Here is a 72,089-nt window from a genome sequence, read left to right as displayed (position 1 = left end):
GGCTTAGTCACTGGAAGCTCTGGTTGGTTGGCATTGTTGTTCATATGGGGTCTCAAGCCCCTTCAAGCTCTTTTAGTCTTTTCTCTGATTCCCTCAACTGGAGTCCCGTTCTCAGTTAGTGGTTTGCTGCTGGCATTTGCCTATGTATTTGCCGTGTTCTGGCTGTGTCTCTCAGGAGAGATCTACATCTGGTTCCTGTCAGCCTGCACTTCTTTGCTTCATCCATCTTATCTAGTTTGGTGGCTGTATATGTATGGGCCACATGTGCGGGAAGCTCCGAATGGGTGTTCCTTCTGCCTCTGTTCTAAACTTTGCCTCCCTATTCCCTCCCAAGGAGATTCTTGTTCCCCTTTTAAAAAAGGAGTGAAGCATTCACATTTTGGTCATCCTTCTTGAGTTTCATGTGTTCTGTGCATCTAGGGTAATTCAAGCATTTGGGCTAATATCCACTTATCAATGAGTGCATACCATGTGTGTTTTTCTGTGATTGGATTACCTCACTCAGGATGATATTTTACAGTTCCATCCATTTGCCTAAGATTTTCATAAAGTCATTGTTTTTGATAGCTGAGTAATATTCCATTGTGTAGATGTAGCACATTTTCTGTATCCATTCCTCTGTTGAAGGGCATCTGGGTTCTTCCCAGCTTCTGGCTATTATAAATAAGGCTGCTATGAACATAGTGGAGCACCTGTCTTTTTTATATGTTTGGACATCTTGTGGGTATATGCCCAAGAGAGGTATAGCTGGGTCCTCAGGCAATTCAATGTCCAATTTTCTGAGGAACCTCCAGACTGATTTCCAGAATGGTTGTACCAGTCTGCAACCCCACCAAAAATGGAGGAGTGGTTCCTCTTTCTCCACATCCTCACCAGCATCTGCTGTCACCGGAGTTTTTGATCTTATCCATACTGACTGGTATGAGGTGGAATCTCAGGGTTGTTTTGATTTGCATTTCCCTTATGACGAAAGACGTTGGACATTTCTTTAGGTGATTCTCAGCCATTCGGCATTCCTCAGCTGTGAATTCTTTGGTTAGCTCTGAACCCCATTTTTTAGTAGGGTTATTTGTCTCCCTGGGGTCTAACTTCTTGAGTTCTTTGTATATTTTGGATATAAGCCTCTATCTGTTGTAGGATTGGTAAAGATCTTTTCCCAATCTGTTGGTTGTTTTTTCGTCTTAACCACAGTTTCTTTTGCCTTACAGAAGCTTTGCAGTTTTATGAGATCCCATTTGTCGATTCTTGATCTTAGAGCATAAGCCATTGGTGTTTTCTTCAGGAAATTTTCTCCAGTGCCCATGTGTTCGAGATGCTTCCCTACTTTTTCTTCTATTAGTTTGAGTGTTTCTGGTTTGATCTGGAGGTCCTTGATCCACTTGGACTTAAGCTTTGTACAGGGTGATAAGCATGGATCGATCTGCATTCTTCTACATGTTGACCTCCAGTTGAACCAGCACCATTTGCTGAAAATGCTATTTTTTTTCCATTGGATGGTTTTGGCTCCTTTGTCAAAAATCAAGTGACCATAGGTGTGTGTGTTCATTTCTGGGTCTTCAATTCTATTCCATTGGTCTATCTGTCTGTCTCTGTACCAATACCATGCAGTTTTTATCACTATTGCTCTGTAATACTGCTTGAGTTCAGGGATAGTGATTCCCCCTGAAGTCCTTTTATTGTTGAGGATAGTTTTAGCTATCCTGGGTTTTTTGTTATTCCAGATGAATTTGCAAATTGTTCTGTCTAATTCTTTGAAGAATTGGATTGGTATTTTGATGGGGATTGCATTGAATCTCTAGATCGCTTTTGGTAAAATGGCCATTTTTACTATATTAATCCTGCCAATCCATGAGCATGGGAGATCTTTCCATCTTCTGAGGTCTTCTTCAATTTCTTTCTTCAGCGTCTTGAAGTTCTTATTGTACAAATCTTTTACTTGCTTGGTTAAAGTCACACCGAGGTACTTTATATTATTTGGGTCTATTATGAAGGGTGTCGTTTCCCTAATTTCTTTCTCAGCTTATTTCTCTTTTGTGTAGAGGAAGGCTACTGATTTATTTGAGTTAATTTTATACCCAGCCATTTTGCTGAAGTTGTTTCTCAGCTTTAGTAGTTCTGTGGTGGAACTTTTGGGATCGCTTAAATATACTATCTGCAAATAGTGATATTTTGACTTCTTCTTTTCCAATCTGTATCCCCTTGATCTCCTTTTGTTGTCTGATTGCTCTGGCTAGAACTTCAAGAACTATATTGAATAAGTAGGGAGAGAGTGGGCAGCCTTGTCTAGTCCCTGATTTTAGTGGGATTGCTTCAAGTTTCTCTCCATTTAGTTTAATGTTAGTGACTGGTTTGCTATATATGGCTTTTACTATGTTTAGGTATGGGCCTTGAATTCCTATTCTTTCCAAGACTTTCATCATGAAGGGGTGTTGAATTTTGTCAAATGCTTTCTCAGCATCTAATGAAATGATCATGTGGTTTTGTTCTTTCAGTTTGTTTATATAATGGATCACGTTGATGGTTTTCCGTATATTAAACCATCCCTGCATGCCTGGGATGAAGCCTACTTGATCATGGTGGATGATTGTTTTGATTTGCTCTTGGATTTGGTTTGCCAGAATTATTATTATTATTATTATTATTATTTTTTTTTTTGGTTCTTTTTTTCGGAGCTGGGGACCGAACCCAGGGCCTTGCGCTTCCTAGGTAAGCGCTCTACCGCTGAGCTAAATCCCCAGCCCCTATTATTATTTTTTTTATTAACTTGATTATTTCTTATTTACATTTCAAATGTTATTCCCTTTCCCGGTTTCTGGGCCAACATCCCCTAACCCCTCCCCATCCCCTTCTATATGGGTGTTCCCCTCCCCATCCTCCCCCCATTGCCGCCCTCCCCCTCACAATCATGTTCATTGGGGTTTCAGTCTTCACAGGACCAAAGGCTTCCCCTTCCACTGGTGCTTTTACTAGGCTATTCATTGCTACCTATGAGGTTAGAGTGCAGGGTCAGTCCATGTATAGTCTTTGGGTAGTGGCTTAGTCCCTGGAAGCTCTGGTTGGTTGGCATTGTTATTCAAATGGGGTCTTGAGATGCTTCAAGCTCTTCCAGTCCTTTCTCTGATTCCTTCAACGGGGGTCCCGTTCTCAGTTCAGTGGTTTGCTGCTGGCATTTGCCTATGTATTTGCTGTATTCTGGGTGTGTCTCTCAGGAGAGATCTACAACCGGTTCCTGTCGGTCTGCACTTCTTTGCTTCATCCATCTTGTCTAATTGGGTGGCTGTATATGTATGGGGCACATGTGGGGCAGGCACTGAATGGGTGTTCCTTCTGCCTCTGTTTTAATCTTTGCCTCCCTATTCCCTGCCAAGGGTATTCTTGTTCCCCTTTTAAAGAAGGAGTGAAGCATTTGCATTTTGGTCATCCTTCTTGAGTTTCATGTGTTCTGTGCATCTAGAGTAATTCAAGCATTTGGGCTAATAGCCACTTATCAATGAGTGGTTTGCCAGAATTTTATTGAGTATTTTGTGTCGATATTCATAAGGGAAATTGGTCTGAAGTTCTCTTTCTTTGTTGGATCTTTGTGTGGTTTAGGTATAAGAGTAATTGTGGCTTCATAGAAGGAATTCAGCAGTGCTCCATCTGTTTCAATTTTGTGGACTAGTTTGGATAGTATTGGTATGAGGTCTTCTATGAAGGTTTGATAGAATTCTGCACATTTGGACCTGGGCTCTTTTTGGTTGGGAGATCTTTAATGACTGCTTCTATTTCGTTAGGAGTTATGGGATTGTTTAAATGGTTTATCTTTTCCTGATTTAACTTCGGTACCTGGTATCTGTCTAGGAAATTGTCCATTTCCTGCAGATTTTCAAGTTTTGTTGAATATAGGCTTTTGTAGTAGGATCTGATGATTTTTTGAATTTCCTCTGATTCTGTAGTTATGTCTCCCTTTTCATTTCTGATTTTGTTAATTTGGACACACTCTCTGTGTCCTCTGGTTAGTCTGGCTAAGGGTTCATCTATCTTGTTGATTTTCTCAAAGAACCAACTTTTTGTTCTGTTGATTCTTTCTATGGTCCTTTTTGTTTCTACTTGGTTGATTTCAGCTCTGAGTTTGATTATTTCCTGCCTTCTACTCCTCCTGGGTGTATTTGCCTCTTTTTGTTCTAGAGCTTTTAGGTGTGCTGTCAATCTGCTGACATATGCTCTCTCCTGTTTCTTTCTGCAGACACTCAGAGCTATGAGTTTTCCTCTTTGCACAGCTTTCATTGTGTCCCATAAGTTTGGGTATGTTGTACCTTCATTTTCATTAAATTCTAAGATGTCTTTAATTTCATTCTTTATTTCTTCCTTGACCAGGTTATCCTTGAGTAGACCATTGTTCAACTTACATGTATATGTGGGCGTTCTTTCCTTATTGTTATTGAAGACGAGCTTTAACCTGTGGTGGTCTGATAGGACGCATGGGATTATTGCTATCTTTCTGTATCTGTTGAGGCCTGTTTTATGACCGATCATATGGTCAATTTTGGAGAAAGTACCATGAGGTGGTGAGAAGAACGTATATCCTTTTGCTTTAGGATAGAATGTTCTATAAATATCTGTTAAGTCCATTTGGTTCATGACTTCTCTTAGTCTGTCTATGTCTCTGTTTAATTTCTGTTTCCATGATCAATCCATTGATGAGAGTGGGTGTTGAAATCTCCTACTACTATTTTGTGAGGCGCAATGTGTGTTTTGAGCTTTAGTAAGGTTTCTTTTATGTATGTAGGTGCCCTTGTATTTGGGGCATAGATATTTAGGTTTGAGAGCTCATCTTGGTGGATTTTTCCTTTGATGAATATGAAGTGTCCTTCCTTATCTTTTTTGATGACTTTTAGTTGAAAATTGATTTTATTCGATATTAGAATGGCTCCTCCAGCTTGCTTCTTTAGATCATTTGCTCGGAGAGTTGTTTTCCAGCCTTTCACTCTGAGGTAGTGTCTGTCTTTGTCTCTGAGGTGTTTCTTGTAGGCAGCAGAATGTAGGGTCCTCATTGCGTATCCAGTTTGTTAATGTATGTCTTTTTATTGGGGAGTTGAGTCCGTTGATGTTGAGAGATATTAAGGAATAGTGATTATTGCTTCCTGTTATATTCATATTTGGATGTGAGGTTATGTTTATGTACTTTTCTTTTCTTTGTTTTGTTGCCAAGATGTTTAGTTTCTTGTTTTTTCTAGGGTGCAGCTTGCCTCCTTATGTTCGGCTTTACCATTTATTATCCTTTGTAGTGCTGGATTTGTAGAAAGATATTCTGTAAATTTGGTTTTATCATGGAATATCTTGATTTCTCCATCTATGTCAATTGAGAGTTTTGCAGGATACAGTAACCTGGGCTGGCATTTGTGTTCTCTTAGGGTCTGTATGACATCTGTCCAGGATCTTCCGGCTTTCATAGTCTCTGGAGAGAAGTCTGGTGTGATTCTGATAGGTCTGCCTTTATATGTTACTTGACCTTTTCCCCTTACTGCTTTTAATATTCTTTCTTTATTTTGTGCATTTTGTGTTTTCACTATATGTGACGGGAGGAGTTTCTTTTTTGGTCCAATCTATTTGGAGTTCTGTAGGCTTCTTGTATGTTTATGGGCATCTCTTTCTTTAGGTAAGGGAAGTTTTCTTCTATGATTTTGTTGAAGATATTTACTGGTCCTTTGAGCTGGCAATCTTCACTCTCTTCTCTACCTATTATCCTTAGGTTTGATCTTCTCATTGAGTCCTGGATTTCCTGTATGTTTTGGACCAGTAGCTTTTTCCGCTTTACATTATCTTTGACAGTTCTGTCGATGATTTCTATGGAATCTTCTGCTCCTGAGATTCACTCTTCCATCTCTTGTATTCTGTTGGTGATGCTTGTATCTACGGCTCCTTGTCTCTTCCTTTGGTTTTCTATATCCAGGCTTGTCTCTCTTTGTGCTTTCTTTATTGCTTCTATTTCCATTTTTAATTCCTTCACCTGTTTGATTTTGTTTTCCTGCATTTCTCTAAGGGAGTTCTTCATGTCTTTCTTGAAGTCCTCCAGCATCATGATCAAATGTGATTTTAAATCTAGACCTTGCTTTTCTGGTGTGTTTGGATATTCAGTGTTTGCTTTGGTGGGAGAATCGTGCTCCGATGATGCCATGTAGTCTTGGTTTCTGTTGCTTGAGTTCCTGTGTTTGCCTCTCACCATCAGGGTGTCTCTGGTGTTACCTTGTTCTGCTATTTCTGACAGTGGCCAGACTTTCCTATAGGCCTGTGTGTCTGGAGTGCTGTAGACCTGTTTTTCTGTTTTCTTTCAGCCAGTTATGGGAACAGAGTGTTCTGCTTTCAGGCGTGTAGTCTTTCCTGTCTACTGGTCTTCAGCTGTTCCTGTGGGCCTGTGTCGTGAGTCGACCATTCAGGTCGCTTGGAGCAGAAATGTTGGTCTTACCTGTGGTCATGCTGCTGAAGTGGCTCCTGGGGGGCTGCTTTTGAGCTCTCCGTGAAGTCAGCAACCAGGAGGGCCTGCGCCGCCTTTTTCTGGGGCCCCTGTGCACTGGGGTCCCAGATGACGTTAGGTGTTTTCCTCTGGAGTCAGAAATGTGGGCAGAGTGTAGTCTCTTCTGGCTTCCCAGGCGTGTCTGCCTCTCTGAAGGTTTAGCTCTCCCTCCCACGGGATTTGGGTGCAGGGAGCTTTTGATTGGGTCCCTTCACATCAGGTTGGTGTCTGGACCGCAGGGGACCTTCTGCTTGACTGCCCCTATCTTCCGGTTCCCAGAGCCCCTATACAGTTTCCTCTCGGACCAGGGATGTGGGCAGGGGTGGGCAGTATTTGTGGTCTCTCCCGCTCTGCAGTCTCAGGAGTTCTGTTATAGTTTTTAATTGCAAAATGGACCCTGACACCTCAAGTCATTGCAGGACTAGGTATCCTTTCCCAATGAGGTCAAGCAAGACAAACCAGTTAGGGAGCAGGATCCACAAGCATTCAGTGGCAGCCTCTTCTCCACTTATTGGGGAGCCACATTTAGACTGCCCTAGCTAGGATTTTAGTGCTGTGAACAGATACGTGTCCACGACAACTCTTATAAAGGACAATACAATATATAGTTAGGGCTGACTAACAAACTCAGAGGTTGAGTTCATAATCATCAAGGTGGGAATCGTGGCAGCATCCAGATAAGCATGGCTCTAGAGGAGCTGAAACTTTTATATCTTCAGTCAAAGGAAGCCAGGAGCAGACTGTTTTCCAGGTAGGAAGAAGGAGGGTTTCAAAGCCCATCACCCCAGAGTCACACTTCCTCCAACAAGGCCATACTTCCTAATAGTGCCACTCCCTGGGCCACACATACATAAACCATAATAAAAACCATGCTTCAAATGTGCTACATATGTATGTAGGACCTAGGTTCAGCCCTTGTATGCTCTTTGGTTGGTAATTCAGTCTCTGCGAGCCCACAAATGTCCAGGTTATTTCACTCTGTTGGTCTTTTTGTGGAGTCCCTATATCCTCCTGATTCCTCAATCCTTCCTCAAGCACTTCCACAAGACTTGAAGCTCTTAATTTCATTGTAGGTATATGTATCTAGTTTAGTCAGTGGCTGGGTAGAGACTTTTAGAATATTTCAGGGATTTCTTGCCCATGGGATAGAGCAAAAGTGGAGGCAGTCATTGTTTGGCTATTCCCTCAGTCTCTGTGACATTTTGGCCCTGCACTTCTTGTAGGCAGGACAAATTTTGGGTTGAAAGTTTTGTGGATGGGATGGTACCTTTGTCTCTCCAACAAGATTCCTGTGAGGCTACAGTATACAGTATGTAGCCAGCTCAGGCTCCATATTCCCCAATGCAAGAGGTCTCAGCTAGAGTCACTCTCATAGACTCCCTGGAGTCTCCCCCATCCCAAGTGTCTGATACATCTTAGAGACGCCTTGACCCCTGCCAATTTCTATTCACTCTCCTGGCACAATCTCTCTAGCTCTTCCTATATAAGATGAACCCAACTACCTCCACCCAGAAGCATTCTCTGCCCCACCCAGTTCCCTCTCCCTATCCATCTTCAATGGCAATTTTATATTACTTTTTGAATTAGATTCAAGCATCCTCCATTGGGCCCTGCCCCCTTGGTTTCTTCATGGTGTTGGTATCCTATACTTCATTGGTAATGTGCACTTAAGAGAGTACATACCATGCATGAACTTTTAGTCACTCAGTATGATACTTTCTAGTTTCATCCATTCACTTGTGAATTTTCTGATGTCCTTGTTTCGAATAGCTGATTAGTATTCCCTTGTGTAAGTAAACCACATTTTCTTTCTCCATTTTTCAGTTGTGGGCATTGGGGTTGTTTGAACTTTCTGGTTTTTGCAGGTAAAGCTACTCTATAGGGGAACAAGTGTTCTTTTTGTATGGTAAATCATGTTTTAGGTATATTCCCAGGAGTGATGTAGCTGTATTGTGAGGTAGAAATGTACCCAGTTTTCTGAGAAACAGTCAGAGTGATTTTCCAAAGTGGTTGAACAATTTGAACTCCAACTAGCAATGGAGGAATGTTGTTGTTCAATATCATTGCCAGCATGTGCTGTCACGAGTTTTTAATCTTAGTCATTCTGACAGGTGTAAGATCAAATCTCAGTTACATTTTCATTTTCTCTGATGACTAAGGATGTTTGAGCATTTCTTTAAGTGCTTCTCAGCCAATAAGAATTGCTGTGTTATAAATTCTCTATTTAGCTCAGTATCCTCACTCCCCCCCCCTTTTTTTTTCAAGTTGGGTTATTTAGTTTGTTGGTAGTGTTGTGCCCAGATCTCAATAACCCCACAGGGACCACTAGGAACCACAACTCTGATGAAAGCACATAAGAGCCTTTATTCAAGCTCGAACTTAGGCCACAAACCTTCCTGGTTCATCAGGTGAGAAGAGGAAAAAAAGGTTATAAAGGAGAAAACTGCAAGTGGTGGTTTCTAAGCCTTGGTGTTACATGAGATGGTAAAGGAACATTGGCCTTTAAGATAATTCGTTTACATCACCTGGTTAAACAACAAGGGAGCAAACATACATCAGAAATGAGCATCTTCACCTGGGAACAACTTCTTTTTTCTCTAGCCCATTCTGTTGTTATCAGCTAGCTGCTGCTGCTGCATCCATTTTGAAACTGCCAGTGACATTCTGTGACTTTTTTCTCAGACCTTGAGGTTGGGGGCCATGCCACTCTAAGGGCAAGTTAACTTAGAATGTTGTCTTAATGAAAAAATGGAGCTTATTCCGCTGCCTCAGACCCTTCATTGTCTACTTTCTTGAGTTCTTTACATACTTTGGATATTAATCTACTGTTGGATGTAGGGTTGGTGGAAACCTTTTCGATTTTCTAGGCTGCAGTTTTGTCCAATTGATGGTGTCCTGCAAAATATTTTCAGTTCTGCAACTTAGATTTGATTCCAATGATCAGTGTGTCTATTTTCATTCCAACGCCATGTGGGGTTTTTTTTCCTATGGCTCTGTATGCAGATTGAAATCAGGGATGGCAATAGTACATGAAATTGTTTAATTGAATAGGATGGCTTTACCTGTTCTGAGTTTTTAAATTTTCCATATGAAGTTGAGAATTGTGCTTTCAAGGCTGCAAAGAGTTGTGTTGAACTTTTAAAAATTTTACTACTTTCATATTTTTACAGTTGAGTCATTGCCTCCTCCTGGTCCTCTATTCTATAGTTCCTCATCCCTTTTCTTCAACCCCCAACTTCCATCTCTCAGAGGATGTACCCTTGCCAGGCCACATAACTTTGTGTAGCCGCAAGTCTTTCAAGGGTTTGGCACATTTTCTCTCACTGACAAAACCAGGCAGTTCTCTGCTGTATATGTGCTAAGGGCCTTGGACAAGTTTGTATATACTTGTCACTGAGCCAGGTTGGTGGCTCAGTGTCTGAAAGAGCTCAGGGGTTCAGGTTAGTTGAGACTGCAGGTCTAATATGGGGCCACCCTCCTCCTCATCTTCCAGTCGTTCCTTAATTCAACCACAGGTTTCTCTGACTTAAGTCCAATGGTTGAGTATAAGTATCCCCATCTGTCTCAGCTGCTTTTTGGACCTCTCAGAGGACAGGATGCTATGCTTCTGTCTGGAAGCACACCAGAACATCCCCCATCCTGGAGCCTCCCTTTGAGATGAATCCCAAGTTGGGCCAGTCACTGGGCTTCATTTACCTCAGCCTTTTCTCCATTTTTCCATGCAGTTCTTGTAGACAGGAACAATTCTGGGTGTGAGTTTTTGACTGTAGGATGGCAACCTCATTTTTCCACTTGATGTCCTGTATTGTACTGGAGGTAGACTCTATGACTTCTCTTTCCCCACTGTTGGACATTTTATGTGAGGTATATACCTTTGAGTCCTGAGAGTCTCTCACCTCCCAGACCCTCCCACCTCCATCCCTCAGAGGTTCCATATTTCCATTCATTCTGCTGTCCCTCAGGCCTTCACTACTGTCTCCATTCTCATACCTGATCATGTTCCCCTTTTCCCTTATCACTCCTCCTCTCCTCTACCACCCAGATACCTCCTTCTCTCTACCTCCCAGGATTGTTTTCTTTTCTCTCCCAAGTGGGATTGAAGCATCCTCACTTGAGCCCTTCTGCTTGTTAACTTTATTTAGTTCTGTGGATTGTATCCCAGATATTCCATAGGATTTGGCTAATATTCACTTATTACTGAGTACATACCGAGTATGTCCTTTTGGTTCTGGTTACCTCACTCAGGAAGACATTTTCTAGTTCCATCCATTTTCCTACAAAACTCATGATGTTCTCATTCTTAAGATCTGAATAGTATTCCATTGTGCAAATGAACCACAGAAAATTGGGAAGAGCTCTACTTGAAGATGCAGCTATAGCACGACTAAGCATGTACCCAAATGATGCTCCAACACGTAACAAGGACATGTACTCCACTATGTTCCTAGCAGCCCTTTTTATAATAGCCAGAAATTAGAAAAAACTTAGCTGTCCCTCAATGGAAAAATGGATACAGAAAATGTGATACATTTACACAATGGAATTAAAGCTATTAAAAAATTATGACTTCCTAAAATTTGTAGGCAAATGGATGGAACTGGAAAATATCATCCTAAGTGAGGTAATTGAAAACCAAAAGTATATACATGCTGGTTCTCTCTGATAAGTGGATACTAGCCCAAATCTCAGAATACCCAAGAGACAACTTAAAGGCCATATGAAGCTTAACAAGAAGGAAGGCCAGAGTGTGGATAATTCCAACCCAGTTAGAAGGGGGAACAAAATAATAATGGGAGGCAGAGGGAGAAAGGGATGTAGAAGGGAGAGGGGAGGGAAAGGAAAAAGAAGGGGAGGACATGGTTAGGTTTGGGAAGAGACAGGAAAAAGACAGCTAGGAGAATGACTAGAAATAAATAGCAGTGAGGGGTGGAGAACTTGGGAATCCACTAGAAAGTCCCTGACACCAAGGATTGGGGAGACTCCCAGGACACAATGGGGATGACATGAGCCAAAATACCCAACAGTAGGGAGATAGTTGGTCCCATGAAGAGACCACCTCCTATAGATAGATGTGGCCCCCAGTAGAGGGATGGGGCCACTGACCCATCTCAAAATTTTTAATCCAGAATTACCCTTTATATCCCTATGCAGGGACAAAAACAGAGCAGATGCTAAGTGAAAAGCCATCTGGCGATCACCCAACCCTGGCATCTATTCCATCTGCAGACATCAAACCACAACACCATTGCTGGTGCCAAGATGTGCTTACAGGCAGGATCCCAGCACCTAAGACAGATGCTGATAATCACAGCCAATCACTGACCTGAGCCAGGGAACCCCAACGAAGGAGTTAGGGAAAGGGCTGAAAGAACTGAAGGGGATTTCAACCTCATAGGAAGAAAAAGAGAATCAATTAGTTGGACCCCTAATAGCTGCCAGGGAATAAATTACCAAACAAAGAGTATGCATCCCTGACAGAGGGATGGCTCATCTGGCATCAGTGGGTGGGGGGATAGTTGGTTCTGTGAAGGCTTGATGCCCTAGAGAAGGGGAATGGTAGAGAGATCAGGACAGATTGGGTGGGGGTTTGGGGGAGCACCCTTTTAGAGGCAAAGGGGAGAGAGATGGAGTGAGTGGAGTGAGCGGTTCCAGGATGGCTGAGTAGGAATCGGGATAACATTTGAAATGCAAACAAATGAAATGACTAATGATATTTTTTAAAAAAGAAAGAAAAAGCTTTTGTTTATGTATTATTGCACATAAGGCAGTATGTAATCAAGAAAAGAGTAGGTGAACTCAGTGACAGAGAAATCCTGAGACAGATAGGTAGATAGATAGATAGATAGATAGATAAATAGAGAGCAAGCTGTCTCCAAGTGCAGTTTCATAACAGCAATGACTCACCTGTCCGCTTGCACCTGCATCCTTGCTTGAGACTCTGATTTTGTGCTGATTCCTGACAGTAGATGGGATGAGTGAAATGAGACTCCTCAGAACAGAAGATGGATTACCACACAGTCAACTTTTGCTCACATCTGTGATGTCGGTGTTCCCTGCTCTGCTCTGCCTTGTACGTGTTTACACTTTCCAGTGCTGAGTCTTCACCCTGCACCATACCCCTGCCATGCAATGTTGGCCTGAGCTGCCTTTGGAAACTTGCTTGCTACATTAACATACTCTTCAATTTTTTCTCTTTCCCACAAGGGAACACTAGGGAAAGGCTCCAACCATTGTATCTGCAGCTGCTTTAAGCTGTCCTCCATGTCTGGCTATTCTTTATTTTGGGGATCAACAAGGATCAGATCAACTACATTCTTCTAAGTTGTCTCACCAGAAGATGCTGATACGTCTTTGACCACAACCCTCCTGAATATGTATGTGTCTTCACTGCACTCCAATCTTCTGTTTGACCCTACTTGCTTCTAGATTACCTGAGTTGAACCCTTGTGCTGGAAGGTGGCTCAGATGTTCAGAGCACAGACTGCTCTTCCTAAGGATCCAACTAGAATTCCCAGCACCTATATCAGCTCACAACCACATACAATTCCGAGTCTAGAGGGAGCCAGCTCCTCTGGCCTCTCGGCACTTTCATCCATGTGAACAGTTATTGTCAAAGACACACGGGTAATTAAAATAGGAAAATAATTTATAGTGAAGAATGAGATATCACCCAAGAAATTTAATAAATAAAATAAATAAATAAATGTATGTATACAGATGTGAGCACTAAAGTTAAATTGACGATGATTTTTAAGCAGCACATTATTTATGCACAGCAGTCTGGGGGCAATCTTGTGATGAAATGTTCATAAATGCTTTTCCTTTAGAAAAATATTTTTATTATTTTGATTGTTTAGAGCTTTTGGCACTCATTCTCTCTTTTGACGGTTTATGTGTGTGCATCTGGCGGTCTTGGAAGTTGCTCTATAGAAAAGGCTGGACTTGAACTAAGACACCTCCCTGCCTCTAACCTCCCAAGTGAAGTGGAAACTTCTAATTTCCTAGGATGGCTATGTTAAGTGATGTTTTGCTGGGGCACATGTGTGAAGGGCTGTCCTGCTAAAGCAGACACAGAAAGATTTCCTGAAGCAGACGCAGGTGAAAGGACGTTTGGATACAGAATAAACGCAAAGAGATGCTTGACAAAGGAGTACATATAAAGCTGCTGGTTTGTGCCTGATGTCTGCCTGCTGAGAGGACTGGACCGAAGCTGCTGGTTCCCGTGTCTTGGGCTACTTTGGGCCATCTTTAGGCTCTGTGTGTTTAGGAGCTCAGGACATCATTCAGCATATCTACCACAATGACAACCTGAGTCAGAAGGGGCCTGGTAAACTACGCAGGTGCCGTATTTCATGCTATGTCTTAAGAACCGTAAGTCTCACCCATTCCAGGAACTCCTAGATGACCAGAGCTTCTGCTTTGCAATATTAGAGAACACAAGCTGCCCTGTTATGTTCTTTAGACATCATAAATCCAAACACTCACCACTCTCAGCATCTGGAGTCAATCATAAGGACCAACAGAGACACAATTAACCTTTGGCCCACCAGGTACCCAGCCCTGCTTCTTTGAATCCCATTCCCCTTTAGATAGATTATTCAGAAGAAGGCAATGTGACCAGCCTCTTGTCATGGCAAAAAGTCACTGATCACCTATTAATGACCTCAAAAGGACGGTCCCGATGTCATATGCCCAACAACAGTTTCTGCCTTCCACAGATTGAGTCTGCCAAGAACAGTCCGAGAAGAATCTATGAAATACATGACATTAGTCTTTACTTTCACAGTTAGTACAATGTACTGGGAGACACTGGACTTCATTATACTAATGTGGAGAAGGAGGTAGGTCTGTTAATTAGTGCCTACAGTCTGCACATCCAGACTGTGTTTAGACTTTAAAAGTGAACCAGGACAGGTAAGTTTCCCCTAAGCAACGCTCAAGCCATGTGACTACATAAGAGTTCATGGAAAGACTGGGAATCTGAGATCCATGTGCCAGAGAATTCTTCGGCTTACATGACTTTCCCTCCTCTTCTTTCTCCTCTCTTTTTGTCTGTAGCTGTGGACTTTGCACACTGAGACAGGATTACCAGTCTGGGCTATGTGGTGAAATCAAAGAAGAATGAATCAAAACCAAATGAATGTTTGTTTGGAAAGTGTACACAGGAGAGAAGAGAAGAATTACTGACTTGATCCTTTCAATCTCATTTTCCAAGAAGAGCTAGAGCATGGAAGAGGGAACATAGAAATCACTGGGTGGGGGTTGGGGATTCAGCTCAGTGGTAGAGCGCTTGCCTAGCAAGTGCAAGGGCCTGGGTTTGGTCCCCAGCTCTGAAAAAAAAAAAAAAAAAAAAAAGAAGTCACTGGGTGGGGACTGGATAAGCGTGAGTGCTTTTCAAGGATGCAAACGACCTTCCTACATACACCATGTTGGCCTGATATAGCCATTGCTGTGCTTTCGTGCCTTGAGCTGAACCTTGCCCATGCTGGTACCCAGAGGCCTCCAACTAGAATGCTGTGAGTTGTGTGGGCAGATCATAGAAGGTCATGTCCCGGGTGTTGATCTCAATATGTAGTGAGACTGAGTTGGAGAGAAGTGTCCTAGACTTAGTACACAAGAGTTGTCTTGTACTGAGAGATGCATCTACCTCTGCTCTGCAAGTGCTTTAATCAAAGGCATCAGGCACAACCACTTGGCTTCAATAAATCAGCTTTTGCCTCTATGGGTTTGGCCTAAGAATCTTCCCGTGTATGGATCTAATCCAATTTACCTGCACCATTCAAATCTGAAAAATGAGCAAGTCGGTGGAGACACAATTTTTTTTTTTGGTATTCACAGATAATATTTATTACACACACATGGTATGCCAGGCAGTTTATAAATATGTCCCAATATAATGTAAGGTTTAATTCTCATAATTGCCCTAAGTCAAAGACCATCTGCGTACTCACTTTACAGGTGAAAATTAGCTAAGTTCCTTATCCCAACAGAAGCCCATTTCCCATCAAGACTCTGAAGCTTTAATTCAGGAGCTCTCACCTAACAGTACCCTCAAGATACTAAGAGAAATCCTAGCCATTTCTTCATCAGGCCATGCATTCCGGTTATGTTTTCAACAATGGTGTTTTTATTCATTTTCTTAAGGAGAACTCCTAACATGAAGTAAGCTTCAGAACAAGGAAATCTCTGAAGGAGACGTGATTTTTTGAATGAGAGGCTGACTTTGGCTGGGAGGGTGTGGCTACAAAGGGAGGATTCAGCTGAAAGGTATATAAAGAGTCAAGGCAGGCAGAGAAACTCTCAGTCTTTTGGAGTTTGGAGTCACAGCCTTACCTGACCTGATAATGGTGTTCTGTCAACAGTGTCCAGATCAAGTAAGTCCCTCAGCTCCATCAGGATACTTCATCTCATGCAATCCAGTCTCTCCTTGTCCTCACTTCAAGTTTTCTTTCTATAACTTTTTGTAGTATAATTTTTTACTTGGTGGTTCTTCCATTTGAGATGAGCTTTTTTCTACATAAGATTGCCTGGCCTGTATCCTAGATATGATGTACTTTTCGGCTTATATCCACTTATCAGTTAGTGCATACCATACATGTCATTTTGGGTCTGGGTTAACTAAGTCAGCATGGTATTCACTAGTTCCATCCATTCACCTGCAAAATTAATGATGTGTTCATTTTTAATAGCTGAATAGTATTCCATTTTGTATATCAACTGTATTTTCTGTATCCATATTTTGATCGACTATTATCTGGGTTTTCTCTAGCTTCTGGCTACTACAAATTAGTCTGCTATGAACATAGTGGAGCACGTGTCCTAGTGGTATGGTGTGGCATCTTATGGATATATGCCCATATATACAAGGGCTGTCTCGTCAGGTAGAACTGTTTCCAATTTTCAGAGGAACAACCCAAGTGATTTCTTGAGTGGTTGCACCAGTTTGTAATCCCATCAGCAACGGAGGAGTGTTCCTTTTTTCCCACATCCTCACCAGCATGTGCAGTCATTTGAGTTTTTAATTTTAGCCATTCTGATTGTTGTAAGGTGGAATATCAAGGTTATTTTGATTTGCATTTCCCTGAAGACTATGGACTTTAAACATTTTTAAGTGTTTCTTAGCCATTTGAGACTCTTCTATGGTTTAATTAGCGGAAAAATTGAAGATGAAGAGGAGAGAACACCATAGGTAGAAAAACAGTCTCAAGTAGACTGGAAAGCCAAGCGCTCCCAGAGACTGAGCCATGAGACCAAGCAGCATACACAGACTGGTTCAAAGCCACCGGCACATATATAGCAGAGGGTCTGCTGGGTCTGGGTTCAGTGGGAGGAGATGCACCTAGTCCTGGAGACACCTGAGGCCCTAGAGATGTGTGATTTTGGGGGCTTGGCATGGGAGGGGAACACCGTCTTGGAGGGAAGGGGAAGGAGGAATAGGATGAGGATGTGTGGGAGGGGGGCGATGGCTGGAATGTAATTAAAAAAAGATTGCCTGGTCTGAGACTCAGAGATTCTCCTACCTTGGCCACTTGAGCACTGCCTAACCAGATTAACACAAGCGTGTTCTGAATTACATATAGCTTTTAATTGAGTCATTTTGTTCCCGTGGTATTTTTTCATTTTATTTAGGTTTGTCTCTGTCTTTTGAGACTGCCTCACTAAAAATGTCAGGGTGACCTTGAGTTTCAGGCACTCTGAGCTGGTATATCAGATATGAATTATTCAAGTGCCTACACTACTAAACTTTATGGTACTTTTAACAGTGTACTCTTATACACTAAATGAATAGATACATAACTAAATAAATAACACAAAGCAGGCAAACATAGTATGCCAATTATCTGCTTACTGATACATAGTCTTTTAATTTCAGGGAATCTAGGTTGTCCTCAAACTTGCAGGAAGAAACCTCCATGTGTATATTTCCATACATATATGTGTGTATGGATATGTACATATATGACTGTATCTGTGTGTGTATTTAATAGACTTTATATCCCAATCAGTTTGCTTTCTTCTCTCCTCCCAAACCCATCCATGACAGCAAAAGTAAGATAGAGCCTGGATGGTCTCTAAGGTTAATGGCTCTCTAATTTACATAGCAAGTTTCAATTCAGGCATGGTTAAAAAAATGTCTAAAAGAAGCAAAGCAAAAAACCATTAAATAAACAAAAACAAACAAGGTATTTCTATCTGTTGATTGAGGCATGGTCTATTCTTTTCAAGAAACCCAGAATGTATTCAAAATTTCAGGAAGAAGCTAGCCTGGTTTTTTTTTGTAAAGTGTTCAAATGAAAAATCTGACTATCACTTGAAATTAAAATTTATGCTTCTTTTTGTTACTTTATCTGGTCTTCCATTAATTTTTGTGGGTCATAATATGTTCTGGTGCTGTAGAAATAACCATGACACTGAGCTGGTGATCTTCCTGCCTTCCCCATGTGAATTATAATCTCCACCTCATAGTTTCTTCTTTCTGGATGCTTTATAAAGAGTTGTAGCCTTTACCAATGGACACTGAAGGTTTACTGACATTAGTGTTTCTTTCCCACTCTACTTATCTCTCTAGCTAGCAGAACTCAAGCCTGTAGCCTTCCCAACACATTCTCCAAAATGCTTGTATAGGTGATAATCAAAGATTGGTGTCAATACCTAATGATGGTAATTTCAAATGTGTTGTGACTTACTCCATGCAGTGTTGCTGGACATAGTGAGATTGTGGAAAGTTGGTAAACTGTATTTCTATGCTTTCTTTGAGGGCTTGAAGAGCTAAGCACAGTCTATTCATCATCAGACAACTGTCTGAGCCCTTCAGTGTTCCTGGTGATCACTTCCCAGGGGGATGTGTTTGCCCCAGTTGTGCCTGCAAAAGGATGTGTTCTTTGGGAACTAGGATACTTGGGGGACACTTCACACCACCAGAGACAACTATGGCTTTGAAACCAACGAAGGTTGGACCAAACAGGTTTGGATTAGACACGCTATGTTAGCACAGGCTGAGTAGTGGTAGAACACATATTTCATTTCAGCACTTGGGAGACACAGGCAGGCAAATCTCTTTGGGGTTCATGCCAGTGTAGTCTATAAAGCAAGTTTCAGGACAACCATGGTATAGATTGGTCTTTAAAATCTTTGTTACAAAGGAAAAAAAAAACAACACCTGAGAGTGCTCAAATTAATAGACCGAGTTCTCCATCCTCATCAGTAGTGATCTAGCCCTCACACTCCCCTGTGTGGGCAGAAGGGCTTCCTAAATTTGTTGTCATTAATGGTATATTTTTTCCTGCTACTGTAGGATGACTCTTCAGAAGAAGACACAATGGAAGTCTACTCCCCACCCACCCTTCAGAGCCTGGCAATTCAGAGGCTACTGAGGGAGGAGGCCTTGGCCATTTCTGCTCTCAAGGATCTGCCAAATAGGCTGCTCCCAGTGATATTTGAGGAAGCCTTCATAGCTGGACATACAAAGATCTTGACGGCCATGATACCTGTGTGGCCATTCCCATACCTTTCTGTAGGAATGATGATAAAGAACCTCAACCTGGACTCTTTGAAGGCTGTGCTGGAAGGCCTAGACTTACTGATTTCACGAAAGGTTTGCTCCAGGTAGGAAAGGTCAGCTGGGGTTGGAGGAAGGTTTTCTTAATACTGAGAATGAATAACTCAGGACAGAGATTATTTGGCCAACTGTGGATCAGAGGCTTCTTATCTTCAATTCTTCACCCTACAGTCATGACTGTTCCTTTCAGTGTGTAGAGGCTTAGCATAGTGTAGAGGCTTGGGTTCAGTCTCAGTGATTGGGGAAAATAATGTCTAATGTGGAAGACAGAAATGGGTAGACACGCCCAGTGAGGAATAGGACTTTTTCCGCATTCCACGATGATACAAGTGAATGAGGTTGGGATTAAGGGGTCTGGAATGTAGGGAAGTAAGACAGGGATAAAGATGCTCTTCTTACATAGAATGCTATCCATTTACTCAGCATGAGTTTGATTCTAGACCTAGGAAAAACTAAAGTTTTAGAAAAAAACAGCTGATGTGTAGCATGTGGAAGAGAATCCTACTGTAAGACATATCCTCTCTTACCTTCTGAGAATTATACTCATTTCTCCCACAGTAGGTGCAAACTCAGAGAGATCAATTGGATGGATATGTACCATGAAGTGTCTGGAATATGGGCTGGATACAATGAAAATGAAGGCTTAGCAGAGTTCACGACACAGAAGCAGCCAGTGGAGACCTGTCCTGACTGTGGGATGAAGAAAGATTTGAATGTGATTACTCGACTCCAACTCAGGGAGGGCAGATTTGATGAAACTAATACATACCTATTGAAGTGGGCCCAACAGAGAAAAGATTCCTTTCATCTATGCTGCAGAATGCTGGAGATTTGGGGCTTATCCGAGGCTGCAGACATAGAAGTCTTCAAAATTGTACATGCAAACTGTATACAAGTGCTGAGGTTAAAGTATGTCTTCCTAGAAGATTTGGCTATGCTTAATCCCTACCTGAGACAGATGAACAATCTCTTCACACTCATGCTAGATGGCATCAAACGTAGACGCAGAATGGGCAATTTTGGAAAGCTTAATCAGCAGAATGTGATCACATGGATTTCTCGACTTCCCACATTCTACTGTCTCCAGGAACTCTGTATAAATAATGTCTTCTTTATAAGCCTGAAAGAATTGCTCAGGTAAGGAAGGACTGAGAAGGGTGTGGAACACCAGAGAAAATACATATCTTTTCCTTGTGTTTCTCTTTCTTTCATTATGTTTCTGTTTTGTTTTGTTTTGTTTTTTTTTCTTTTTCAAGCTAGAAAGTCTAGTATGGTCTGGCCACCATAAACCTAGCACTATTAGAGACATAGCATATCTGAAGAGATGAGCTCTGTGCTAAGATATATGATGAGCATGCCTCTTATTGGTCATGTGTGAAATGTTTTGTGTCCCGAAACAGGTTTAGTCTATGAGAAATATGAAACACTGGGGTGAAGATAGAATTATAGATCTTAAAGCAACTAAACCTGTGTGAACTCCTAAAACAAGAAGACGTTACTGAATTCTTTTTGGGGTAGGCACTCCTTTCTACATGCACCACATTGTCCTGATCTATCCATTGGTGTGGTTTCCTGTAATGGAATCATGTTTATGGTGATATCCACAGGCCTCAGGGTAGAATGCTCTGAGTTGTGTGAGCAGACAACAAAAGGCAATGTCCTGGGGGGTTGACTTCAATATACAGTCAGAATGAATCTGGGAGAAGTGTCTTCTGCTTTGCTTCCAATCCTATCAACCCACTTCAACACAATTCTCAGAAATCAATCATTTTCTCTCTCCTCAGTTGCCTGAAGAAGCCCTTGGAGGTACTTAACATCGCTAACTGCCACCTCTCACAGTCAGACTTGGATTACCTGCCCTATTGCCCGAATATTTTTGAGCTCAAACGTTTGAAACTTATTAACATTAAATTATGCCATTCACTCCTTGAGCCTCTTGGGTTTCTCCTTGAGAGAGTCAGACATACCCTGGAATGCCTGGAATTGAGATGTTGTGATATGGGCGAATCTCAGTTCAATACCCTACTGCCTGCCCTAAGCCAATGTTCCCACCTCAAGGAAGTCAATTTCTGGGAGAATGAAATCTCCCTGCTTTTCCTGAAACAACTTCTACACCACACTGCCACACTGAGCCAACTGACCTTTGAGATCTACCCTGCACCTCTTGAGTGCTATGATGGGGGTGTAATACTAACAGACAGATTAAAAAACTTTTGCCCTGAGCTCCTGGATATACTCAAGGCCAAAAGACAGCCCAAGAAGGTCGTCATTGCTACAGCTCAATGCTCTAACTGTGAAGGCTTCTATGTTTATGATCTGGAGACAAAACGTTGCTATTTTGAATATGTACTATTTTAAGGTTGATTGTGGAACAGAGAAATGGAAGCTTGAGGAAATCTTAAGTGAATGTCCATTGTTGAAAGGAACATGGATATGTCAATCGCCTAAAGGTCTGAGGTACACTAGAAAAAGCAAAACCTTCTTCTGAGCAGGTGAATGGATGTTGTACCTGCAATAAGTATGTATGAAGCACCCAGTTCTTTAGGATTTTTGTAGTTTGAGTGTGTTACAATATAGGCACCCTTTCTTGAGGAGATTGCGTCCCTCTCTTGACTCAATAGAATAAATATGTTGAATTTCTGTACTGATGATATGTCTCCATCAGAGCACAGACCTATTCATTCCCAGCATTTCTGAACATGTGTCTGATTTCTCATTCATGATCACCAAAATTAGGTCAATCTCAGATAAATGGGTCTGAAACAACAGGTCACATAAATGGGACTGAAAGCACAGGGCTTCACAAAATGCTCAGTGTTTTGGAAATAAATTTGTATGTACTGCATTCATATAACAACTTAGGCAGATATGTAGAACAGTGTGATGGAGGTCAGGCTTCTTCAGCAGTTAGGAAAATGAGGACCAAGTGAACACAAAGGCAGGCACATTTCAGGAACTATGTTCTTATATATAACTTTTGCTGGAAGACATTATTTGCAACATATGAATACTCAGAGACCTGATACCAAAATTAGAAGGATATGTGACCTTAAACTATCTAGTTCTTCTTATTTCCAGAACAGTTTATATGTTGGCTAAGAAGAGATTCACTTAGGCAGAGAAATATGTCCTAACACCATCCCCTGGTTCCCTGGGATGGATCCTCTTGGGGGGACTCCTAACCTTCACGTGTAGTGAAGATTAAGATATTGAGGTGACTCTCAGGGACGAGAGACATTGACAGCAGATAGAAGACACAGGAGAAGGGATAGAGGGAGAGGGTAAAAGACTGTTTGTCCTTGGTGGCAGGGCAGAAGCAAAGGAATACCTCTGATAGAAAAGAATACCTAACCTATAGGACAAAGGCATGTTATAAGTGTGAAAAATAAATCCCATGTGAGAATGAAGTGTTTAATTTTAATTGGGGTAGATAATTACATGAGACAAAAGGGGCATTTTGATTGCTGGACTTGAAAGTTTGGCCTTGGTAGTGACCTTCAAGAAAAGGAAATGTCCAAGTAAAGGAATGGACCTTGGGGGTTACCCTTTGAAATGTAATCTAATGGTTTTCAGCAAGGCACGTGAATGCAGAATGTAGACCTGGGCTGCCAGGGCTGTTTCCTTTTCTTTCTTTCTTTTTTATTAGATATATTTCTTTACTTACATTTCAAATGTTATTCCCTTTCACAGTTTCCTGTCCATTAATCCCCATCCATTCCCCCTCCCCCATAAGTGTATTCCCCTCAACCATCACCTTTACTGCTCCCTGCCCCACATATTCCCCAGCACTGAGGTCCAATCTTGGAAGGATCAAGGCCTCCCCCTTCCACTGGTGCCCCAACAAGGCTATTCTCTGCTACATGTACAGTTGGAGCCCTGGGTCGGTCCATGTAGAATCTTTTGGTAGTGGTTTAGTTCCTGGAAGCGCTGGTTGGCTGGCATTGTTGTTCTTATGAGGTTGCAAGCTCCTTCAACTCTTTCAGTCCTTCTTCTAATTCACTGCAAGGGGATCCTTTTCTCAGTTCAGTGGGTTGCTGCTAGCATTGACCTCTATATTGGACATGCTCTGGATGTGTCTCTCAGGAGAGATCTATATCCGGTCCCTGTCAGAATGCACTTTTTAGATTCATCAATCTTATCTAGTTTTGTTGGCTGTATATACATGGGCCACATTTGGGGCACACTCTGAATGGCTGTTCCCTTCAGTCACTGCTCTAACTTTGCTTCCATGGGATCTCCTATGGGTTTTTTCCACCCTTTTAAGAAAGAGTGGAAGCATCCGCATTTTGGTCATCCTTCTTTTTGAGCTTGCTGTGGTCTGTGGATTGCATCTTGGGTAACTTGAGCCTTTGGGCTAATATCCACTTATTGATGAGTGCATACCAAGTGTGTTTTTCTGTGACTGGGTTACCTCACTGAGGATATTTTCTAGTTCATTCCATTTGCCTATGAAATTCATGAAGTCATTGTTTTTGATAACTTAGTAGTACTCCATTGTGTAGATGTACCACATTTTTTGAATCCATTCCTCTGTATTAACATAGTGGAGCATGTGTCTTTGTTATATGTTGGAGCATTTTTTAGTATATGCCCAGGAGAGGTATAGCTGGGTCCTCAGGTAGTGCAATGTCCAAACTTCTAAGGAACCTCCAGACTGATTTCCAGAATGGTTGTACCAGTCTGCAATCCCTCCAACAATGGAGGAGTGTTCCTCTTTCTCCACATCCTCACCAGCATCTGCTGTCACCTGAGTTTTTGATCTTAGCCATTCTGACTGGTGTGAGGTGGAATCTCAGGGTTGTTTTGATTTGCATTTTCCTTATGACTAAAGATGTTGAACATTTCTTTAGGTGCTTCTCAGCCATTAGGCATTCCTCAGCTGTGAATTCTTTGTTTAGCTCTGAACCCCATTTTTTTCATCTTTATTAACTTGGGTATTTCTTATTTACATTTCGATTGTTATTCCCCTTCCCGGTTTCCTGACCAACATCCCTCTAATCCCTCGCAATCCCCTTCTCTATGGGTGTTCCCCTCCCAACCCTCCCTCCATTACTGCCCTCCCCCCAAAATCACGTTCACCGGGGGTTCAGTCTTGGCAGGACCAAAGGCCTCCCCTTCCACTGGTGCTCTTACTAGGCTATTCATTGCTACCTATGAGGTTGGAGTCCAGGGTCAGTCCATGTATAGTCTTTGGGTAGTGGCTTAGTCCCTGGAAGCTCTGGTTGCTTGGTATTGTTGTTCATATGGGGTCTCAAGCCCCTTCGAGCTCTTTCAGTCCTTTCTCTGATTCCTTCAACGGGGGTCCCATTCTCAGTTCAGTGGTTTAATGATGGCATTCGCCTATGTATTTGCAGGTACAAGATAGAATGAGCCCTGCCAGGTATTATTAATGACAGGTATTATTAGAAGGTGATTAAGTTTGTTTTTTTTTAGAAGAGAGTTCAGAGATTACCTGAATCACATGAGGATTTTCATTCACGCTTTGGAACTTAGATAGGAAAAATTAGTCACTGATTCCAAGTAGAGAATAGTGATATTTATAAGTTATTAAGGTTAAATAAAAATCTGTGGCTCCGGGTTGAAAGCTTAACAGATCGATATATTTTGGGCTAAAGTTCTGGTTTCATAAATTGCTTATTGATATTGGAATTGATAGGAGGTGTTTAGTTTGTTTTATGAATTACCCCGCTAAAGGCCATATGACTCATTAATGCCGGCTAGTGAGGGTTTGTGGTTATTTTGTATATTTACAACAACAGAAAGCTCAGATTCTCTTAAAGTGGGCTTCATAGAAATTTTAAATCCCTGATATGACAGATTAGAAAAGCCTATCAGGCTCATTGTTTAACACTATTGTTTGGATTACTTCATTCTTTAAAATTGTACAATCTTCATAATACATCTGACTTTGAGGCTTATTGTTATATTATTCCTCTGGGAGAGAGTGCAAGATATAAGCTTTTCTAGTAACAGACAAAGGAGCAAAAGATTCTGGGAAACATATTTTTTTTTTTGTGTTTTTAAAAAAGTGTGATTAGGCTCTGGAAATCTCAGAGTTAGACTGATGAGATTTGAGAGAGGGAGACTGCCTGAAAAACTAGATTCAAGAGAATCAAACAAAAAGTTCTCTATTCTAAATTTTGTCTTGAGAATCATATTTTACAGAATGTATCTGCTTGATACCTGGTCTCAAGGGCTTTCAGCTGGGCCTGGTCAAGACACACATCTGGCTACAACATTTGCTCCATTTTCCCTATCCCCTACCTCCCAAGAATATCTAAACACCATGTACAGTTTGAAGAAGCTACTGACCAGTCATCGCTCCGATTCCCTGGTCTTTTGGTTGGCTAAAAGAGGTTATTCTAAGTTTATTTTTTGTGAGGATTTTAGAAATGGTTTTAATTTAAGGGGGAGGAATTTGCTAGATTGAGTTGTACAGCCATAATCTCATTTGGTAACTAAGCTAAAATTATTGCTATAGTATAGAATTTATTTGTTAAAAAGGGTTTAAAGGTACAAGGTTTAGAGCCAGTCCTTCTATTGATGCCATTATGAACTTCTGAGTTGATTACACATGTGAGTTAAGGGCCGAATAGCAAATTCATGGCTCTCAGTTTGTGAGAGTACTTTCAAGATAATATATGAAGATAGAAGGAAAACATTCCAGATTACCTTATAGAGATAGATGTTTTTCAAAAAGGTCAGAAATCCACAAAATATGAAATTTAAGGTTATTTATCTTTGATTGAGACATATCTGCTCCTTACAGTTCCCCTTTGGCAGATTTAATGAAGAAATTGAGCATCTCTACCTCCAGGTGAGGTAATACTTTGTGGCTAGGCAGCCACTGGGCAGAAACTGTTTCATCTGCAGACTGACACTGTCCAAAAAGGGACACTTTATGCAGAATAGTTTTTGACTGATAATCTCTACTGAGCCAGAATTATCAGCTCTTCAAGGTTTCTGCATTTCAAGAGTCTGTCAGTTGATTTTGGGCCAGAAGGCTGAAGACTTGTACTCACATGTTGCTGACAGAGGACTGTGCTAGTGGAAATTTGTCTCTACAACCTCTCAGTTCTGGAAGCTGTGTTAGACTCCCTATGTTTATAGATAGTTGGTCATTCTCAGATTTCTGATGGGGTTGAAGAATGATTATAAACTTATAGACTATCAGGCTGTTTAGCTCTGAAAATACATATTTAATAAGATAGTTAAGGTAGTATACAAGCTAGCTAGGAAATAATATAGATTTTAAACTTTTGTTCAGCTAGAATGGATAACTAAATGTTCTGTTTAACTGATAAAATATTGGACTGGGTGTTAGGTATATTTTATGCTTTTAATTACAAAATGATAATAGATGTGCTCAGCTTATTTGAGAGAAAAGTTTTTTTAATTAGACAAAAAGGGTGAAATGTAGGATGATGTCATACAGGTGAAGGCAGGTAAAAGATAGAATGAGCCCTGACTTTGGACGAAAAGGAAGGATGGATGGGAGAAAAATTTTAGAGAGAGGAGGAGATTGGAGCAAGATGGAGAAGCCACAGAGAGAACATGGAGGATGATGTTAAGATCCCACTCTGTACCTTTACAGGTTGTTATGAATGTTCTTAAGGGATGGATGTGTATAGGGCTTTGTGTGTCTAGGTGGGCAATTATATCTTATCAATTGGATCAGAGGTTGTTGTGTTGTGTGTTCTTTCTTGTGGTGATTTAAGTTTAAGAGAGTGTGTAGCAGCTGGGACACTAAGCTACCACGGAATTGGGATGTATGCTTCTGGCATGGTGGCAACCTGCCTTGGGAACTAGATGGGTAGAGAGATTGCTGCCAGGCTCAGAGAGAAGCCTTCTGCAGTGTGGTATGGAATAGAGAAAAGCAGGTGAGAGGCTTTGCTGGCTGAGATGAAGATATCTACCCGATATCCTGTGTCACTATGATGCCAGACCTAGAGTGGAATAAAAGATAGCATTTTTAAAATTAATTTACAGTCGCAATTGTTCTTGCATGCAAACATGGAGATGCAGTCTTAGATACCTTAAAAGCTACAGAGTGTTTCAGATGCGACTAGCTCAGCCCACAAACGGAGTTTCTTTCAAGATTTGATCCTTTCAAACTTAGGGTTTTAATTTACTGGGTGATGGTAACATTGTAGGATAAGCCAGTAAGTGCAATGGGGTGTGTTTTTGTGCAAGTATGCATGTCTACAAAGCCTGAGTCCCTGGAATCCATCTTGAGGCCTCACAAAGAAAATGTTAAAGTGTAATTCTTATGAAATGCACTTGCAAAGCAAAGGTCATATGTACAGGACACATATTTATTTACTTATTTATTATTTTATTAGATATATTTCTTTACTTACATTTTAATTGTTATTCCCTTCCCTGGTTTCCTGCCCATAAGCCCCCCATCTTTTCCCCTCCCCCGTATGTGTATTCCCCCATGCATCCTCCTTAATAAACCCCCATATTCCCCTGCACTGGGGGTGCAACCTTTGCAGGACCAAGGGCTTCCCTTCCACTGGTGCCCCAACAAAGCTATTCTCTGCTACATAAGCAGTTGGAACCCTGGGTCAGTCCATGAATAGTCTTCCGGTAGAGGTTCAGTCCATGGAAGCTCTGGTTGTTTGGCATTGTTGTTCTTATGGGGTTGCAAGCTCCTTCAACTTTTTCAATCCTTCCTCTAATTCCCCCAAGGGGGTCCTGTTCTTAGTTCAGTGGTTTTCTGCTAGCATTGACCTCTGTACTGGACATGCTCTGGATGTGTCTCTCAGGAGAGATCAATATCCGGTCCCTGTCAGAGTACATTTTTTAGTCAATCTTATCTAGTTTTGGTGGCTGTACATGTATGGGCCACATGTGGGGCAGGCTGAGAATGGCCATTCCTTCTTTCTCTGCTCTAAACTTTGCTTCCATATCCCCTCCTATGGATATATTCTCCCCTTTTAAGAAGGAGTGGGAGTATCCACATTTTGGTCATCCTTCTTCTTGAGCTTCCTGTAGTCTATGGATTGCATCTTGGGTAGTTCCAGCTTTTAGATTAATATCCACTTAACAATGAGTGCATACAAAGTGTCTTTTTATGTGATTTGGTTACCTCACTTAGGATGATATTTTCTTTCTTTTTTTTTTTTTTCTTTTTTCTTTTTTTTCGGAGCTGGGGACTGAACCCAGGGCCTTGTGCTTGCTAGGCAAGCGCTCTACCACTCAGCTAAATCCCCAACCCCAGGATGATATTTTCTAGTTCATTCCAATTGCCTATGAATTTCATGAAGTCATTATTTTTGATAGCTGAGTAGTATCCATTGTGTAGATGTACCACATTTTTTAAATGCATTCCTGTGTTCTTTCCAGCTTCTAGCTATAATAAATAAGGCTGCTATGAACAAAGTGGAGTATGTGTTTTGTTGTATGTTGGAGCATCTTTTGGGTATATGCCCAGGAGAGGTATAGCTGTGTCCTCAGTTAGTGGAATGTCCAATTTTCTTAGGAACCTCCAGACTGAATTTCCAGAGTAGTTGTACCAGTTTGCACCACCAACAATGGAGGAGTGTTCCTCTTTCTCCACTTTCTCGCCAGCATCTGCTGTCACCTGTTTTTTATCTTAACCATTCTGACTGGTGCAAGGTAGAATCTCAGGCTTGTTTTGATTTGCATTTCCCTGATGACTAAGGATGTTGACCATATCTTTAAGTGCTTTTTGGCCATTCGATAATCCTTAGCTGAGAATGTTTGTTTCGCTCTGTACTCCATTTTAAATAAGGCTATTTGGCTCTCTGGAGTCTAACTTCTTGAATTCTTTGTATATTTTGGATATGAGCCCTCTATCAGTTGTAGGATTGGTAAAGATCTTTTCCCAATCCGTTTTGTCCTAACCACAGTGTCCTTTGCCTTAGAGAAGATTTGTAGTTTTATGAGATCCCATTTGTTGATTCTTGATCTTAGAGCATAAGCCATTGGTGTTTTGCTCAGGAAATTTTCTCCAGTGCCCATGTGTTCGAGATTCTTCTCCACTTTTTCTTCTATTAGTTTGAGTGTATCTGGTTTGATGTGGAGGTCCTTGATCCACTTGGACTTAAGCTTTGTACAGGGTGATAAGAATGGATGAATTTGCATTCTTCTACATGCTGACCACCAGTTGAACTAGCACCAATTGTTGAAAATGCTATCTTTCTTTCATTGAATGGTTTTACCTCCTTTGGTGACCACGGGTGTGTGGGTTCATATCTGGGTCTTCAATTCTGTTCCATTGATCTATCTGCCCATCTCTGTACCGATACCATACAGTTTTAATGACTACTGCTCTGTAATACTGCTTAAAGTCAGGGATGGTGATTCCCCCAGAAGTTCTTTTATTGTTGAGTATAGATTTTGCTATTCTGGGTTTTTTGTTATTCCAAATGAATTTGCAAATTGCTCTTTCTATCTCTATAAAGAATTGAGTAGGAATTTTGATTGGGATTGCATTGAATCTATAGATTGCTTTTGGCAAAATGGCCATCTTTATTAATCCTGCCAATCCATGAGCATTGAAGATCTTTCCATCTTCTGAGATCTTCCTCAATTTCATTCTTCAGTGATTTGGAGTTCTTGTCATATAGATCTTTCACTTGCTTGGATAAAGTCACACCAAGATACTTTATATTATTTGGGACTATTGTGAAGGGTGTCATTTCTCTAATTTTGTTCTCATCCTGTTTATTCTTTGAGTAGAGGAAGGCTACTGATTTGTTTGAGTTAATTTTATACCCAACATTAAGCTGAAGTGGTTTATCAGGTTCAGTAGTTTTGTGGTGGAACTTTTGGTGTCACTTAAGTACACTATCATATCATCTGCAAATCATGATATTTTGATTTCTTCCCTACCAATTTGTATCCCTTTGACCTCCTTTCATTGTTTGATTGCTTTGCCTAGGACTTCGATTACTATATTGAATAAGCAGGGAGAGATTGGGCAGCCTTGTCTAGTCCCTGATTTTAGTGGGATTGCTTCAAATTCCTCTCCAATTAGTTTGATGTTAGCTACTGGTTTGCTGTATATGGCTTTTACTATGTTTTAGATATGGGCCTTGAATTCCTGATCTTTCCAGGACTTTTATCATGAAGGGCTGTTGAATTTTGTCAAATGCTTTCCCAGCATGTAATGAAATGATCATGTGCTTCCTATGTTTGAATTAGTTTATATAGTGGATTACTTTGATGAATTTCTATATATTAAACTATCCCTGCATCCCTGCAATGAAGCCTACTTGATCTTGATGGATGATCATTTTGATGTGTTCTTGGAATTGGTTTGCAGGAATTTCATTGAGTATCTTTGCGTCAATATTAATAAGGGAAATTGGTCTGAAGTTTTTTTTTGTTGGGTCTTTGTGGGGTTTAGGTATAAGCATAATTATGGCTTCATAGAAGGAATTTGGTAGAGTTCTGTCTGTTTCTATATTGTGGAAGAGTTAGGACAGTATTGGTATGAGGTCTTCTGTGAAGGTCTGATAGAATTCTCCACTAAGCCCATCTGGTCCTGGGCTCTTTTTGATTGGGAGACTTTTAATGACTGCTTCTATTTCTTTAGGAGTTATGGGGTTGTTTAGATAGCTTATTTGTTCCTGATTTAACTTTGGTACCTGGTACCTTTCTAGAAAATTGTCCATATTCTTTACATTTTCCAGTTTTGTTGAATATAGGCTTTTGTAGTAGGATCTGATGATTTTTTAAAAAATTTCTTCACATTCTGTTATTAGGTCTCCCTTTTCTTTTCTGATTTTGTTAATTTGAATACACTCTCTGTGAACTCTGGTTAATCTGGCTAAAGGTTTATCTATCTTGTTGATTTTTCTCAAAGAACGAACTCCTGGTTTTGTTGATTCTTTGTACAGTCCTTTTTGTTTCTACTTGGTTAATTTCAGCCATGATTATTGGTTATTTCCTGCCTTCTACTCCTCTTGGGTTTACTTATTTCTTTTTGTTCTAGAGCTTTAAGGTGTGCTGTGAAGCTGCTGACATATGCTCTCTCCAGTGTCTTTCTGCAGGCACTCAGAGCTATGGGTTTTCCTCTTAGCACTGCTTTCATTTTGTCCCATATGATTTGGTATCTTGTATCTCCATTTTCATTAAATTCTAAGAAGTCTTTAATTTCTTTATTTCATTGACCAAGTTGTCATTGAGTTGAGCATTGTTCAACTTCCATGTATATGTGAACTTTGTGTCATTATTGTTGTTATTGAAGACCAGTCTTAGTACGTGATGATCTGATAGGATGCATGGAATTATTTCTATGTTCCTGTATCTGTTGAGGCCTGTTTTGTGACTGATTATATGGTTAATTTTGGAGAATGTACCATGAGGTGGTGAGAAGAAGCTATATCCTTTTGTTTTAAGATGGAATGTTCTATAAATATCTGTTAAATCCATTTGGTTCATAATTTCTGTTAGTTTCTCTATGTCTCTGTTTAATTTCTGTTTCCATGATCTGTCCATTGATAAGAGTGGGGTGCTGAAATCTCCTATTATTTTTGTGTGAGGTGCAATGTGTGATTTGATCTTTAGTAAGGTTTCTTTTATGAATGTAGGTGCCCTTGTATTTGGAGCATAGATATTTAGGATTGAGAGTTCATCTTGGTGGATTTTTCCTTTGATGAATATGAAGTGCCCTTCCTTATATTTTTAATGACTTTTTATTGAAAGTCAATTTTATTTGATATTAGAATGTCAACTTTAGCTTGTTTCTTTGGGCCATTTGCTTGGAAAGTTTTTTTTCTAGCCATTTACTCTGAGGTAGTGTCTGTTTTTGTTTCTGAGTTGTGTTTCCTTCATGCAGCAAAATGCTGGGTCCTCTTTACATATCCAGTCTGTTAGTCTATGCATTTTTATTGGAGAATTGAGTCTGTTGATCTTGAGAGATATTAAGGAATAGTGATTGTCATTTCCTGTTGTTTTTGTTATTAGAGGTGGAATTATGTTTGTGTGTCTCTCTTTTGGTTTCATTGCAAGGAATTTATATTCTTGCTTTCTGTATGGTGTAGTTTCCTTGTGTTGTAGTTTTCCATCAATTATCCTTTTAGGGCTGGATTTGTAGAAATATAACGTGTAAATTTGGTTTTGTCATGGAATATCTTGGTTTATCCATCTATGATAATTGAGAGTTATGCTGGATACAATAACTTGGGCTGGCATTTGTGTTATCTTAGGGTGTGTATGACATCTGTCCAGGTTCTTTTGGCTTTTATAGTCTCTGGTGAGAAGTCTGGTATAAATCTTATAGGTCTGCCTTTACATGTGACTTGACCTGTTTCTCTTACTGCTTTTAATATTCTTTCTTTGTTTTTTGCATTTGGTGTTTTAACTATTATGTGATGGGAGGAATTTCTCTTCTGGTCCAATCTGTTTGGAGTTCTGTAGGCTTCTTGTATTTTTACAGACATTTCTTTCTTTAGGTTAGGGAAGTTTTCTTCTATAATTTTGTTGAATATATTTACTGGTCCTTTAAGGTGGAAGTATTCTCTTTCTTCTATAACTGTTATCCTTAGGTTTGATCTTCTCATTGTGTCCTGGATTTCCTGGGTGTTTTGGGCTAGGAGCTTTTTGAATTTTACATTATCTTTGACAGTTCTGTCAATGTTTTCTATGATATCTTGTGCCCCCGAGATTCTCTCTTCTATATCTTGTATTCTGTTGATGATGCTTGTATCTACAACTCCTTGTCTCTTCCTTAGGTTTTCTATATCCAGGGTTGTCTACCTTTGTTCTTTCTTTATTGTTTCTATTTCCATTTTTAAATCCTGAATGGTTTTGTTTAATTAGTTCACCTGTTTGGTTGTGTTTTCCTGTAATTCTTTCATGGATTTTTGTGTTTCCTTGTTAGGGGCTTCTACTTGTTTACTTGTGTTTTCCTGCATTTCTTTAATGGAGTTCTTTATGTCCTTCTTAAAGTCCTCCATCATTATCACAAAATGTGATTTTAAACCTAAATCTTGCTTTTCTGGTGTATTTGGATATCCAGTATTTTTCTTTTTTTTTTTTTGGTGGGAGAACTGGGCTCTGATGATGCCAAGTAGTCTTGGTTTCTGTTGCTTAGGTTCCTGCGCTTGTCTCTAGCCTTTGGGTTGTGTCTGGTGTTTACTTGTCTTGTTGTTTCTGAGAGTGACTTGACCCTCTTGTAGGCCTCTGTGTCAGCACTCCTATAGAACTGTTTTCCTGCTTTCTTTCAGCTGTTTCTGAGAACAGATGCTCTGACTTCAGGTGTATAGGTGTTCCTGGTGACTGTCTTCTAGCTCTAGGTGTGGGCAGGAATCAAAGGGTCCTGGCCCTCATTGTTCCTAGTTCCTTCCACCCAGGGGACACAGTTGGCACTAGGTGATTCCTTCTTGGGTCTCGACTATGGGCAGAGGGTAGTCTCCTCTGACTTCTCAGAAGTGTCCACACTTCTGAGGGTCCAGCTCTCTCCCCCATGGCATTTGGGTGCAGGGAGCTGTTTGGCCAGTTCAGATCGGTTCTGGGCACAGACCTGAACCGTGGGTACCAGTGGCTGACTGTTTCTATATTCCTGTGTCCATAGGAACTGTGCAGTTTCCCCTTGGACCAATGATGTGGGCAGATGTATGCAGAAGTGGCAGTCTGTCCTGCGGTCTCAGGATGTCTGCACTCTTGGGTGGTCAGCTCTCTTCCCCATGTGATTTGGGTTCTGAGCACATATATTTATGAATGTACTATTTATACAGTTGGAGGAACAGACAAGTGAAATCCCTCATGCTTTCCCACTCCCATACCAAGACCATGGTGTCCAGATTATGCTATTTCTAACTGTTGTCCCATATCTTTCTTTTACAAGTTATGATAATAATCAAGAAGAATCAAGATTTGGTTGAGAGTCAAAAATCTTCCAGCTAGGAAAGATTGGTTTAACATTGGACAATGGAATGTTAACCAGTCAAGCTTGGTAGCCTATACCTGTAAGTTCTCTCCTCTCGAACACAAGGTGGGAGGGGTTTAAAGAATTCAAAGAGAAACGTGGACCAGAGAACCGAATTGTACTCAAAACAAAGATGGAGATGGGATATAGCTCAGAGCTACAGTGCTTGCATGGCATATCTCAGAGTTTAGGTTCATCCCCCACAACAAAAACTGTGTGAGTACAAATTTAATGTGTGCTGGTGATGGCATGTGGTAATGATAATTCGAGCCTTTAGCAAACCAAACAGAAGAATTGCTATGGGAAATAGAGTAAGAATTCACCTTAAAATATACACAAGTGACTGGAGAGTTGACTCAGCCATTAAGAGCACTGACTCCTTTTCCAGAGGTCCTGAGTTCAATTTGCAGAAAACACAGTGCCTCACAACCATCAATAATGGAATCCCAAGTCTTCTTCTTCTGGTGTGTCAGAAGAGAGCAACAATGTACTTAAATACATACATACATACATACATACATACATACATACATACATACATATATACATACATATATATTCAACTGATACCATTACCCATATTAATAAAGGAGATGAAATCACATCAGAATGTGTGCTGAACACTTGATATTATTTCCTCACTACTCACTTTCTTCTTATTTTAAGTTTACTTCTCAGTTTGAAGTTCTTCTGAGTATTTTAATTGCTAATATTGCTGATGAAGGTCACTCCCGCTTTTTTTCTATTTTCTTTTCTTTTATTGGATATTTTCTTTATTTACTTTTTAAATGTTATCCATGTTCCTCTTTTCCCCTCCTGAAATCTCCCAACCTATTCTCCCACCCCCTGCCTCCATGATGGTGCTCCCCCACCCATCCACCCTCTCACTCCCACCTCTCTATCCTGGCATTTGCTACACTGGGGCATCAAGCCTTCAAAGAACCAAGGGCCTCTCCTCTCATTGATGCCTGAGAATGCCCATCCTCTGCTACATATGCAGCTGGAGACATAGGTCTCTCCCTGTGTACTCTTTGGTTGTTAGTTTAGACCCTGGGAGCTCTGGAGGGTCTGGTTGGTTGATATTGTTGTTCTTCCTATGAGGCTGCAAACCCCCTCAGTTATCTCAGTCCTTTCTCTAACTCCTCCACTGGGGACTCCATTCTCGGTCCAATGGTTAGCTGTAAGCAATCACCTCTGTATTTGTCATGCTCTGGCAGAGCCTCTCAGAAGATGGCTATATCAGGCTCCTGTCAGCATGCACCTCTTGGCTTCCCCTAGAGTGATTGGGATTGGTGACTGTATATGGGATGCATTCCCATGTGTGACAGTTTCTGGATGGCCTTTCCTTTAGTCTCTGCTCCACGTGTTGTCTCCATATTTCCTTCTGTGAATATTTTGTTCCCACTTCTAAGAAGTACTGAAGCATCCACACTTTTGTGTTTCTTCTTGAGCTTCATGTGGTCTGTCAATTATATCTTGGGTATTCTGAGCTTTTGGGCTAATATCCACTTCTCATTGTGTACACATCATGTGTGTTCTTTTGTGATTGGGTTACTTCACTCAGGATGGTATTTTTCTAGTTCCATTTATTTGCCTAAGAATTTCACATAGCCATTGTTATTAATTGCTAAGTAGAACTCCATTGTGCAAATGTACAATGTGCAAATGAATACATTTTCTGTATTCATTCCACTGTTGAAGGCCATCTGAGTTCTTTCCAGCCTCTGGCTGTAATAAATAAGGTTGCTATGAACATAGTGGAACATGTATTCTTGCTATATGTTAGAGAATATTTTGGATATATTCCCAAGAGTGGTATAGCTCAGTCCTCAGGTAGTACTATGTACACTTGTCTGAGATACCACCAGACTGATTTCCAGATTGTTTGTACCAGTTTGTAATCCCACCGACAATGGAGGAGTGTTCCTTTGTTTCCACATACCCAGCAGCATCTGCTGTCACAAGGTTTTGATCTTATCCATTCTGACTGGTATGAGGTCGAATCTCAGTGTTGTTTGATTTGCATTTCCCTGATGACTAAGGATGTTGAACATTTCTTTAGGTGCTTCATAGCCATTTGGTATTCCTCAGTTGAGAATTCTTTGTTTAGTCCAGTTTTTAATAGGGTTATTTTATTCTCTGTTGTCTAACTTGAGTTCTTTGCATATATTTGATATTAGCCCTCTATCAGATGTAGAATTGGTAAAGATCTTTTCCCAGTCTGTTGGTTCTCATTTTGTCCTATTGACACTGTCCTTTGCCTTACAGAATCTTTACAAGTTTATGAAATCCCATTTGTCGATTTTTGCTCTTAGAGCATAAACCATTGCTGTTCTGTTCAGGAAAATTTCCCCTGTGCTCATGTGTTCAAGGCTTTTCCCTGCTTTGTCTATTAGGTTCAGGATGTCTGGTTTTACATGGAGGTCTGATTCCACTTGGACCTGCGCTTTGTACAGGGAAATAAAAATGGGTCAATTTGCATTCTTCTATATAGTGACTCATAGTTGAACCAGTACCATTTGTTGAAAATGCTGTTCTTTTTCCAACTGGCTGGTTTTTGCTCCTATTTTGTGCATTTGGTGTTTTGATTCTTATGTGACACAAGGAGTTTCTTCCTGGTGAAGTCTATTTGGAGTTCTGTAGGCTTCTATACATACTTCATGGGCATCTATACATATATTTCATGGGCATCTCATTCTTTAGTTAGTGAAGTTTTCTTTTATATTTTTGTAGAAGACATTTACTGGTCCTTTAAGTTGGGAATCTTCATTCTCTTCTATACCTATTATTATCCTTAGGTTTGATCTTCTCATTGTGTCATGGTTTCCTGGATGTTTTGGGTTAGGAGTTTTTTGCATTTTGCATTTTCTTTTGACTGTTGTGTCAATATTTTCTACGGTATTTTCTAGCCCTGAGTTTTCTCTTCTATCTCTTATATTCTGTTGGTGATGCTTGCATCTATGACTCTTGATCTCTTTCCTAGGTTTTCTATCTCTAAGATTTTCTCCCTTTGTGATTTCTTTATTGTTTCTCTTTCCATTTTTAGATCCTAGATGGTTTTGTTCAATTCCTTCACCTGTTTGGTTGTGTTTTCTTATAATTTTAAAGAGATTTTTGTGCTTTCTCTTTAAGGGCTTTTACCTGTTTACCTGTGTTGTCCTTTGTTTCTTTAAGAGAGCTATTTATGTTCTTTATGAGGTTCTCTATCATCATGAGATGTGATTTAAATCCAAAGTTTGCTGTTCTTGTGTGATGGGATATCCAGGTCTTGCTGTAGTGGGAGATCTGGGTTCTGATGATGCCAATAGCCTTGGTTGCTGTTGCTTATGTTCTCGTGCTTGCCTCTGGCCATCTGGTTATCTCTAGTGTTACCTGTCTTTTCTGTCTCTTGACAGCAGCCTTTCCCTTCTCTCATACTGGTTGTATCAGAACTTCTCAGAGTCCAGCTGTCTCTGCGATCCTATGATTCTGGGATTCTGGAGTCTTGAGGTCCTGGTTGTATCTTATTTCCTTGGAATTGAGTTTCCTCTGAGATTCTGTGATGCTGAACATTTCAGAGCACCTACAATCCTGAGCTTGTTTAGAGAACCTGGGAGTTGTGGTACTTGGTGTGGAGCCAGTGTGTAAGGTCTGCTCAGGGCACAGGTTCAGATCAGAAGGGAACCAGCGCCATTGCCTAGGTGGTGCTTCCTGCATCCCTGGAACTTGGGGGACCCAGTTACTCCAGGTGTTGGGGCAGATATTGTGGCCTCCTTACCTCCAATCCTAAGTGTGTTAGAGTCCCTGGAAGTTGGGCTTCCTCTGGGTGTTGTGGGACTGGATGCTCAGCCAGCACCCAAAGTCTGCTCAAGGCACTGGTTCAGATTAGAAGGGTGGCTATCCACTTTGAGATTACCTTTGCCCACATGTAAAGTGGAGGGATGGGGCTGTCTGCCTTAGACATGTGTTCGATGAGAATAAATTTAAAACAAAATACAGTTTGTGATAATGGTGCTAGTATAACAGGCCAGAGTTCCAGGATGACGATTGTCCTAATGCACCATGTGTCTGGGATCCTTATTTTATTCATAGTTGACTGCAAAGGAGAAAACAGAATGAAGCCAGAGCTACACAGGGGGAATCATCAAACTACTGAATTGAGGATATTTTAGTGTCCTGGGATATTCAGGACTGTAGGGACTTGCAAGCGTGTTGTAGTCATAATGATGTCATCTCTCAAAAGCAGGAAATTGAAGTCTGTATCAAAAGCTACCTTAAGGTAGGGAGTGATGGGTCACATCTTTGAATGTAGTACCTGGAATACAGAGGCAGGTGGATTTCTATAAGTTCTAGGCTACCCTTGGTTACAACATGTGCCTGGCCAGCCTTTTCTATGTAGTAAGCTATAGCCCATCACTTTCTACCAAAGAAGAAGTAGGCATTCATGGGCTACTTAGAGAACCATGACTCTAACAACTCTTCCAGAATGTTTTATTGTATTTTGAGGTTTGTGTTGCTGTAAAATTATAAAAAATAGGCTGTCTTTTACTCCACACTAAATCTGGCACCATAATGCCCCAAGATATCTGGTAGACATCTTCATTTCAGTCAGCAAAACATCTCACCTGCTTTGCTGTATCCCATATCACACTGCCGATGGTTTTTCTCTGAGCTTGGCAATGATCTCTCTACCCATCTAGTTCCAAGGCAGGCTGCCACCATGCAATCAATATACATCCCAATTCTGTGGCAGTCTAGTGTCTTCACACATCACATCCTCTCTTGAACTTAAATCTCCACATGAAAGAACACACAGCACAATAACCTCTGATCTAATTGGTAAGATATAATTGCCCACCTAGACACACAAAGCCCTGAACACATCCATTCCTTAAGAATATTCATAACAACCTGTAAATGTGCAGAGAGGAATCTTAACACCAGCCTTCATGTTCCCTCGGCTCCTTCCCTTTTCTGTTCCAGTCTCCTCCTCTCTTTAAAACCTTTCTCCTGCATATCTTTCTTTCTCATCCCATGACCGGTCTCGTTCTATCTTGTACCTGCCATCACCTGCATAGTGACGTCATCCTACAGTTTTGTTTCTAATTTAGCTTGACTGAAACTCATGGCCTCACACAGGCTCCAACAGCTGACAACTGCCAAAGTGTTCAAAATTCAGGACATCAGTGAGTATCTAGCCTAGAATATCCTCTTTAGCCATGAAGGAGTTACTTCAACAAGAAGGTCTGAAAAATGGAAACGGCTAACCCAGCAGAAAGGCCAAGCAGCTGTGATGGAATAAACAGAACACAGGATAGAATATTCTATACGAACTACTTGAGAAGTGCTCGTGTCCCAGTTGTTTCCCACCATACCTGTCATGCTTGGTTCCTTGAGAAAGGGCATCCCAGCTAGTTCACCATATTCCAGACTCAACACCAGCTTGATAGAGAGCTCAAATATTAGAAAGTGAGGTAGAGTTCTTAATTATGGGACCATAAAGTTCTCCATTGTCTCCACTGCAGATTTTTGTTGTTGTTGTAGACTCTCATGTGTTCCAGTCTGGACTTGAACATTCTATGGAGCAAAACCAATCTTGGTCTTCTATTTCTCCAACCTCCTCTTCTCAAGTGCAGGGATTAGATAGATATGCTGTTGAATGCCATTATAATGAGGCTTGGAATAAACTTTGTGATCACAATTCACCTGTCAATGGTAGCCTAGAGGAATTAGGGTGCTTCTTGCACTCTCACTCCCTTAAATAGAGACATTAGCCAGGAGATCTATACAGTTTTACTGCTAAATGTGAGGAATCCACACTTAGCCACACTCAAGAGTTCATAGCTTGAGGATGAAATGTTCTAGCCTCAGGTGAGTCAATCTATAGCAGACTTTGCTGTATAGATAACTTTTTAAAATTTTTTCTTGGATATTTTTTGTATTTACATTTCAAATGTCACCCCCTTTCTACCCTTTTCTATACCCCTTCCCCCATCTCCCTGCTTTTATGAGGATGCTCTCACTCCTAACCACTCACTCCCACCTCCAAACCCTGGCATTCCCCTACATGAGGGAAATGAGACCTCAAAAGACCAAGGGCTTTTTCTCCTATTAATGCTGGACAATGGCATCTTCTGCTATGTATGTGGCTGGAACCATGGGATCCTCCATGAGTACTCATTGGTTGATGTTTTATTCCCTGGGAGCTCTGGTGAGGTCTGGTTGGTTGATATTGTTCTTCCTATGATGTTGCAAACCCCTTCAACACCTTCAGTCTTTGCTCTAACTCCTCCATTTGGGTTCTCATGCTCTGTCCAGTGGCTAGCTGTAAGCATCCTCATCTGTATCAGTAGTGCTATGACAGAGCACCTCAGGAGACATCCATATAAGGCTCCTGTGAGCAAGCACTTCTTGTCATCAGCAATAGTGACTGGGTCCAGCAGCTTCTAAGTCCTTCTAAGGAGGACCGAAACATCCACATTTTCTCTTCCTTATTCTGAACCTTCATATACTCTGTGAATTGTTTCTTAGGTATTCTGAGCTTTGGGGCTAATATCTACTTATCAGTGCATGCATTCCATGCATGTTCATTTGTGACTGGGTTAACTCACTCAGGGTGTTATTTTATAGTTTCATCAATCTGCCTAAGAATTTCATGTAGCCATTGTTTTGAAGAGTTGAGTAATTTTTAAAAAAGAAGAGCATGTGGGTGGGACATCAGGACATATTACTATCAATTGCTGAGGCAAAACAACGGAATTCTAGATTCAGGGCCCCGTGCCCATGATAGCTAGATCTTGGTGGGTAAAGCAGAAGATGCAGCAGGAGGAGATACCTTCTATGGACAACTTCCTCTTCTCTGTGCTTACTCAGTGAGGCACACCACAATCAGAAAGTCAACTGGCAGTTATAGGAAGAAAGGAATCCCAGGTGAGTGTGTGGCATGATGAACCTGGTTAGTGTCCCCTCCTCTATGAGTAAATAGACAGTGCAGTGCAAAAGACACTAAAGGTTTGTCCATGAAATCAACTTCGATGGCTAAGGACCATTTGTTCTGTGTGACTTGACCTGCCATAGGTGACATAAAAGTACTTGGATGGTAGGGAGAAATTATCTGGTTAGTTATGCAGACCAATGCCCTTAACCTCATCAAAACAGAAGCAGAGGACAGCAAATTGATGTGACTTGTCATGCAACCTGATTGCAGAGAAGCCAGGACTACACAGTAAAATATTGTTTCAAAAGAAATATGGAGATAGAAGTGGTGCTAGGAGATGGCTTACAGCCAAAGAGCATGGGTACTCTTTCAAAGGACCCTATCTATATCTCTTATGCAACATCCTGGTTGGTTACAGTATTCTGTGACTCTAATACTAGGTAATGCAGTGCCCTTCACTGGGTTCCACTGGTCCTGTGGAGATAGGATAGAAAGGAGTATGTGAGTGCAAAACACCCAGACCCATGGCAGAAAAGGCAGTATGGCTTCATCTCCTTCTACCTTAGATATACAGGTGACATAGATGCCTGTGACTATGCCTGTGACATAGATGATATCTAGTGGAGGACAACCTCAAGGGGACTCTTACTTAAGTGGTTATATCCCATCTAACACTTCTGTCTATGGCATTTTTATTAAATAGTTTCTACAAAGGACTGTTTCATGAACAACAGGAAACAACCGTGACATTGAAGTAATGGAGTCACTAGTCTATATTATCATAAACATTCCAGTGAATATCAATGTGTATGAATTAAAATGCTTTTAGTGCTACTGGAGACCGCTACAAAAGAAGCACAGAGGTCAATTTAGCTAACTGTTACCAAAATAAAGACAGACATCACAAAGGAATAGTGAAAACTCAGGTGAATGCACAGTAAAGGCTGTAGAGAAGAAATGAGACATTGGCCATCCACTAGAGTCCTTTATGTATAAGATGATCTCAGAAGAATAAACATGTCCCATAAATACATGCTTTGTATGTTGGGTATTGTAGTATAGCACTCAGTGAGAGGAAGCAGGCAAATGAGCTCAAGGCCTATATGGCATAGAGGAGAGACGTTTTGAAAATAAATTAAAATGGAAAAGAAGCATGAACAATTTCTCCTTTGCTGTATTGAATCTTTCATTGTTTCTGTAGAGTCTACCATCTTGTTGGCCCTAGAGAAAATTGGGGTTATCCTAGATTGCAACCCCCATACTTCCCCAAAATTTCATTCATGGCAAAATTGGCATCAAATCCATTAGTTTCACAATTCTGTGGATACAAACCATTGAAAGGCCACACAAATAGTATGCTACTAATGAATAGGCAAGGGAAACATATAGGAAAAATGTCAAAATAGCTTTATTTATATTGATGCCAAATGGTCATGGACCTCAGCAAGACTCAGACAACACAGTGATTCTCCTGTTCTCTGAGGGAGAAACTGACTCAGAGTGCCCCAAAGCCCTTAGGATTACCATGAGATTAGAACAAAGTTGTACAAGTCTCTACTACGATATAACTAATGTGAACTTAGCACTCCAGAGAGAAAGGGTACAGATCCATGAGACACTGGTTCACACTGGAACGTCCTCACTAACAGTCTCACTCTCTCTCTCTCTCTCTCTCTCTCTCTCTCTCTCTCTCACACACACACACACACACACGTGGTGTATACGCACGGTGTGTGTGTGTGTGTGTGTGTGTGTGTATTTATAATTGTCACAGAAATGGACGTGTGTGTTGGGAGCTTTGGTTGATAATTGCAGAATAATATGAGAGTTTCCATTCTACAAAATTCCCTTTCCAGGATGTATTAATGAATGTTTTACTGCTGTAAACAGACGCCATGACCGAGGCAACTCTTATAATGGCAAAATTTAGTTTTGGCTGCCTTTCAAGTTCAGAGGTTAAGTTCATTATCATCAGATTGGGAGCATGGCAGCATCAGGGACGGCATGGTACAGGTAATGAATGTTCTACATCTTCCTCAGAAGGCCACTAGGAGATGACTACTTCCCATGTATTTAGGACATGTTTACATATTCCAATGTCTGGAATCCACACATGATCTTCCAGGATCCGCCAAAGGCCCTGCCTCACATCTCCAGCTCTGTCATCTGTAGCACTCTAGGCTCTTGTTGACTCCACTCCACTCTTGCAGTTCTTCTTAGTGATCATCCCACGATTCAGGCATCTCCAATACACTGGGGTCTTCCGCTATATCTAGGCTTAACCAATAGTTTCTCATAGGCTCTCTTCGAGGTGTCAAACTTTTACTTTAGACCTGGGACATCAACTGCAGCTGAGGCTATCTCATCACCAATGCCTTCTCTGGCCAGTCACAGTGCCAACCCTCTGCTGAGCTCCATTGACCACTTCGTGGCTTCAAAACTAGTATCGCTTGGGTGATCCTTACACATTATCAAGTTCAGTTGCAACATGAGATACAACGTTGGCTGTATTTGGAACAAGGCTTGTTTGTGATCTCAGAAAACACTTCCTAGAAAATCTCACCTCAGTGAAGCTTGCATCTTCTTAATCACTCCTAGTTTCATAGCTCCAGCTACCTAGCATCACTTGTCCCAGAAGTACTGCCTTTTCTGAATTCTAAAGTGAGAGCCTCATGGGTGAAGCTGCAGAGATCTACTGCTTGCTGGGACTGGAACCTGGCTAACCCCTTTATTCTATTACCATGCTTCTCCCTTACTGCCTAAGGTTGGTTGTTCTGGAATTTCCTCTATAGTTTGACCTTGGACAAAGAGATCTGTATGGCTTTCCCTCAAGAACGTTGGGATTAAAGGCAACTAACACCATGCCTGAATTTAAGCTTTGCTTCTCTTAGACCTTGCTCTATTCCAAGCTGGCCTTCGACTCAGAGGTCTGCTTATCTTTGTTTCCTGGAATTAAAGGTGTGTTGCATCGTGCTAGGGCCCAACATTTAGGGTAGTTTTTCAAGGCCACTGTTTCTCTAGATCTGGATCAAGAGCCTGTGATTTGCAGCCTCATGGATCATAATCATTTCTTGTATGTAGTTCATTCTAGAGTAAAAGTCCAAACTATCCTCTTTCAACCACAAAAACAAACAATAAGCTTAGCTGGGTTGGAGCTTGCCCTGCTAACACAACTCCCTTAATCTTCTTTATCTCCATGAACACAGGATCCAACTCCATTTTACTTCCTGGTGCCTCTTTATTATTACTTGAACCATACATTTTGTATTTTTTCTTTTAATGCTTGCTCTGCCCGATCAGAATGGTCTTTATGAGATTAACCAGAGAACATAGTTTCTGCTAGACTTTTGAGGCTTCCTTTCCCTGTCCAATTAATATGAATCTCTTTATTTTAGCCTTAGGCAAACTGTCAGCCAAAGGAAAAATAAGCAGCCACATTCTTCACCATAATACCGCAAAAGCAGTCTTTAGGACACATACCTATAATGTTCTCAACTGACACTTCGTGGGTCAGGTCTACACAGTTTAAATTATTCTCAGCAAACAAGTGTTCCATATTACTAGTAGCAAAGCCAATTTAGGCTCACTTAAAGTGTTCCACTGCTTTCCAAATCCAAAGTACCAAAATCCATATTCTTCTAAACAAAAGTATGGTAGTATGGTCATGCCAATCACAGCCATACTGCAATCCCTGCTACCAACTTCTGGCTCGGTAGTGCATCTGTAACACTCTCTGGGAGAAAACTGAGAGACATGGGTATCATACAATTTAAAACGATACCTGCAAAGTCCAGATGTTTGGACTGACAATCATTGTTTCACTGGGCAAAGGTCTCATAGTTTGAGTATGAGAAACAGCATGCAGTGATGAACAGTGACTCTTAGGGAACTGTCAGGAACCTAAGGAAAATCCATGAGTTATGATACATCATAGTGGTAATTTGGCCTAGAGCTAGAGGGGAGCAGAACCTAGTCTTGGGGTCAGAGTGACCATGGGATGGCACTGAGCTCCTAGTTTCTAGCCTATTAGCAACTGTTGATGTCCAACCAGTCTAGGCTGATGCAGATCACAACGAAGGTTGGACCCTATTATTACAGAGTAGTCAGCTTGTGTTAATCAGTGAGAATCAGATACCCAGAGCTTGCCATTATGCCAGGAGGGTACACAATGTATGATTGGGTATAATTAAAAGGTCTGTAACTTTGTTAAAAGATTTAGCTTGGGGTTGGGGATTTAGCTCAGGGGTAGGGGGCTTGCCTAGGAAGCGCAAGGCCCTGGGTTCGGTCCCCAGCTCCGGGAAAAAAAAAAAAAAAAAAAAAAAAAAAAAAGATTTAGCTTAAAACAGATACCTCAGGGTTGGAATCATTCTAAACAACAACATGTGACATGAGCCAACCCAGGGAAACAGGTCTCTAAAGATATCTCTAATTTGGGATAATATTTTATGTAATTCCTGTTCCAGAAACCAGACTTATAAAGCATAGGATTTAAAACAATGTCTCTTTAATGAGGTATTAAAAGCTGCACTGTCCTGCATTCATATTTAAGAACTGGCGGCCAAACTTTTTAACATGAAAGCAATACACTTGGTATTGATTTTAGTGAGAATGGATTGTTTATACTGTTGAAAATTGGGATTTCTTTCCAACATTATATTTATGCTCTGATAGTGGAAAAGAAACTTAAAAATTGTAGTTAAACTGCCATGTGCCATTAGCCTGAGTTTACAATTCGATGACATACCCAAGATTTTAAATCATCCATACTTGTAATTAAGAAAAAATCAGGCAAGTGGCGATTTACAAAAGGTTAATGAAATTAGGAACACATGGGAATATTACAACCTGGCTTACCTACTCCAGCTGCCACTCCAAAAATATGTATAAAATTATTACATACATAAAACATTGTCTTTATACTATGCCTTTGCATCTTCAGGATTGTAAAAGGTTTGCATTTAGTGTGTCTTCTTGTAATTTTTAAAGAACACATGAAGCAATATCATTGGAAAGTTTTGTCTCAAGGAATGGTCAATAGCCCTACATTATGTCAAAAATTTGTTTCTGCTTCAATACGAGAAGTTAGGATTTCGAATCCTTTAGTGTATATTATTCATTATATGAATGTTTTATTAGCTGATACCTCTGAAGGAGTTTTACTACAAGCCTTTGCACTTATACAACAAGCTTTACAATCTTTGGGATTAGTTGTTGCTTCACAAAAGATTCAAAGGCAATATCCTTTTCAATATTTGGGACCTCAGTTATATCTTAAACAAGTTGTGGAACAGAAAATTTGAGTAAAAAGAAGATAGTTTACTTACTTTAAATGATTTTCAAAAGCTGTTGGGAGGTGTTAATTTTCTAAGAGCTCACCTTAAATTCCCCACAGGAGGACACAAGCCTTTGTTTGGTATTCTCTAGGGGGAGGCAAATCCTAATTCCCTTGGACAATTAACTGATGAGGGACAAATAGCTTTGCAGAAAACAGAGAAAGCTATTAGCCAACAACAGATACATTATATAAATTATGTCCAGTTGTTGGCTGGTTCACAGTAGTTCTTTGACAAAAGGGACCATTAATGTGGATTCATCTTTCTTCATCTCCAAGTTAAGATTGAACACCCTATTGTGAAGCTATTGGTGTGTTAATACAGGGCTATAGGATAGAATCATGAAAATCCTTTAGGGAAGAACCTAATAAAATATTTATTTCTTATTCCAGACAGCAGTTAATTGGTTATTGAAGGATACTGATATTTGGCCTATTTCATGTCCAAATGTTTTAGGCAAATTTGATAATCATTATCCAAAAACCAAGTTGTTAGAATTTGCCTCTATGCATGCTTTTGTATTTCCTGTAAATTTATATTGTATTTACAGACAGCTTATCTCATGGGAAGGCAACATATGCATTCAGATCATATGTTTATTCCCTTGAGTTTCCCCCTGCTTCAGCACAAATAATTGAATTACGCGCTGTAGCCACTGCTTTGGAAAGGTTTAAAAATCAAGCTTTTAATTTATATACTGATAGAAAATATAGCTCATGGTTTAAAATTGCTTGAAATTGTTCCTTTTTTACATACTGCTAATTCTCAAATTTTACAATATTTATAGAAATACAACTCAATTCAAGAGAATATACCATTTCATACCTTATAGGACACTTAAGAGTTCATTCTGGATTGCCCAGACACCTTAATGAGGGCAAAGCCACAAAAGATTCACATATCAGGAAGATTTTATATATAGGCCTTACACAAAAACAATTAGTCAAACAATCTCATTCTTTACATCATCCAAACAACAATGGCTTGAGACAACAATTTGGTATTTCTAGAGAATGCACACATCGCATTGTAAAGATTTGTCCTTAATGTCCTCAGTTTCTTCCTGTACCACATAGTGGTGTTAATCCTCGAGGTCTCTTACCTAATCAATTATGGCAAATGGATGTTACTCCTATATCTGATTTTGGAAAATTAAAATACGTACATGTGACTATTGATACCTTCTCAGGCTTTGTAGTTACAACTAACGGGAGAGGCAACTAAAAATAAAGTTAGTCATCACCTTCGTTGGTTTTTCTATTCTGGGTGTTCCAAATCAGATTAAGACAAATAATGTAATTGGCTATTGCAGTCATGCATTTAAGATGTTTTGTTAACAATTTAATATTACCCATATTACTGGGATTCCTTATTATCCTCAAGGACAAAGTATTGTGGAACACTTCCATGGAAATTTAAAGCAATATCTTCATAAAATAAAAAAGGCAATTATATCCTTGTATACCACAAAATTATTTAAATCATGCTCTTATTTAAAAATTTTAAAATTTGGATGCCAAGGGACTCTTTGAGTGTCTATGGCACCCTACAACTAGGCATACTTACACCTAGGTGAAATGGAAGGATCCACTTACTGGCATATGGCATGATCCCACTCAGGTATTAATATGGGGAAAAGGGCATGTTTGTGTTTTTTCTGCAAGATGCTGAAGGAGTGGGCTAGCTGCCAGAGTGGTTGGTGGGACATGCTGATGCTGAGACAAAGAGTGATGCTGATTATGGGCTCGCAGAGTATCCTGACAATGATGATAGGGAAGCTGTATTGGGCCTATGTCCTTGATTCTGCCCCCTTTACATCCAACGGTATGGGAAGGCTTAGAAGTAGTGCCAACAGTAAACAACACTAAGTTGATGGACATGCCTGATGGAGGAGATTTCGCTATTAGTAGAGAAATTAATTACCAAGGATTGGAAACTGCTATCCCCATATATTTTTCAAAGCAGAATGCTAGTGGATATCTGAGAGTATCTTCTGCTACATTGTGAGAAGAAGATCTTGACTCTCACAAAGATGGTTCAAATGGCATTTGAGTAACTTTACCCACTGGCCTAGAGGCTGAGGGATACAAGGCACTAAAACATTTTCCACGTTGTGGAATGACAGAATGCACAAATATCACAGTTCCCTGGAAACGATGTGTGGAGAATAAGTCTGTGCTCAGGATTTTGGACTGGTCGGAATATAGAGGAGTTGCTAGTATGATGCTATTATTATGCTATTGTCTCTATGTCTTAGCCTATCCTCCCCTCATCAGCATTGTGTGCCAGACTCCAGTGGAGTCACACAGGTTATCAACAAGGATACTATGGAAGTTAGGTGCTGTCTTATATGATGTGTGTGCTCAGCCTGAAAGATCAAGTACAGCTTGTATGAAAATGCCTACTGCATGCATGTGTTTGCATGCCATATGTCCTATTGGTAGGAAATATTAGCATTATTCTGTATTCTGAAAATAATAATTTTGATATGTCTTGTGTTGACTGTAATTTGACTAATTGTGTTTTTTTTATCTTGAACTATAAAATTTTTAATTTTTCTTTTTATTTTTTCTTCCATTTTTATTAAATTGGGTATTTTTTTTTTTTTTTTTATTATCTTAAGTATTTCTTATTTACATTTCGAATGTTATTCCCTTTCCCAGTTTACTGGCCAACATCCCCCTATCCCCTCCCCCTCCGCTTCTTTATGGGTGTTTCCCTCCCCATCCTCCCCCCATTGACAGCCGCCCTCCCCCAACAATCACGTTTGCTGGGAGTTCAGTCTTAGACCCTGGACTTTGACTTCATAGGTAGCAATGAATATCCTAGTAAGATTGCCAGTGGAAGGGAAGCTCTTGGTCCTGTTAAGACTGAACCCCCAGTGAACGTGGTGTTTTGTTGGAGGGCGGCAATGGGGGGGAGGATGGGGAGGGGAACACCTATATATAAGGGGAGGGGAAGGGGTTAGGGGGATGTTGGCCCAGAAACTGGGAAAGGGAATAACATTTGAAATGTAAATAAGAAATACTTAATAAAAAAAAGTGATAAAAAATGTAAAAAAAAAAAAAGGAAAAAAAATAACAAGAGGAAGTTACTGAATGTTGTTTAAAGTAGGCAGTCCTTTTTACATGCAGCATACCATCCTGATATATTCATTGATGCGGTTTCTTGCCATGGCCAGATTCATACCTATGGTGATATCCACAGGCCTCAGACTAGAATGCTCTGAGTTGTCTGAGTAGATAACAGAAAGCCATGTCCTGGGGGTTGACTCAATAAATAGTCAAAGTGTGTTTGGGAGAAGTTTCATCTGCTCGGCATCCAATCCTATCAACCCACTTCAGCACCATTTGCCAGAAAGCAATCTTTGTTTTTCTCTCCCTAGGTGCCTGAAGAATCCCTTGGAGATACTTTACATGGCCAACTGTCCCCTCTCACAGTCAGACTTGGATTATCTGCCCTATTGCCTGAATATTTTTGAGCTCAGATGTCTGACCCTTATTAATGTTAATTTATGTTATTCACTCCTTGAGCCTCTTGGGTTTCTACTTGAGAGAGTTAGACATACACTAGAATGTCTAGAATTGAAATCATGTCACATGGGGGAATCTCAGTTCAATGCCTTGTTGCCTGCCCTCAGCCAATGTTCTTGCCTCACAGAAGTCAATTTCTATGATAATGAACTCTCCCTGCTTTTCCTGAAACAACTTTTGTACCACAGAGCCAAGCTGAGTCAGCTGACTGATGAGATGTACCCTGCCCCTTTGGCGTGCTATGATAATGGGGATGTAATACTAACACACAGATTAGAAAAATTTTGTCCTGAGCTCCTGGATATACTCAAGGCCAAAAGACAGCCCAAGGAAGTCATCTTTGCTACAATGCAATGTTCTAAGTGAGGTGGGTCCTATGTTTATGACTGGGAGACAAAATGTTGCCTTTTTGAAAAAGATCCACTTTAAGGGTGATTGTGGAACAGAGAAATGGAATCTTAGTATTGGAGATTGATAAAATCTTAAGGGAATGTCCTTTGCAGAAAGGAGCATGGATGTGTAATCACCTAAAGGTCTGAGATACACTAAAAATGCAAAATCTTCTCGGCAGGTGAATGGATGTTGTATCTGCCGAACGTATCAAGCACTCTTTCCTCCTGTAGGATTATTGTAGTTGGAGTGTGTAACAATATAGGCACACTTTCATGAGGAGATTGTCCTCCTCTGTTGACTCAATAGAATAAATGTGTTGAATATCTGGGTTGCTGATTAGTCTCCATCAGAGGACAGAGCGTAATCATTCCCTGCATTTCTGTACCTCTGTCTGTTTTCTTCATTCCCCATCACCATAATTAGGTCAATCTCAGATTTGCGGAGTTCCTTGCATCCTAGTAACAGGTCACATAAATGGGATCCAAAGCACAGGATTTCACAAAATGCTCAATGTTTTGGAAACAAATTTGAATGTATTACATCCAGATAACAACTGAGTTAGGTATCAATGGGATGATGGTGCAGGTTTCTTAAGTAGTCAAGAAAATGAGGACCAAGTGAACACATTTCAGGAACTATGTCCTTGTATTTAACTTTTGCTAGAAGACATTATTTGCAACATATGAACATAGTCAGAGACCTGATATCAAAATGAGAAGAACATGATGTGACCTTAAGGTATTTATTTATTCATATTGCATAACAGTTTATATATTTGCTAAGAAGAGCTTCTCTTAGGCAGGGAAATATGTCCTAACACCATCCCGATTCCTTGTGACAGGTCCTCACGGGGGTCTGCCAACTGTCATTTGTAGTGAAGATTCTGTAAGATATTGAGGGGACTCACGTTAGGCTCAGGAAAGAGGATGGTTTCTATGAATCTTATCACAGTCTCCTTAACTTCAGTTTATCTCTTTAACATCCAGTCTGGCCACTGTGTCTGGACCTAATGTCATGGAACTCTGTCTCACTGGCTTGTTATGTGTCTTATTTTCCTATCGAGTAACCTGAGTGTTGAGAATAAATATGTGCACCTCCATGCCAGGCTCTTTTGTTTTTTTGTTTTTGTTTTCGTTTTTCTTTTTTAAATTATGCCAGGATGTTCTTCATGAGATTTTATGAATAGCCCAAGACAATGTAAAATGATGAATTTTCTGCAGGTGTAGAACTAGAGTTTTAAAAAGGTTACTCATTGTCAGAGTCCGGATGTGCAGGGCCGGACGTGCCTGAGGGAGAGCCAGAGATAGGACTTGCCAAACCAGCTATCAGCCCCAAGGACATTGATCATCTGTAGCCACCCCCTCCCCTTCCTTCACCCCCCTGAGTGAGATGAGCCACCCTACCTGCCTGCCGAGCTGCTAGAGAGCACGTACTCCTTGCTGATGTAATTTCGCGCCGAAAGTAACTGTGCACCTTTTGAATTGACCAATCATGTGTAACCGCGCGAATGCCCCTAACCTCCCCTATATAAGCCCCCGAGTTTGGAAGCTCGGGGTCGATTCCTCTGTCTCCTGTGTGAGATACGTGTCGACCCGGGATCCCGCTAAGACCTGGGATCTCGTTAATAAAGCTACCTCGTGCTTTTACATCAAGAATGGCTACCCGTGGTTCTTGGGGGCACCCCATCCCACGATTGGAGCGAGAGACACGTCCCCCGTTTTGGGGTACGCTCTTTCACAGGGACGCCCATAGAGAGTGAAAGTAGTTTCCGGCTGGTATCAGGAATGAATTACTATGTATGTATCCTCAGAGTCAGCCCAAGGTCTCATCACAAAGGAGATCTATGTCCCTCAGAGGGACAAAGGCAAGGGGTAAGAAACAATGACAGAAGATACAAGACAACGGAGAAAGCAACAAGGATAAAGGGTAGAGGACTGTTTTTCCTTGGGGGCAAGTGAAGTGCAAAGGACTACCTCTGCACGGAAAATTATACCTACCTTATCGGACAAAGGCATGAAAAGTGAATCCCATATGAGAATGAGGTATTTAATTTTAATTGGGGTGAATAATTACATAAGACAAAAGTGGCTTTTAGATTGCTGGACTTGAGAGCTTGGCCTTGGTAGTGACCCTCAAGAAGAGGAAGTGTCCAAGTAAAGGAATGGACCTCAGGGGATACCTTTTGAAATGTTAGCTAATGGTTTTCAGCAAAGCACAAGTATGGGAAACAAGGACCAGGGTTTCCAGGGCCTTGTTTGCTTTTGTCAGGATGGCTATAGTCCAGTCATTGAGGCAAAGGATTGGTGAGAGTTGGAGTTTCAAATTAATCTACGAATCAAAATTATGTATCAAAAAGATAAAACAAAAACAAAAATTAATGTCTTCCCAAACAAAGTATATACTTAGCACCTTATTCAATTTACTAATATATGGGTACACTGTAGCTGTCTTCAGACACCAGAAGAGGGTGTCAGATCCCATTACAGATGGTTGTGAGCCACCATGTGGTTGCTGGGAATTGAACTCAGGACCTCTGGAAGAGCAGTCAGTGTTCTTAACCACTGAGCCATCTCTCCAGCCCCCAATGTTTTAATTCTTAACACTTGTGTCTCAAACATAAGGGCAACTATATTTGTAAAAGAAACATTACTGAAGATTACATCACACCACTGACATTTATACTCTGATAGTCAGAGTGAGAGGTCAAATCTTTAGGATAAAACTTCATTTTAGAGAACTTGACCTAAGTTTGAACTCAGGTTATCTCACAGGTTGGTACATAGCATTAGTTTCCAAGATGCTCCCCAACAAAACTGGAACCTAGCTTCAGTCTCTAGGGTCTCTAGTCCCTACAACATCTGCATCTCCAGGTTTCACCTCCCAAAAGACCAGTGTCTCTAGGTTATTACCCCAACAGATATTTACCCCTATTTACAAGCCAACTCTTTTTCTAATGATGACCAATGTAGACAGAAGCAGAAATTAAGTGTATGATATGACCCCCAGCACCAGTCCATTATGTTATAGGCCATAGTAGCTTTCCAATTAGATGCTTATACATACTTATTCCCTGCTTGCTGCTTTCTATAAAGTCTTTCCCCATAGATATTCGGGCTCCACAATCACCAAAACCTTCTTGAATGACTGCTGTGCTCTTGGACTGCCCCAACTAGCTGATATGAAATAAAGATCCTGCTGTGAGTTGTATCAGATCTGCTCCTGTCAGATTCTTAGAGTTCAAAAACTTACCTCACTCTCACCACCAAACATGACATTCAGCCAAAAACTAAACAAATATTTTAGGATCGTTGATCTCACAGTGGAACCTGGTATGGTGTTATTTACATTAAAATTATTTTCTAGGTGGGTTGTGGCTCAGCACTTAACACACACCTTCAATACCTTGGCTAGAATATGAACACACCCTTAGTATGTACCTTTCTGCTTGTTCGTTTTATATTTATTCTTTTTTAACAGACAAGACTTTATCTTCTTCCCAGTCCACTAGCTGGCTGTTCTACATCCTCCACCTCACCCCCCCTTACTTCCCCCCATACTGCCACTTCCAAGAAGTTGTCAACACCCCTCCACCTCTCCAGACCTCCTCACTGCCTGGGGCCACAAGTCTCTGGAGGGTTAGTGCATCTTCTCTGAATGAATCCAGACCTGTTAGTCCTCTGCTCATTTTGTGTTGAGGACCTCAAATAAGTTGGTGTATGTTGCCTGGTTGGTGCCCGAGAGATCCCGGGGGTCTAGGTTAGTTGAGGCTGACAGCTGGTTTTCCTATAGGGTTGCCTTTCTACTCGGCTTCTTCTAGCTTTTCCCTAATTCAACCACAGGAGTCACCAGCTTTTTTCCATTAGTTGGGTGTAAATGGTTGTATCTGACTCTTTCAGCTGCTTTTTGGGCCTTTTAGAGGGCAGTCATGATAGGCCTGTTCGTAAGCATACCATAATATCTTTAATAGTGTCAGGGTTTGGTCCTCCCCCTGAGCTGGGTCTTAATTTGGGCCTGTCACTGAACTTCCTTTTCCTTGGGTTCTTCTTCATTTTTGTCCCTGTAGTTCTTTCAGATTGGAACAATTCTGGATCAGAGTTTTTGACTGTGGGAAAGCAACCCCACCCCTTCACTTAACACCCTCTCTTCCTACTAGAGATGGATTCTACAAGTTCCCTCTCTCCACTGTAGGGCATTTCATCTAAGGTCCCTCTTTGCGTCCTGAGAGTCTCTCACCTTCAGGATCTCTGATACATCCTAGAGGGTCCCCCCACCTCCTACCTCCCAAGGTTGCCTGTTTCCATTCTTTCTGCTGGTCATGAGGACTTCAATCCTGTTCTTCCCCCAATACCTGATCATCTTCCCCTGTTCCCCTCACTGTCCTCCTTCCCACCCAGGTCCCAATTCCCCCTTGTGTATTTGCTTTCTTCTCTCTCCCAAGTGGGTTTGAGGCATCCTCACCTGGGCCCTTCTGCCCAGTGTTCTTGAGTTCTGTGGATAGCCCCAGGCCTGGGCCATATGAGAAACCTTCAGAAACGCCTTCTCAATGAAATCCAAATGTCTTTGAAGTGACTGACGAACCAAGGAATCAAAGACTGTTGTGTTACAGAGATCATTCCCCAGTTCTCCAAACTCCACAATCTTTAAATCTCTATTTGAATAATTTCTGCTTCCTGAAAGAACACCTGGACCAACTGCTCAGTTTAGGAAGGTTGGAGAGCTTGATCCAGAGGCCAGAGGAAAGCCTTTTGTGTTACGTAAAACAACATTATACACTTGTGGCTTCTTGGCCATTTTTGAATTCACACTTAATATGATTTCAGAATAAGTGATCAGAGTGTTTCTTCTACTCTAACACTTTGTGTTGTTACCTCAGTAAATTCAGACTATCATGTTTGTGTCCATGATTTAGAAAAGGTCTCAGCTTAGATTCTGAGTAGGACAAACAGATTTTTAGAGGGTATGAGAACTTATATCACATATTGCCCCATGCCTGCTCTGTCCTTACAACTTTATGTACAGTTTCCAATCTGCCTCTGATTCATCATGGGTCAGAGGCTATCTGAGCACAGATAGGGGCTGAGTAAAGATTGAGAGTGATCACATGGGTGCTCTGTGAATAGGACAGAGACTATGACATGGAAGTAGAGCTCAGTGAGCTCACAGTTGTAGTCACAGTCAGGAATGATTCAAGGTCTTCCCCGGTCAATCCTGCTGGGTTTTTCTTTCGAATATCACTTTGTTCACTGATGAGGTTTTGTGCTCACAAGTGCAGAGGGAACTGTGGAGCTCCAGGCAGGAAGAATCACAATGATGGCGTATTTCCTCTGCTTATAGTGACAACACTTGATTTGGTACTCTCTATCAGGAAGCATTCTACTCTTGAATTTCATTATAAGCTCAGAAGAACCTTGGCCTAGCTAGGCCTAGCTTGAAATCATAGCCCTCTCTTTATCACTATTGAACATTACTGAGATGATCACCTTTTTCTCTCTCTCTAAGTGCTTAGAGTATCCCTTAGAGGCCCTTCCAATCACTCACTGCAAACTATCAGAGTCAGACAGTTGTCTGTCCCAATATCCAAGAGTCCAACAGCTCAAACACTTGGATTTGACTGGTGTCACTTTTCTAAATTTAAGTCATGGACTTTTAGGAATACTGCTAAAAAGAAGCTAGAATTGAAGGGTTGTATAATAATGTACTTCCAAATTGATATCCTCCTGCCTGCCCTGAGCCAATGCTCCCAGGTCAATGAGATCAATTTTCTGAAGAACTTCTTGTCTATGGACAGCCTGAAGGAGCTGATTGATCACACTGCAAGCCTGAGAGAGCTGGCTATGGAAATATACCCTGCTCCCTATGAGGTCTATAATCAAATCAGTAATGTCCTCCCACACAGATTTGTCCAACATTGTTCTGAGCTTCTGAACATGTTCATGGTTATAAGGAAGCCAAAGGAGATCTGCTTTTTGAGTAACAATTGTGTAGTTTGTTGAGGATTCTGTGTCTACAACTAGGAAGGCCACCCCATGTATCCCTTGGTAATGAGAGAGGTTACTATTGGACTCTGAACAATTGTTTGGTCCCTATTTGAAGGAGAATGAGGGCTTATTTTCTGCCAAAGGGCTTATTTTCAACAGTACAGACCCACAGTGCCACAGCAAAGAGATTTAAAATTGGTATTGTTAAGTTTTTCTAACCAGTGTTCTTGTGTTCCCTTCTTTTGTTCCACCCTCTTTCAAGATTTTTCAGGTAATTAACATGCCCCAGTGTTTCTAGAGCATATACACTTCAGCTTCTTGAGATTCTGTTCAAAATACTGTGAAAATATTCTTGGAAAGATGCCTGCTGGGGGCCAGCCCCAGAGGAGTCTCCCTTCTTGTAGGTTCTCCTTTAGGCAGTGGAGGGGATGGAGCGAAAGCAGACCATAAGACTTTTGTATTATGATATATTAGGGGTGCTCTGTAATAATTAATAGTTTACTTATCTAATCTAAATTACTTTGCTACTGTAGCTGACCTGATTTCTTTGTTCCTCTGAGGCCAGAAATTGCAGTTTAAGATATTTTGCACCTCATCCTAAAACACCAGGAGATTAAGTAAAGGATTAGTTCCTAGAGCCATTTCCCTTTTGTCCATATGCTTTTTGTTTTTAAGGCTAAGGGGAAGTTTGGAGCAATAAACTTCTATTGAACTAGAAAAAGAGAATAATGCTCAAGCATGGAATGAAACAGGTTTACATAATCAAATATGCATAAACACATAAATTCATATAAGGTTTCATGCATGTGCATTTATACATTTCCATTCAAACCATTTGGACCCATTTGCATACATTCTCATAAACACACACACACACACACACACACACACACACACACACACACACACACACAGAGTTACATATGCATTTGGAGAAAAGACCAAGCACTAGAGCAGAAAGAACTCACTCATTTTTGATGGAAAAAATGCACTCCAATCTTTATTCAACAGGGAAAGAAGATTTTACCTTTTTAATGATAAATGAATTAAACCCATTTGTTCCTTTAATGAGACTAAGCCTACCTTGTATTATGGAAATCCCTGTTCTGTCGGTCAGGAGAAACCTGCCTGTTCCTTCTGCTCTTTTTGCAGTTTCTGCTTTTTTTGTTCTTTCCCTCTGATGCTTCATAATACTCTCTTACCTTTTTATGTTACCTAGAATTTCTAAGTTATTCCAATATGCATTCTCCTTCTAATTTTGCTCACCCCTCCTGTGCTGATGGCAGGATAATCCTCTTATTTTCAATGACTTTTCTTGAGTTCAGTTATGTCTAAAAAGTTCTTGTGTGTCCTGACTAAAAAATATCCTCAATTCTGTTCTAAAAAGTTCTGTTCAGATCTTACTAGTAAGTGTTCTGTCTAAAAAGTTCTCTTCAGCTCAGTTGTGACTTTTTTATTTTTCCTCAGCACTTAAACATCTTTCAGAATACATGATCAAATGTTGAGAAGTTCATCACAAATTCACACAAATTCAAATCATAAATCTTGTAAGAAGTTTACAACAGTGAATGTCTCCATGCATATCCATGAGGAATAATTTTCTCACTAACCGTTCACCACCTGTCATGGCTCCCCAGGCTCATGGAGAGTTACAGACCATAACTAAATTATTAGTGAAGTTTTGTATAGATAAAATTTAGTCAATATTTTATCGTCTGTCCTAGTACCTGTAAGAAATCATTAGTTCTCTTTTCATACATAGGTCTGGTTCCAGGCCACTGGCTCCTGCTACACCACATCGGATCGTCATCTGGTCTCCTCCCAGTTATTCTGATGTTGACCTGTGTCTGAAGACCCTGCGGTTTTGGATCAACAGGACCTTTTATGTGCTCCTGACCTCCCTTCCTCCACCTGGAAACATACTCTGAACAACCATTTGCATCTTCAAACCAAAATTAAATGTGTGCTTTTGGTTATTTTTATATCACCCAAAAGAAACTCTAAAGAGTTTACACCTGGAAAACAAGAAGGCTTCTTCTGAACTTTCTTATTGTATCACCACACCTTGGCAAAAGAAAATAAGATCTTTTTTCCCAAGACAGAGTTTCTTTGTGTGGTTCTAACTGTCAGGACCTAGCTCTCTAGACAAGGCTGAACTCGATCACACAAGGACCTGCCTGCTCTCCCCCCAGTGCTGAGATTAAAGGCATGTTCTACCACAGTCCCACATCTGACTTGAGAGAGGTGGTTTTAACTGGCCAGGAACTCCCTATTTGGGATTAAAAAAGACAAGGATGGCCTTTACAATCAGAGTTATGCTCAGCTGCCTGCCTCCTCTGGGATGGGGGTGGGATTAAAAATGCTCACATGATTCACCATCATTTTCAATGCCCAGCACGCCCCTTCTGATCATAATTAGTTTAGTCATATCAGACCATTTAAACTTCATGGACATTGATACCAACATTTTATTCCACTTATTTGGTCTGACTTGATAGGCTGACAACTGCAGTCAGCTGATCCCACGACCCTTCTCCCCAAGAACATTCTGTGTTCTGGTGGCTAACTTTTATTTAAATGAGGATGACCACTAACACAGCAATCTAGCTGCCTCTGCCTCCTGGGGGTTTGGATGATGAGTGTGAGTCATCATGTTTTTAGTTTTTTGTTTGTTTACTTGTTTTCTCTTGTTTGTAATCTTTATAAAATTATTAAATTATTTTATTTACTTTCCGAAAGTTGCCTCCCTTCCCCATATCCCCACCCCAAGTTCTTCACCACATCATCTCCTCACCTCTGAGAGGCTGCTCAACCACCAAGCCCCCTGCCTACCCACCCCCATTACACCCCCACCAGCATTCCTCTTCCCTGATGCATCAAGTTCCCCCAGAATTAAGTGCATCCACTTCCACAGAGGCCAAACAAGGCAGTTCCCTGGAACACATGTGCCTGAGGCCACAAACCAGCTCTTTGGATTTCGTCTTAGTCTCTGGGAGCTCTAAGGGGTCCCAGTTAGTTGACATGGTTGTTCTTCCTATGGAGTTGCCATCCCCTTCAGCCCCTTCAGTCCTTCCTCTAACTCTTCCATACTGGTCCCTGACCTCAATCAAATGGTTGACTGTAAGGATCTGCACTTCTCAGAGGATTCTCTGAGGAAAGCTATGCTAGGTTCCGGTCTGCAAGCACAACATGGCATCAGTAGTATCAGGGTTTAGTGCCTGAGCTTGGGATGGATTCCAAATTCAGTCTGTAACTGTGTGGCCTTTCTTTCTGTCTCTGCTCCATTTTTTGTCCCTGCATTTCCTTTAGATCAGAATAGTTCTGAGTTAAAAATTTTGAGTTGAGTGAGTGGCCTCATCCCTCAAATGGTAGCCATGCCTATCTACTGGAAGTAGTCCTTGCAGTTCCATCTCTGTATTTCAGCTAATGTAATCCTTATGAGTCCTAGTAGCCTACCCCAATGCTCCACATTCCACCTCATGCTCCTTTGGGGTGGCCCTCCTTTCTCTTTCCACACCTGATTCTCCCCCCCCCACTTCCACCTCCTCCCTCCCCTCTCCCAACCAATCATCCCTCTGCCTCCCATTATTATTTTGTCTGGCCTCTAAATGGGTTTTGAGTATTCAGACTTGTGCCTTCCTTCTATTTACATTTCCTGTGGTTTGTGAGTTTTATTGGATAATATCCCCTTATCAGGAAGTACATATGATGCATGACATTTTTGGGTCTGGGTTACCTCATTCAGGATAAAATTTTATAGTTGAATCTATTTGCCTACAAATGTCATGATGTTGTCATTTTAATAGCTAATTAGTACTCCATTGTATAAATGAACCACATTTTCTGTACCTATTTTCAATTGAGGTTCTTCTGGGTTGTTTTCAGAAAGTAGTCTCAACAAATGAAAATTGATCCATATTTATCTAGGCTCTAAGATCAACAATTGACAAATGGGAACTCATGAAACTGAAAATCTTTTGTAAGTAAAAGGAGGCTGTCAATAAGACCAAACTGCAAGCTACATATAGGGAAAAGATGTTCTCTAGCCCACATCCAATTCAGAGCCAATATTTAAAATATACAAAGAACCCAAGAATTTAGACTCCAAAAAAACCCCCAACTAACCCAATTTAAAAATGGGGTACAGAGCTAAACAGAATTCTCAAAGAGCAATCTCCAATGACCTGGAAGCACTTCAAAAATGTTCAAAATCCTTAATCATCAGGAAAATGCAAATCAAAATGACCCTGAGATTCTACCTTATATCAATATGAATGGTAAAATCAAAAAACTTGGGCCACAGCAGATGTTGGGAAGGATGTGGAGAAAGAGGAAAACTCCTCCTTTGCTGGTGGAATTGCAAGATTGAACAACCACTTTGGAAATCAAACTGGTGGTTCCTGAGAGAATTGAAGAAAATTTTACCTGATGACCCAGCTATACCACTTCCGGGCATATACCCAAAAAGTTGTTCCACCATATCACAAGGACATATGCTCTATTATGTTCATAACAGCCTTATTTGTAATATCAGAGGCTAGGTGTGACCTGCATATTTCACTATATGGTGATTCATAACTAGTGATTGCCTTGTGTTTGGTTGGTTTGTGAGACAAGGCCTCACACTCTAGACCATAAACATTTGAATTCCTCACAGATCCCCTGATTTGATTTCTCAAACCTGGGATTCTTGATCAGAGATTCTCAAGTGTCTTGAATAAAGCTTTGCTTAGTGTATATTGAATTTTGTTTCTTTGCTCTTTGAAATTATGATTTAGTTTTATTGTACAGGCTAACCTTAAGTGGGTAGGAACTTATTGACCTCGTCTTCCAGAATGGGAATATTAATACACTGAGTGTATTTTTAAAATCTTAGTGTTTGGTGACATTACCTGTCATTATGAAGTATATTGACTTTGAAATAGTAACAGCAGATGAACTTGACCCATCATCCTGCCTTTACCTCTTAATTATTATGAACCAAGACCTTTCTGGCATTGGTTTCCCACTTGTATGCTTTGTATGTTTTGTTTGTATGTTTCCCACTTGGATGCTTTGTGGAGTATGTGTAGAAATATTGCAAAGTATTCCAGAGATTCAAAGTAAAGAATTGATGAAGGAAGTTTTGGTGAATGATCATCATATTTCTGTCCAGGTACTCAGGCTAGGAGGAGCTATATGTACATCAAAGATGGCTGACGTGAAACAAAGGAACAAAGTAGTAGTAGTAGTAGTAGTAGTAGTAGTAGTAGTAGTAGTAGTAGTAGTAGAAGAAGTAGTAGTAGTAGTAGAAGAAGAAGAAGAAGAAGAAGAAGAAGAAGAAGAAGAGGAAGAAGAATCATTATTTTAAAAATTAGTTTATTTATTCACTTTACATCCCAATATCAACTTCCCTCTCCTACCAGACCCCCTCATGCAGTGTCTCTCCATCCTTGCCCCAAGCATCCCTGTTTGCATTCTTTTTCTTTTTTTTTTTTTTGCCAGTGTCATATAGTGACAGCTGTCATTGAACTCCTCATCTTCTATTCATTACTTCATAAATTATAACTGGGAACCTGCCAGACCTTTTATATTTTCAAGCTGAAGTGAGGCACAAGTAAAGAAGGAGTAGGGGAAGGACTGTGGGACAGGGAACAGGGAGGGAGCAGTGTTTGGGATATAAATGAACAAACAAACAAAAACAACAACTAAAAGAAACCAACCAAATATATATATATTAAAGATTTATTTATTTAATTTATGTATGTGAGTGTACTGTAGCTATCTTCAGACAGAACCAGAAGAGGGCATCAGATTCCATTACAGATGGTTGCGAGCCACCATGTGGTTGTTGGGCGTTGAACTCAGGACCCCTGAAAGAGCAGTCAGTATTCTTGACCACTGAGCCATCGCTCCAGTTCACAAAGAGATTAAACTACCAAGCAGATCCTCACCTGAGTTTCAGGATGAGCCTAGGAGGATAGCCAGAAAGATCTGGAGTTCAAGGACAACTTTGATATCCTGTCTCAAAAGTTTTCAAGTGAAACTCCAAGGGCTGGCTCAAGCCTTTAATCCCAGCACTCTGGATGAAAGCCCTTGCCATACGGTTGCAGTTCATTGTCTTTTCTTTATGGAGATCAACTTAATGTGACCACACCCTTTGTACATCCTAGGCAGTTACTTCATGCAAGCCACGTACGTCTGTTAATATTTTCCCCCACTGGAACACAGGATTTCATATAAATTGCTCAGGCTGAGATCATGTTGAGTCCCATAAAGAACATAACTTTGTCCCTTCCTTCTCAACCTCCGAGTAATGGTCCCCCAAAAGATTCTCAGACCTTAGCACAACTGATTCCATGGTGGAATTACAATTCAGGCCATAAAATCAACCTGTATACAAGCATACAGATAGAAGTTCTGGTTCTCACCAGTGTCTCAATTCATTCTTTCCTGCATCAGATCTTATCAATATGAATACACGCTGTTTACATACACATCCATCTAACTGGAAAATTACTGAGGCCCAGCTGTACTTTCTACCCATTACAGCAATGGTTCCATCAAAGGCCAAGCTGGTACAGAAATGAAAAAAAGAGGAAAGGGAATAAAAGAATAAGAGGAAGGAAGGAAACAAACAAAAAGAAAAAAGAGAAAGAGAAAAATCCTAAGTGTTTTTTCAGTGACTTGAAAGATACATAATGAGTTCCAGAGAGGTGGTCTGCATTATAGAGTTTTAGTGTAGAAGAAAAAAAACTATATGAGAGCTCAGAGTTTGAGAAGAAGTATCATGATAGGCTTATGATATGGCCAAAACCTCAGATTAGGATATTACCAATGAAGATATCAGGTTTTAGCAAGAATATATGAAGCAGGTTGTACTTACTGAAGTAGGGTGCATATCATGACACTTTATGTACCTTGCTTCAAAAAGTGTGCCTGAATACGGAGAGAGTTCTGGAAATAAAAGTATAACCTAGAATTCACTCCAAAGTATTAAAAGTTCCACCTCTCTCTCATTAGAAATTGACTGGTAATGAGTTTGTGGAAACAAAGTTTTTAAGAATATAGAAACAAGGTTCTGAAAATGTAAAAACAAAGTTTTAGTTGTCAGAATGACCAGGCCACTCTGACCAAGACCAAGCTAAGTTAAGACAAAAAAAATAAAGAAATAAATAACTGTTCTCAGTATAACTCCCCTACCCCTCCCTGTACTGAATTCTGAGAAAAAGCACGAACTCTCAACAATCTTACCGCCCAAATCTCGCCCCCACCACTTTGACCAAAAGAGTTTAAAAATATATACTGTGCTTTGCTGACCAATCATAATATAGTAGTTCACCCCCTTTACAAGGAGGGTATAAAAGATATGTGCTTTTGGAGTTCAGGGTTGACCCCCCCTGTGAGGCTGAGCAACCCCACATGTGTTGGATCAATAAACCTCTTGCCATTACTTTGATCTATCATCAAATTGTGTGTCCTGTGGGGTCGTGCACCTAGGCTAAGACCTTGGAGGTCTAACAAATTCTTTGAAGCTTCTCTAACACTAGATCGTGTTGAATGGTAGATTCATAATCCTGGATTGGGCCTTAGTCACAGGCGCAGAAGTAAGCCGAGGTGACAAGCTTGTACTGTATCTTGAGCAATGCTGTCAACATAAGAATAAAACTAAGTCAGAAGTAGAAGCTCATAACGGGCTGAGGAACAAGAATTGATGAACGTAGGAACCTAATTGAGTCTGGACAACAAAGTTCATGCCAGCTAAACTTAGGTACACAATAAATGAAGCCCCATCTCAAAAAATTAAAAAGCAAAGTACGTAGATCCTTAATTAAATTTAAAAAGTCTTTTTGGGTTATTGAGTTTTTTGTTGGTGTTATTGTTGTTTTGTTTTGTTTTCTTTCATTTTGTTTTGTTTCTCAAGACAGAGTTTCTCTGTGTGTCTCTGACTGTCCTGGAACTTCCTCTGTAGAGAAGGCTGCCTTCCAACTCAGAGATCCCCCTGCATTTGCTTAAGGAGTGCTGGGTGGGATTAAAGGCACAACCAAATGTCTTCAATAAATCAGTTCTCGACCTAAGCTTGGACTTAATTTCTTCCTGAGTACGGATCTAGTCCAATCCACCAATACCACCACAAATATGAAAATGAGGAAGTAAACGGATTCTCAAATTTTTATTCAGAGGCCAATTTTGGCTGGGAGGGTGTGGCTAGTAAGGGAGGGTTCAATGGAAATGTATATATTCAGAGCATCTAGCTGAAAAGTTTACATCCAGTGAATACTTCAGAGTTTTGGTGGCTGGAGTCAGAGCCTTCCCCTGCCTGGACTCAGATACCTTTCACCAGTGTTCAGATCAGGTAAGTCCCTTATGCAAGCTAATCTAGCCTTGTCCTCAATTCAAATATTGTGTGTGTGGTGGGGAGAGAGAGAGAGGGAGGGAGAAGGAGAGAGAGAGAGAGAGAGAGAGAGAGAGAGAGAGAGAGAGAGAGAGAGAGAGGAGGAAGAGGGAGGAAGAGGGAGGAAGAGAGAGGAAGAAAGAGGGGAGAGAGGGGAGAGAGGGGAGAGAGAGGAAGAGCTAGAGGAAGAGAGAGGAAGAAAGGAAGAGAGAGGAAGAGAGAGGAGGAGAGAGGAAGAGAGAGGAGGAGAGGGGGAGAGAGGGAGAGAGGGAGAGAGGGAGAGAGGGAGAGAGGAGGAGAGAGGGGGAGAGAGGGGGAGAGAGGGGGAGAGAGGGGAGAGAGAGGGCAGAGAGAGAGAGAGAGAGAGAGAGAGAGAGAGAGAGAGAGAGAGAGATTGCACATGCATGTATATATGGTTACTGATTTGTCTTTTTTTGAGATGAGATATTTCTATTTAAACCAGCCTGGCATAGAACTCAGAGAGATTCTTTTTGTTTGTTTGTTTTTTCTTTTCTTTTTTTGAGAGATTCTTTTACCTCAGAAACCTGAGGGTTGCCTAACCATAATATTAATTGGGTCACCATGGTTTCTATGGGTTAACAGCCATTAAGAATGTCAGGATGACCTTGAATTCAAAGCAACCCCTGCTGGAATGACGACAGTGAGTTACTCGAGTGCTAGACTGCTGATCTTTATGTCACTTTAAGCCTGGCATTCTTCGGTGTGCCTTTAATCCCAGCAACAGGGAGGCAGAGGCAAGCTGATCTTTGAGTTTGAAGCCAAACTGACCTATATTGTGAGTTTAACATCCAGGGATAATGTGTGTCTCAAAACAGTAAAGCAAGCAAACAAAAACAGTATTTGTAAGTGCTGAGTAACAATAGAACACGGTCTGTTCTAATCCTGAGGGCTGGGAGAACTAAGCATAGTTCATTTATCATTAAAATATAGACTGAAGTCTCCGGTTTCCTGGTGATCCCATTCCCACTGGAATGAAATCACCCAAGATTGGTTGGAATTAGATAGAATCTTTAGGAACTAGGGCACTTTGGACATGCTTCACAAGCAGACAGGAGAATTGTGGCTTCACAACCACCAAAGGCTAGACTAAACAATTCTGGATTGGACAGGTTGTGGTGGTATTTGCTGAGCAGTGATAGAACATAATATTAATCCCAGCACTAGGATGGCAAAGGCAAGGACAGTGTGCTATAGAGCGTGAGCTCCAGGAGAGCCCAGAATACAGGACTTTCTGTAAAACCCATGTCTCAAGAAACAAATGAAAAGAATATTAGAAAGTTTACCAATTACTGAATGAAAATGTAAAATAACTTTAAGACAAAGAATAGCAACACAGAGAAAGTAGGAGGTAAAGAATGGAAATTTTTTTTATTACTTTTTTTTTTTATTAACTTAAGTATTTCTTATTTACATTTCGAGTGTTATTCCCTTTCCCGGTTTCCGGGCCAACATCCCCCTAACCCCTCCCCTCCCCTTCTATATGGGTGTTCCCCTCCCCATCCTCCCCCCATTACCGCCCTTCCCCCAACAATCACATTCATTGGGGGTTCAGTCTTAGCAGGACCCAGGGCTTCCCCTTCCACTGGTGCTCTTACTAGGATATTCATTGCTACCTATGAGGTTGGAACCCAGGGTCAGTCCATGTATAGTCTTTGGGTAGTGGCTTAGTCCCTGGAAGCTCTGGTTGCTTGGCATTGTTGTTCATAAGGGGTCTCGAGCTCCTTCAAGCTCTTCCAGTTCTTTCTCTGATTCCTTCAACGGGGTCCTGTTCTCAGTTCCATGGTTTGCTGCTGGCATTCGCCTCTGTATTTGCTGTATTCTGGCTGTGTCTCTCAGGAGAGATCTATCCAGTTCCTGTCGGCCTGCACTTCTTTGCTTCATCCATCTTGTCTAATTGGGTGGCTGTATATGTATGGGCCACAGGTGGGGCAGGCTCTGAATGGGTGTTCCTTCTGTGTCTGTTTTAATCTTTGCCTCTCTATTCCCTGCCAAGGCTATTCTTGTTCCCCTTTTAAAGAAGGAGTGAAGCATTCACATTTTGATCATCCGTCTTGAAGAATGGAAAATTTTGTTACCAATTCCCCATCTGATAGAGAACTAATATACAAAATAAAAATAAAGAACTCAAAAAACTAGATATCTAAATCCCAAAGAATCCAATTGAAAATAGTGTATACACCTGAAAAGGTAAATCTTCTCTTCCACTTTTAATTGGGTCTCTGTGAGTTTCACATCGAGCATCTCAGTCCCACTCAACTCCATCTCCCCCCATATTTGCCCCCTGCCTTTGCAACCTTCCTACCAAAGGAAAAGAAAATACAAAGAAGAACCAAGAAAATAAACACAGCATAGAAAACAGCTTGTGGCTGCTGTGGTGTGTCACAGTGTGTCCCACAGGATACCACTCTGTCCACACTTCTTCACTACAAAACTCATTATAATGAGTCATTGGTCTGGTTCTGGGGTTCTGGCTTCGGCCATATCATCCTCTCCAGGACTCCTCCCAGTTATCTTGGAGGTTCTGAAATTTTCTATCAGCAGGACCTTTTATGTGCTCCTGACCCTCTTGCCTTCACCCAGAAGTGTACTCTGCACAACCATTTGCATCCCTAAATCACATTTAAATGTGTGATTTTATTTATTTGTTTATCACCCCCGAAGAAATTCCTGTGAGATGAATCTGAAAAATAAGCAGATGTCGTCTGAACTATTTCTTAATATTTCAACCTGCCTAGGTAAAATAAGATTAGACTTTTGTTTTTCCAAGGCAGGGCGTTTTTGTTTGTTTGTTTGTTTGTTTTGATTTATTTTTTTGTTTTTTTTGTTTTTGTTTTGTTTTGTTTTGTTTTGTATAGATCTTGCTATGTAGAAATAGCCCTGTAGACCAGGCTGTACCACAGAGATCTGCCTGCCTCGGCCTCTGTAAGGCTAGCGTTAAATGCATGTTCCAACACCATCCCACTTAATCATAATTAGTTTAGTAATCAATACCATCATTTTATTCCATCTATGGTCTAGCTTCATTGATTAATTGTGTGGGAACTCCTTATATAGACCAGGATGGCCACTAACACAGTAATCCAGAGACCTCCGCCCCCAGGATTCTGGGACAATAAATATGAGTCAACATATCTGGTTGGTTCTGTTTTGTTTGGTTTAAAAACAAAACAAAACAAAAAGCCCAGGGTACCATATAATCAATCTTATTCACAAGGCTAGCCATGAGGTTGCAATGGTCCTGCTTTTAGCCTCCCTGGTACAACACTCAGATTGGATCAACAACAGATGTCTAATATGCTCATCTGCGGTAGAAAGGAATTTCTGTGAGCCATCTTGGCTACTTGCAATCCTGGGAGACTGTCTGAGGGAGAGCTGTGTCATGCCTCATTTTGTTGGTGACTGAAGATATAGATCAGCTTGGTAGGGCTCAAACTCACAGGTGGTCAGGCGATACTTTGACACCTCTGTAGTAACCTTCAGGATTCCAGATCTTGCTTTGGTAGCTTCTCTGGGGCTTTTGGTCGCTGTTGCACAGACAGACCCTGATGTATCCCACTCTGGTTAGGAACCACTATGTAGAAAGACTGCTTTGTCCTTCTTCCCTGTGCCTCCCAGAGGCAAATGTGCACAACCAGGCCTGCCCTCTTCTGAAAGAGCTAATGACCTTTGGAATGACATGTTCGATTTTTAGCAATGACTTCCAGTCCTAGGGCACAAGGTTAGGTTCCTGAATCCAGGCCCAGCTCATAACCTACCTATGAATCCACCAGAATGAGAGGTGGAGACCAGAGAATCAGGATCCTGTTCATCGCTATTCCTCTCTCTATATTCAACATGAAACCAGTCTGGGATACAAGTCATCCTGTTTAGGAAGATGGAATCGTCCTTTTGAAAAATGTTCCTTGAGGATTAGTTTAATAGGTCCATATAACTGCAGTGAAAGTCTTAGAAGCCTACGTAACAGATGAACCCAGCAACTAGCCCACCACTGAGCAACCTGTACAGTATCCACAAGATTTGTAACAGAAGAAGTCTCATTGGCCACTGCAGGAATTAGTAGGAAAAGGGAGGTACAGGCTCTAGAATCACCTCCCCACGGAGGTAGAAGGGCCAGTCAGCAACATGTAGCCAGACACAGTGTTCAAAGCACTTTATAAACTGTGGACTGAGATAGTGATGGGGGCTACCTGAACCCACCCTCTTCCAACTCCAGTCAAAAGCCAGGACAGGGTTCAATGACTGTTCTTCATCTATTCATCGATTGAATAGATTGCTTCTCAGCATTCCCTGATAGATAATTGTGTGTGCTTGGTGTCATTCATGTTTCTCCTAAGTCCCCCTGCTTCCCCTTCTGATCATACAGTCAGTCTCTCATGATGCAGTATGGGCAAGGAGAGTTGAAGAGAATCTAGGTGGTACGGCTCAAACCCACCTAATAGTTGAAGTACAGGGGAAGCTGATGCAGTGGGTTCATATTGAGTTCAACTGGCCCAAAGTATATGGTGAGTTCCATACAGGACAGCCATGGTTACACAGAAAAACCCTGTCTCAAACAAACAAACAAACAACAAACAAACAAACAAACAAATGAACAAACAAAAGTTCCCAAAATATGTAGTTCATTAAAACAAGTAATCTCAGAGCTTCTCAAGAAGAAATGTCTTGGAAGGCCTGAGACCTTGATAAGAATCTCTGATTTTAAATATTCCCATGTAGAAATCTGATTCAATCTAGCTATCAATGTAAGCGTCAAAATAATTAAATCACCCAATCAGGTCACAGCTTGTTGAGAGGTGGGGCTAAGAAGGTAAGGTGTGAGGGAAAGGGGGATATAAGGTTCAGTATGAACGCAAGAGTCATTCGGAGGCTTGGAGTCGGGAGCGACTGCCTGTTCCTGCCAGGGTGCAAAAACTTGAAAGCAGTGTGCAGATTAGGTAAGTACTCACTCCATAAGGACACCCCATCTCACCCAGCCAGCCAGTCTCCCATTTCATCTTAGTATTTTTGATATTTGCTTATTATATAGTTTATTTTTGGTCCCATGTTTAGTGTGACTGTTTTGTAGTAGGAAAGATCATTTAACTCAGGTAAGCTTAGAACTCCACATGCTGCTATCACGAAAGGCAGTCCTTCTGTCTCCCAATCCTGAGTTCTGAGACCTCAAGTTGAACTGCCTTGTGCCATTTGTAGAGAGCTGAGGATGTAATACTCCAGGGCTTGGACTTTAGTTAAGGGAGCACCTTATTTTTATACCAATATCTGCAGTGTACCTTAAAATTTCCTACTTCAAAATGATTATAAGTTTAGAGTGAAAATTAAGGAAATTATGACTCCCATGAAAGCATCAAATTGACAATTTTCACTATTCAATCTCTTAAAGAACTGGCTACACCTCAGTGTGGCTACTGGGTCTATCTAAACCTTAAGGAAGTCGAAATTACAACATCCACATTACAGATTCTCCCCAACAGCTCCATTGATTGAATTCAGGTATAGTTTGTGTATGGACGGTTATCTTTGCTTTTTAGGGTAGTCAGAGATATTTGTAGATGATTTCATACAAAAGTGTGGAGTTCAGGATGACTGTCCTGATACTACCTTCCCTGCAGGAGAACTGTAGAGGTGATTGAGTTGAAATGGGAGCTTATGAATCTCCAGGAGGCCCTTAAGGGAAATGTGGGAAAACAGATAGTGTCTAATGAGAAATAGAGGTTTGTGACATTGCCAGAGCAGTGACTGAGACTGGGTCTGCTTTGTATAATTAGGCAAGCTAAAAAAATGTTTTCCCTGAAGATTTTTCTTTATCTGGCTACTTCCATAGCATTTCCCTACCTGAAAGCCACGATGAACACACCACCCACACTACTGGAGCTGGGAAGAAGAAGCCTGCTGCAAGATGAAGCCTTGACCATCTCAGCTCTGCAGGATCTTCCCTTGGAGCTCTTCCCAGCACTCTTCAAGGATGCTTTCAGCAGAGAACAAAGTATCATCCTGAGGCATATGGTGGTAGCCTGGCCCTTCCCATGCCTTCCTGTGGGAGCGCTGATGAGGACACCTCATCTAGAGACCTTGAAGGCTGTGCTGGGTGGCCTGGATTTGCTGATGACCCAAAAGGTTCAACCAGGGTAAGTGACACCAAAGTAGTATGAGGGGAAGTGTACGGATCAAGAGAAGTATTCACAATATGGTCCAAGTTGAATCAGAGGCTTCTGATGCCACTATCTGTGAGGAGAGAAAAAAATGAACAGTTGTGTGTGCGGCATAGCAGAGAACAGAGGCAGGCAATGTACGATGAGTCTGTCCCGGCCTTTTCCCTCAAGGAATGGATTTAAGGGGCTTTGTGTGATAGGGTGAGAGCTGCTTACACAGTCTTCTTCTGTCATCTTAATTATTTTTCCACTTGATCCACAGGAGGTGGAAGCTACAAGTGCTTGATTTACGAGATGTCAACCACAATTTCTGGAATGTGTGGACTGGAATGGAGGATGGTGTCGTCTCTCCAGATATTAGCCATCCACAACCATTGATTTATCATCCCATACAAAAGGGAAAACAGGCAGTGACCGTGTGGATAAACCTTTCTGTAAATCCCAGGCATTCAAGTAAATACAATGAATATTTTTATCAGTGGGCAAAGGAGAGAAAAGATGTAGTACAGGTGAACTGTCAGAAGATAGAATTTTGGACCAACCCTTTCTACGACCCATGTCTTTTGGATATAGTTGAGCCAAGTTCTATCCAGGAATTGGAAGTGTATGAACACTGGGACCTGGAAACCCTTGCAATGTTAGCCCCTGGCCTGGGCCAGATGATAAACCTTCAAAAACTCCTTCTCCATAATATCCACATATCTTTGAATTGGCTTGGAAATAAAGAGGTGGAAGACTATTATGTAGGAATGATCATTCCCCTTTTCTCTAAACTCAACAAGCTCCAGCATCTCTATTTGAATGATGTCTGCTTTGTGAATGAACACCTGGACCAAGTGCTCGGGTAAGTAAGGATAGAGAACGTTATCCAGGGGCCAGATCAAAGCCTTTCTAAGTTACAAGAAATCTCAGTGCACACCTCTGGCTTTCCAGGCACTGTTAAATTCACTCAGATGTAACCTTAGAATAATTGGTCTTAGAGTAGGTGATACTCTACTCCCTGAGTTGTCACTTCAGTAAACTCAAACTGCCACATATGTGTCCATGATTTAGAAAAGTTCCTTGCCTAGAACCCAGATATAGCAAAAACAGATCCACAGAGGCTATGAAAACTTATATCACATTTTGCTCCCTGTCAGTTCTGTCCTGAGAACTGTATGAACACTTTCCATCTGCCTCTGTCTCCCCATGGGTCTGAGGCTATCTGAGCACAGGTAGGGGTTGAGTAATGATTGAGAGTGACTATGGCCATGGGGAAGCTCTGTGGACAGGACAAAGTCCGTGTTATGGAGGTGGGGCTCATTGAGCTCGAGGTTGTCATAGCCAGGAATGGTTCCTAGTCTTTCCAAGACAGTACTACTGAATTTCCCTTCCTGATACCATCTGTCCACTGATGTGGTTTTGTGCTCCCAAGTGCAGAGGGCGCTGTAGAGAT

General features: G+C 40.9%; 2 protein-coding genes and 1 pseudogene across 3 annotated transcripts in view; all 3 read left to right on the top strand.

Moving 5' to 3' along the window:
* Nucleotides 1-15,837: 15,837 nt before the first annotated feature.
* On the top strand, nt 15,838-50,105 carry LOC116886340 (oogenesin-3-like). 2 transcript variants are annotated; one of them, XM_032887795.1, is made up of 4 exons: nt 15,838-15,867; nt 18,789-19,099; nt 19,611-20,189; nt 49,592-50,105. In XM_032887795.1, the coding sequence occupies exons 1-4, from the start codon at nt 15,838-15,840 to the stop codon at nt 50,103-50,105; spliced, it is 1,434 nt and encodes a 477-aa protein (XP_032743686.1). The 2 variants fall into 2 exon arrangements, with proteins under 2 accessions (XP_032743686.1, XP_032743693.1); XM_032887802.1 differs by lacking the exon at nt 49,592-50,105 and adding an exon at nt 20,837-20,866 and having other exon boundaries at nt 19,611-19,767.
* A 3,295-nt stretch (nt 50,106-53,400) lies between these two features.
* On the top strand, nt 53,401-56,125 carry LOC116890272 (annotated as a pseudogene).
* A 14,158-nt stretch (nt 56,126-70,283) lies between these two features.
* Nucleotides 70,284-72,089, top strand: part of LOC116890271 (PRAME family member 12-like) — a 2,585-nt gene continuing 779 nt past the window's right edge. Inside the window, exons 1-2 of the mRNA XM_032890989.1 lie at nt 70,284-70,630; nt 70,917-71,498. Of these exons, the coding sequence (XP_032746880.1) occupies nt 70,284-70,630; nt 70,917-71,498 (929 nt within the window). The remainder of the gene's footprint in view (nt 70,631-70,916; nt 71,499-72,089) is intronic.

Source organism: Rattus rattus, chromosome 1, assembly GCF_011064425.1.
Source record: "Rattus rattus isolate New Zealand chromosome 1, Rrattus_CSIRO_v1, whole genome shotgun sequence".
Classification (NCBI taxonomy): domain Eukaryota; kingdom Metazoa; phylum Chordata; class Mammalia; order Rodentia; family Muridae; genus Rattus; species Rattus rattus.
The sequence above is the reverse complement of the archived record's forward strand: the minus strand, read 5'-3'. Positions and strand labels throughout refer to the sequence as shown.

Coding starts and splice junctions, on each gene's coding strand:
- LOC116886340 (XM_032887795.1), top strand. CDS start 15,838: ATGGTGTTCTGTCAACAGTGTCCAGATCAA. Junction 19,100..19,610: donor TCACGAAAGGTTTGCTCCAG/GTAGGAAAGGTC, acceptor TTTCTCCCACAG/TAGGTGCAAACTCAGAGAGA. Junction 20,190..49,591: donor AGCCTGAAAGAATTGCTCAG/GTAAGGAAGGAC, acceptor TTCTCTCCCTAG/GTGCCTGAAGAATCCCTTGG.